Source organism: Quercus suber, unplaced genomic scaffold (assembly GCF_002906115.3).
Source record: "Quercus suber isolate HL8 unplaced genomic scaffold, Cork oak 2.0 scaffold_662, whole genome shotgun sequence".
Classification (NCBI taxonomy): domain Eukaryota; kingdom Viridiplantae; phylum Streptophyta; class Magnoliopsida; order Fagales; family Fagaceae; genus Quercus; species Quercus suber.
In genome coordinates this window covers 146,810-217,280 of record NW_027070103.1, presented here as the reverse complement: position 1 = coordinate 217,280, position 70,471 = coordinate 146,810, and the positions used below count along the sequence as shown (strand labels likewise).

At 34.4% G+C, this 70,471-nt stretch overlaps 6 protein-coding genes and 1 non-coding gene across 8 annotated transcripts in view; 2 read left to right on the top strand and 5 right to left on the bottom strand.

Moving 5' to 3' along the window:
* Positions 1 to 11,883: 11,883 nt before the first annotated feature.
* LOC112038145 (wall-associated receptor kinase 2) lies at positions 11,884 to 17,896 on the top strand. The gene is made up of 3 exons (XM_024070961.2): positions 11,884 to 12,863; positions 13,391 to 13,540; positions 16,651 to 17,896. The coding sequence occupies exons 1-3, from the start codon at positions 11,930 to 11,932 to the stop codon at positions 17,823 to 17,825; spliced, it is 2,259 nt and encodes a 752-aa protein (XP_023926729.2). The 5' UTR covers positions 11,884 to 11,929; the 3' UTR covers positions 17,826 to 17,896.
* A 9,512-nt stretch (positions 17,897 to 27,408) lies between these two features.
* LOC112037431 (phospho-2-dehydro-3-deoxyheptonate aldolase 1, chloroplastic) lies at positions 27,409 to 31,527 on the bottom strand. The gene is given in 6 exon segments (XM_024070246.2): positions 27,409 to 28,037; positions 28,311 to 28,556; positions 29,179 to 29,455; positions 29,719 to 29,996; positions 30,972 to 31,267; positions 31,270 to 31,527. Coding segments are annotated over 6 exon segments (1,530 nt in total). The 5' UTR covers positions 31,445 to 31,527; the 3' UTR covers positions 27,409 to 27,779.
* A 2,098-nt stretch (positions 31,528 to 33,625) lies between these two features.
* LOC112037443 (DNA repair endonuclease UVH1) lies at positions 33,626 to 40,669 on the bottom strand. The gene is made up of 10 exons (XM_065765890.1): positions 40,011 to 40,669; positions 39,327 to 39,638; positions 38,507 to 38,730; positions 38,182 to 38,267; positions 37,750 to 37,905; positions 36,134 to 36,892; positions 35,264 to 35,374; positions 34,912 to 35,172; positions 34,603 to 34,826; positions 33,626 to 34,186 (listed from the first exon to the last, which is right to left on the bottom strand). The coding sequence occupies exons 1-10, from the start codon at positions 40,550 to 40,552 to the stop codon at positions 33,976 to 33,978; spliced, it is 2,886 nt and encodes a 961-aa protein (XP_065621962.1). The 5' UTR covers positions 40,553 to 40,669; the 3' UTR covers positions 33,626 to 33,975.
* Positions 40,670 to 46,199: 5,530 nt separating this feature from the next.
* LOC112037445 (uncharacterized) lies at positions 46,200 to 49,648 on the bottom strand. The gene is made up of 5 exons (XM_024070267.2): positions 48,905 to 49,648; positions 48,344 to 48,442; positions 48,097 to 48,141; positions 47,675 to 47,812; positions 46,200 to 46,828 (listed from the first exon to the last, which is right to left on the bottom strand). The coding sequence occupies exons 1-5, from the start codon at positions 49,286 to 49,288 to the stop codon at positions 46,478 to 46,480; spliced, it is 1,017 nt and encodes a 338-aa protein (XP_023926035.2). The 5' UTR covers positions 49,289 to 49,648; the 3' UTR covers positions 46,200 to 46,477.
* Positions 49,649 to 57,966: 8,318 nt separating this feature from the next.
* LOC112037446 (non-specific lipid transfer protein GPI-anchored 13) lies at positions 57,967 to 58,997 on the bottom strand. The gene is made up of 2 exons (XM_024070268.2): positions 58,481 to 58,997; positions 57,967 to 58,196 (listed from the first exon to the last, which is right to left on the bottom strand). Exons 1-2 carry the CDS (start codon positions 58,815 to 58,817, stop codon positions 58,180 to 58,182), a joined length of 354 nt encoding a protein of 117 aa, XP_023926036.2. The 5' UTR covers positions 58,818 to 58,997; the 3' UTR covers positions 57,967 to 58,179.
* Positions 58,998 to 67,482: 8,485 nt separating this feature from the next.
* On the top strand, positions 67,483 to 67,554 carry TRNAW-CCA (transfer RNA tryptophan (anticodon CCA)). The gene has a single exon. It is a non-coding gene; the product is annotated as a tRNA-Trp (tRNA).
* A 1,776-nt stretch (positions 67,555 to 69,330) lies between these two features.
* The window catches only part of LOC112037432 (serine/threonine-protein kinase SAPK3), a 4,572-nt gene continuing 3,431 nt past the window's right edge, over positions 69,331 to 70,471 (bottom strand). For both annotated transcript variants that reach the window (XM_024070247.2, XM_024070248.2), the window contains 3 exons: positions 70,297 to 70,401; positions 70,084 to 70,182; positions 69,331 to 69,856 (listed from right to left, as the gene is read on the bottom strand). In XM_024070247.2, coding sequence (XP_023926015.1) covers positions 69,581 to 69,856; positions 70,084 to 70,182; positions 70,297 to 70,401 — 480 coding nt within the window. In that variant the 3' untranslated portion in view covers positions 69,331 to 69,580. The remainder of the gene's footprint in view (positions 69,857 to 70,083; positions 70,183 to 70,296; positions 70,402 to 70,471) is intronic.

Sequence of the window (70,471 nt, the reverse complement as noted above, 5' to 3'; positions counted from 1 at the left end):
AAAGGGAAAGTGTCTTGTCATGAATGAGTCTGGAAAGAAGCTTATTAGTGGGGTTCGCACTCTGGACAACTGCTATGGATTGGTTCCTGATGCCGATGTAGTGTGCAATAGCATTCGTTTGCCAAATGAAGAACTATGGCATCAACGAATGGGACATGCTAGTTACAAGCATCTATCCATTATATCTAAGCATGAATCTGTCTTGGGAATACCAAAGCTTAGCAGAATGAACAATGTAGTGTATGGACCATGTCAACTTGGGAAACAGACAAAAGCTAAGCATCCGAGCACTCAGACTTCAGCTACTTCCAGACCATTGGAGCTTTTACATTTAGATCTTATGGGTCCAACCAGAACCGAGTCTCTTGGTGGAAAAAGGTACATCATGGTTGTGGTAGACGACTTCACTAGATACACTTGGGTCATCTTACTCCGATCCAAGTCTGATGCTCCTGAGCACATTGAGGCTTTGTGCACAAGACTGCAGAATGAAAAGAGCTTAAAGATTGATAGAATTCGAAGTGACCATGGAAAAGAATTTGAAAACTCATACATGGAGTCTTTTTGCACAAGATCAGGTATATCTCAAGAGTTCTCTGCTCCCATTACTCCTCAGCAAAATGGTGTGATAGAAAGAAAGAACAGACTTATTCAAGAGATGGCCAGAGCCATGTTGCATAACAAAAATGTGGCTCGAAACTTATGGGGAGAAGCCATAAACACTGCCTGTCATACGGTTAATAGGGTGTACTTCAGACCCGGTACCAAAAAGACTCCCTATGAGTTGTGGAAAGGAAGAAAGCCAAATGTGAAGTATTTCAAGATATTTGGAAGCACTTGCTTCATCCTTACAGTTTCTTGAAGAGGCTCTCCTCGAATTTGCACAGCATTTTTCAACAAATCATGTATTTTTAGTTTCAGTTGAGTAAACTAGTGTAAAATGTGGGGGCACCAAAGGATAGACTTAGAGCCCCTTTTATAGATCCAAGTCTTCCAACAGAAAAATATTAATTATGGGTTCATTTCAATGTTTGGGATATATGGTCCGAAAAAGAATACATAATTTTAAATACAAAAAATAAATAAAAAATTATTAAAATGTTTGACATGTATGTGATAGTAATGGTAGCAAATACACTTGAGAGTTAGGGATTGTTATACCCACAATCATCTACACATTTCCTTGTAGTTTTCGTCAACTTCTATCTCTCCATCTTTGAATCCTTAAGAGGTTGTTAGCCCAAACACTTACCTCACCCATATTGAGTGCTAAGTGAGATTTTGGTGTTGTTGGGAAGTATTGGAAGGAGTAATTCATTGATGGTGGATGCAATTGGGCTGAATTGCGGGATTCAGAAAACTAGAGAAGACAAGACTCTGAGAAGTTCGCTGGTAGGAGGAGCTCAAAGAGATCAAATACATGGGGTAAACTAGGCTTGGTGGTTTTTTTGTTATTCGTGTAATCTAACTTTATTCTCCAGTGGATTGATACTTGGGGGATCGCAGAGAGGTTTTTCGCAGTGTTCTTCGATTTTCTCTAAGGTAACACATCTTGGTGGTATCTTGTCTTTGCATCTATCTTCCCCACTCTTTAAGCTTTCATTTTATTGTTCATGATGGATAAATATGGCTTCGAATAGGGTTATCAGTTCATTGCGCACATTTACTCTTATTTCAAAGTTTGTTTAAGTTAGAGTAAAAACAATCTAGTTGTATTTTTTATTTGGGGGTCTGATTAAGCTCTCGTATCTTAGCGCAAATCCTAGTTCAAGGTAAAAGGACAAATCAACGAGCCACGCATAGGGTTGGAGAATAACCTAAGGGCTAGCAGCATAGAAATTGGTAGTTGGTTAAAGTTTCTTAAAGGGGGACCACTTGGGTTTGGTAAAGATTTTTCAAGTAATCGTGTCCTTTCATTTTCAGTTAAGTTAACTAGTATTAATGTGTGGGCACCAAAGGATAGACTTAGAGCCCCTTTAATAGATCCAAGTCTTCCAACTGAAAAATATGGGTTCATTTCAATGTTTAGGATATATGGTACTCAACAGAATACTTAATTTTAAGTACAAAAAATAAATAAAAAAATTTAAAAAAAAATTATTAAAATGTTTGACATGTATGTGATAGTAATGGTAGCAAATACACTTGAGAGTTAGCGGTTGATATACCCACAATCATCTACACATTTCCTTGTAGTTTTCCTCAACTTTTACCTCTCCATCTCTAGATCATTGAGAGATTGTTAGCCCAAAAACTTACCACACCCATTTTCAGTGCTAAGTGAGATTTTGGTGCTGTTGAGAACCATTGGAAGGAGCTATTCATTTGCGGATGCAAATGGGCTGAATTGCGAGATTAGGAAAGTTAGAGAAGAACATACTCCGAGAAGTCCGTTGGTAGCAGGAGCTCAGAGGGCTCAAGTACATGGGATAGACTAGAATTGGAGGGTCTTTTGTTATTGGTGTACTCCAACTTTATTCTCTAGTGGATCGATTTCGACTTGGAGGGTCGTGGAGAGGTTTTTCGACAAGTTCTTCGGTTTCCTCTTCGATAACACGTCTTAGTGTTATCTCGTGTTTCCATCTCTCTTCCCTACTCTTTAAGCTTTCATTTTATTGTTGATGGTGGATAAATATGGCTTTGGATAGTATTATCGGTTCATTGCGCACATTTACTCTTATTCCGCACTTTGTTTAAGTCAGAGTAAAAGCAATCTAACTGGATTTTTTGTTTGGGGGTCTGCGCAAGCTCTTCTGTTTTAGCACAAATCCTACCTTTCAGGTGAAACGACAAATCAATGAGCCACACATTAGGTTGGAGAATAACGTATGGGCAAGCTGTTTAGAAATTCATAATTGGTTACAGTTTCTTAATGGGGCTCCGCTTGGATTTGCACAAGATTTTTCAATAAGTCATTTATTTTCAGTTTCAGTTGAATAAACTAGTATAAAAGGTGGGGGCACCAAAGGATTGACATAGAGCCCCTTTAAAAGATCCAAGTCTTCTAACGGAAAAATATAAATTATGGGTTCTTTTCAATGTTTAGGATATGTGGTCCACAACAGAATACATAATTTTAAATACAAAAAATAAGTAAAAAAATAAAGAAGTTTATTAAAATGTTTGACTTATAGGTGATAGTAATGGTAGCTAATACACTTGAGAGTTAGAGATTGTTACACCCACAATCATCTACACATTTCCTTGTAGATTTCCTCAACTTCTACCTCTCCATCTTTAAATCCTTGAGAGGTTGTTATCCCAACCACTTACCTCACCCATATTGAGTGCTAAGTGAGATTTTGGTGCTGTTGGGAAGTATTGGAAGGAGCCATTCGTTGGTGGTGGATGCAATTGGGCTGAATTGCGGGATCCGGAAAACTAGAGAAGACAAGACTCTAAGAAGTTCATTGGTAGTAGGAGCTCAGAGGGCTCAAATACATGGGGTAGACTACGCTTGGAGGTTCTTTTGTTATTCGTGTAATCTAACTTTGTTCTCTAGTGGATCGATACTTGGAGGATCGCAGAGAGGTTTTTCGCAGAGTTCTTCAGTTTTCTCTACGATAGCATATCTTGGTATTATCCTGTGTTTGCATCTCTCGTCCCTACTCTCAAGCTTTCATTTTATTGTTGATGATGGATAAATATGGTTTCAAATAGTGTTATCGGTTCAATGCGCACATTTAACCATATTCCATGCCTTGTTTAACTTAGAGTAAAAGCAATCTATTCGTATTTTTTATTCAAGGGTTTGAGCAAGCTCTTGTGTTTTAGCACAAATCCTAGCTTTCAGGTAAAACAACAAATCAACGAGCCACACATAAGGTTGGTGAATAATGTAAAGGCATTCTGCATAGAAATTGGTAATTGGTTACAATTTCCTAAAAGGGCCCCACGTGGGTTTGCACAAGATTTTCAACAAATCATGTCTTTTAAGTTTTAGTTGAGTATACTAGTTTAAAATGTGGGGGCCCCATAGGATAGACTTAGAGCCCCTTTAATAGATCCAAGTCTTCCAACAGAAAAATATTAATTATGGGTTCCTTTCAATGTTTGGGATATATGGTCCTCAACAGAATACATCATTTTAAATAAAGAAAATAAATAATAAAATAAAAAAGTATTAAAATTTTTGACATGTATGTGATAGTAATGGTAGCAAATACACTTGAGAGTTAGAGATTGTCTTATTCACAATCATCTACACATTTTGTTGTGGTTTTCCTTAACTCCTACCACTCCATCTCTAGATCCTTGGGAGGTTGTTAGCTCAAATACTTACCACACTCATTTTAAGTGCTAAGTGAGATTTTGGTGCTGTTGGGAAGCATTGGAAAGAGTAATTCATTGGCGGTGGATGCAATTGGGCTGAATTGCGGGATTTGAAAAACTAGAGAAGACAAGACTCTGAGAAGTTTGTTGGTAGCAGGAGCTCAGAGGGCTCAAATACATGGGGTAGACTAGGCTTGGTGGTTTTTTTGTTATTCGTGTAATCTAACTTTATTCTCTAGTGGATTGATACTTGGGGGATCGCAGAGAGGTTTTTCGCAGTGTTATTCGGTTTTCTCTAAGATAACACGTCTTGGTGGCATCTTGTCTTTGCATCTCTCTTCCCCACTCTTTAAGCCTTTATTTTATTGTTCATGATGGATAAATATGGCTTCGGATAGGGTCATCAGTTCATTGTGCACATTTACTCTTATTTCACAGTTTGTTTAAGTTAGAGTAAAAGCAATCTAGTCATATTTTTTATTTGGGGGTCTGAGCAAGCTCTCGTATTTTAGCGCAAATCCTAGTTCAAGGTAAAAGGACTAATCAACGAGCCACACATAGGGTTGGAGAATAACGTAAGGGCTAGCAGCATAGAAATTGGTAGTTAGTCAGAGTTTCTTAAAGGGGGTCCACTTGGGTTTGTCAAAGATTTTTCAAGTAATCGTGTCCTTTCATTTTCAGTTAAGTAAACCAGTATAAAATGTGTGGGCACCAAAGGATAGACTTAGAGCCCCTTTAATAGATCCAAGTCTTCCAACTGAAAAAATATGGGTTCATTTCAATGTTTAGGATATATGGTACTCAACAGAATACATCATTTTAAGTACAAAAAATAAATAAATTTTTTTTAAAAAAAAATTATTAAAATGTTTGACATGTATGTGATAGTAATGGTAGCAAATACACTTGAGAGTTAGTGGTTGATATACCCACAATCATCTACATATTTCCTTGTAGTTTTCCTCAACTTCTACCTCTCCATCTCTAGATCATTGAGAGGTTGTTAGCCCAAAAACTTACCACACCCATTTTCAATGTTAAATGAGATTTTGGTGCTATTGAGAACCATTGGAAGGAGCTATTCGTTTGCGGATGCAAATGGGTTAAATTGCGAGATCAAGAAAGTTAGAGAAGAACAGACTCCGAGAAGTTCGTTGGTAGCAGGAGCTCAGAGGGCTCAAGTACATGGGATAGACTAGAATTGGAGGGTCTTTTATTATTGGTGTACTCCAACTTTATTCTCTAGTGGATTGATTTCGACTTGGAGGGTCGCGGAGAGGTTTTTCGACGAGTTTTTCGGTTTCCTCTTCGATAACACATCTTAGTGTTATCTCGTGTTTCCATCTTTCTTCCCTACTCTTTAAGCTTTCATTTTACTGTTGATGGTGGATAAATATGGCTTCAGATAGTATTATCGGTTCATTGCACACATTTACTCTTATTCCGCACTTTGTTTAAGTCAGAGTAAAAGCAATCTAGCTGGATTTTTTGTTTGGGGGTTTGCACAAGCTCTTTTTTTTAGCACAAATCCTAGCTTTCAGGTGAAACGACAAATCAATGAGCCACACATTATGTTGGAGAATAACGTATGGGCAAGCTGCTTAGAAATTCGTAATTAGTTACAGTTTCTTAATGGGGCTCTGCTTGGATTTGCACAAGATTTTTCAACAAGTCATGTATTTTCAGTTTCAGTTGAATAAACTAGTATAAAACTTGGGGGCACCAAAGGATTGACATAGAGCCCCTTTAAAAGATCCAAGTCTTCTAACGGAAAAATATAAATTATGGGTTCTTTTCAATGTTTAGGATATGTGGTCCACAACAGAATACATAATTTTAAATACAAAAAATAAGTAAAAAAATAAAGAAATTTATTCAAATGTTTGACTTGTAGGTGATAGTAATGGTAGCTAATACACTTGAGAGTTAGAGATTGTTACACCCACAATCATCTACACATTTCCTTGTAGATTTCCTCAACTTCTACCTCTCCATCTTTAAATCTTTGAGAGGTTGTTAGCCCAAACACTTACCTCACCCATATTGAGTGCTAAGTGAGATTTTGGTGCTATTGGGAAGCATTGGAATGAGCCATTCGTTGGCAGTGGATGCAATTGGGCTGAATTGCGGGATCCGGAAAACTAGAGAAGACAAGACTCTAAGAAGTTCATTGGTAGTAGGAGCTCAGAGGGCTCAAATACATAGGGTAGACTACGCTTGGAGGTTCTTTTGTTATTCGTGTAATCTAACTTTGTTCTCCAGTGGATCGATACTTGGAGGATCGCAAAGAAGCTTTTTGCAGAGTTCTTCGGTTTTCTCTACGATAGCATATCTTGGTATTATCCTGTGTTTGCATCTCTCTTCCCTACTCTTCAAGCTTTCATTTTATTGTTGATGATGGATAAATATGGTTTCAAATAGTGTTATCGATTCATTGTGCACATTTAATCTTGTTCCGTGCCTTGTTTAACTTAGAGTAAAAGCAATCTATTCTTATTTTTTATTCAAGGGTCTGAGCAAGCTCTTGTGTTTTAGCACAAATCATAGCTTTCAGGTAAAACAACAAATCAACAAGCCACACATAAGGTTGGTGAATAACGTAAGGGCATGCTGCATAGAAATTGGTAATTGGTTACAGTTTCCTAAAAGGGCCCTACATGGGTTTGCACAAGATTTTCAACAAATCATGTCTTTTAAGTTTTAGTTGCGTATACTAGTATAAAAATTGGGGGCCCCATAGGATAGACTTAGAGCCCCTTTAATAGATCCAACTCTTCCAACAGAAAAAAAAAATATTAATTATGGGTTCCTTTCAATGTTTGGGATATATGGTCCTCAACAGAATACGTCATTTTAAATAAAGAAAGTAAATAAAAAAATAAAAAAATTATTAAAATTTTTGACATGTATGTGATAGTAATGGTAGCAAATACACTTAAGAGTTAGAGATTGTTTTATCCACAATCATGTACACATTTTGTTGTGGTTTTCCTTAACTCCTACCACTCCATCTCTAGATCCTTGGGAGGTTGTTAGCCCAAATACTTACCACACCCATTTTGATTGCTAAGTGAGATTTTGGGGCTGTTGGAAAGCATTGGAAGGAGCCATTCGTTGTAGGATGCAATTGGGTTGAATTGCGAGATTCGGAAAATTAGAGAAGACAAGACTCCAAGAAGTCCATTGGTAGCAGGAGATCAGAGAGCTCAAGAATATGGGGTAGACTAGGTTTGGAGGGTCTTTTGTTATTCATGTACTCCAACTTTATTCTCTAGTCGATCGATTTTGACTTGGAGGGTCGCAGAGAGGTTTTTCGCTGAGTTCTTCTATTTCCTCTTCGATAACACATCTTGGTGTTATCTTGTCTTTGCATCTCTCTTCCCCACTCTTTAAGCTTTCATTTTATTGTTCATGATGGATAAATATGGCTTCGGATAGTGTTATCAGTTCGTTGCGCACGTTTACTCTTGTTCTGCACTTTGTTTAAGTCAGAGTAAAAGCAATCTAGTCGCATTTTTTATTTGGGGGTTTGAGCAAGCTCTTGTAATTTAGCGCAAATCCTAGTTTAAGGTAAAACGACTAATCAACGAGCCACACATAGGGTTGGAGAATAACGTAAGGGCAAGCTGCATAGAAATTGGTAATTAGTTAGAGTTTCTTAATGGGGGTCCACTTGGGTTTGTCAAAGATTTTTCAAGTAATCATGTCTTTTCAATTTAAGTAGAGTAAACTAGTATAAAATGTGGGGGCACCAAAGGATGGACTTAGAGCCGCTTTAAAAGATCCAAGTCTTCTAATGGAAAAATATTAATTTTGGGTTCATTTCAATGTTTAGGATATATGGTCCTCAATAGAATACATAATTTTAAATACAAAAAATAAATAAAAAAATTTATTAATATGTTTGACTTATATGTGATAGTAATGGTAGCAAATACACCTGAGAGTTAGAGATTATTATACCACAAATCATCTATACATTTCCTCGTGGTTTTCCTCAACTCATATTGGTGGCGTAATAAATACACCAACTCCAAACTCATCCATGATGGTCGTCTAGGTCAAGCATAGGAAAATAAGCTATACTAAACGCTCATCCATAACAGGCTCGTCCATCCTTTATGATGGTTGGATGAGTTATGTACATTCCGAGCGTATTTCTTTATACAAGTCTTGGACGAGCTCCACATTTCTATCTCGTATCACAAGTGAAGACTGAGGTTCATTGCTACACTGCTCTCAATGGCAGTTATGGAAAACAATGCCAAACAATAATAACCTCCATGACAGTTATGGGAGTTAACTCTAAACCTCTCGACCTCCTTGATAATAGGGGAAGTTATCAGACAAGTAACTATTTCAGATGCTATATAAGCATTCCTCTACGCCAAAATAAAGTAAGTCTTTCAAACACTTCCAAAAAGATTTGAATTTTAGAATTTGAGAGAAAATACTAACTTTGCCATTGGAGGGTTACCTCCTAAGTAGGCACAAGGAGAAAAAAGAGCTTGTTAGCAGGTTCTTCAGTAGATGGCTCAGGGCCTAACCCCTAAGTAGTAAGATGTTGGAGACTAACCAAAGAATGGAAAGTACTATCAGTGTACAGACGAGCCCTTTGGACTCGTTCAATGTAAAACCTGTTCAAATGAGGTCGTTTAGTACCTAGAAAAAAAAAAAAAAAAAAAAAAAAAGAACAAGCAAGCAAAGATGTTAAAACTCCTGTTCAAATGAGGTCGTTTAGTACCTAGAAAAAAAAAAAAAAAAAAAAAAAAAGAACAAGCAAGCAAAGATGTTAAAACGACTACAATTAAGAATAAATAATAAAATGGTGACCATAAGCGTTCCTTTAGGATGAAAGTTCCCTAACTCTCCCGTATAGGGAGCAAATGGAAACCTACCAACCTCAACAGGGTGTCCAGTCTAGAAACCAGAGACGAAGAAGAACTCCGTCTTCCAGTTCCTGTCTGAGGTGACTAGGGACTTTATTAACCTATAATCTTTCCCTCTGGCTGTGAATTGGTAGAAGCCAAGGGATTGGTTAATCTCGGAGGGTTTGTAGCAGTAAAGGAACTCGTCCACAATGAGAGGACGATCCCCCTCAAACACCTCCCTCCATAAAACTTGCATAGAGACCACTAGCCTCCACGCATTGGGATTGAATTGGCATATACCTAAACCCAATCTCGTGAGCAACTCCCTAGCAAAGGCATTAAGAGGCAACCTCAAACCCCCCAAGAGATAAGCCTCATAAATGCCTACACCAAAACGGGGTTGGCAACACCACTCCCCGTGTACTGGTAACCTCGGGTTTAGATCCTCAAGAATTTGATACCAAGTCTTAAGGGAGTCTAACCTTTTCTCATCTGTCTTAGAAGCGACCTCTATAGCACAACTGTAAACTATCTCAACCTCGTCTTGAACAGTAGACGAGGGAGCACTTGTACCAGCCTTAGACCCAGACTCAGCCCTCGTCCTTAGTTATTCTTGAGGAACCTTTATGGGAACCCCAGGGACACCAAACACGTATTCCTCCGTGGTGTTTCCCCCACCGCTACTATTACTACCACTACTACTATTATCACAAGAGCCACTAAAACTACTAGGATCGTGATACTCATCTATGGCCTTATCAATGCTATTGCTAGACGAAGAAAGGACAACCTCAGACATTCTTTAAAGGAAACTTAAAATCTAAGGATGAGGATAGAGAAAATACCTGGATCTAGATGAAAGGAGACTATAGACGCTGGAAACTTCTAGATGAGGCGCTAAGACAAGGGATGTCAAAGAAGAAAATTTCATAAATGTAAAGGGTAACGGAGGAATTTCACTATTTATAGACAACGGACTTTAGCATCCGAAGCGACACAACCAACCAAAAGGTGACACATGGCATGCTCCTTGAAAAAAATGAATCGACATGACCAACCCCTAATTGGGTCGTGACACGTGGCGCACCTACTCACTGAGATAAATACGTACGTCCAAAGAATGGCATCAAGCTATATGGTTCCCTAGACAACCCATGGACAAGGGGGCAACTGATGGCGTAATAAATACACCAACTCCAAACTCGTCCATGATGGTCGTCCAGGTCAAGCATAGGAAAATAAGCTATACTGAACGCTCATCCATAACAGGCTCGTCCATCCTTTATGATGGTTGGACGAGCTCTGTACATTCCAAGCATTTTTTTTATACAAGTCTTGGACGAGCTCCACATTTCTATCTCGTATCACAAGTGAAAGCTGAGGTTCAATGCTACAATACTGCTTTCAATGGCAGTTATGGAAAACAAGACCAAACAATAATAACTTCCATGACAGTTATGGGAGTTAACTCCGAACCTTTCGACCTCCTCATAATAGGGGAAGTTATCAGACAAGTAACCATTTCAGATGCTATATAAGCATTCCTCTGCACCAAAATAAAGTAAGTCTTTCAAACACTTCCAAAAAAATTGGAATTTCAGAATTTGAGAGAAAATACTAACTTACCATCAGAGGGTTCTTGGCCAGTCCTCCCCGATCACCTTTGATTGTGTGTTCTTCTTTTTCAGGTTTTCCAAGTGATTCTCTTGTTACTGAAGCCCGAAACATTCAGTCTACTGATTTTACTTTGTATCATCACCTACCTCTCCATCTTTAGATCCTTGAAAGGTTGTTCACCCAAACACTTACCACACCCATATTGAGTGCTAAGTGAGATTTTGGTGTTGTTGGGAAGCATTGGAAGGAGCCATTCATTGGCAGATGCAATTGGGCTGAATTGCGGGATTCGGAAAGCTAGAGAACACAAGACTCTAAGAAGTCCGTTGGAACCAGGAGCTCAGAGGGCTCAAGTACATGGGGTAGACTAGGCTTGGAGAGTCTTTTGTTATTCGTGTACTCCAACTTTATTCTCTAGTAGATCGATTTCAACTTTGAGGGTCATGGAGAGGTTTTTCGCCGAGTTCTTCGGTTTCCTCTTCGATAACACGTCTTGGTGTTATCTTGTGTTTGCATCTCTCTTCCCTACTCTTTAAGCTTTCATTTTGTTGTTGACGATGGACAAATATGGCTACAAATAGTGTTATCGATTCATTGCACGCACTTGCTCTTGCTCCGTACTTTGTTTAAGTTAGAGTAAAAGCAATCTAGCCATATATTTTATTTGAGGATTTGAACAAACTCTTGTGTTTTAGCACAAATCCTAGCTTTCAGGTAAAACGACAAATCAACGAACCACACATAAGGTTGGAGAAAAACATAAGGGCAAGCTGCTTAGAAATTGGTAATTGGTTACAGTTTCTAAAGGGGCTCCACTTGGATTTGCATAAGATTTTTCTACAAATCATGTATTTTTAGTTTCAGTTGAGTAAACTAGTATAAAATGTGGGGGCACCAAAGGATAGACTTAGAGCCCCTTTAATAGATCCAAGTCTTCCAAGAGAAAAATATTAATTATGGGTTCATTTCAATGTTTTGGATATATGGTCCTTGACAGAATACATAATTTTAAGAACAAAATATATGTATATATATATATATATATTATTAAAATGTTTGACATGTATGTGATAGTAACGGTGACGGGGCTGGGGCCAGGTCATCAAGCAATTTCTATAAATATGATATCAAGGTCTAAAAAGAAGCACTGATCTATAATAAAAGAAAAGATGATGATGGAAAGGAAAACCAGAACAATTCAGCACATAACTTGGTTGTGGTTTCTATGGTTCGTGGTGGTGCTGTTTGTATGGGCGTGCATAGCCCCTGCATCATTAACAGCGAGTTCTGTTGCAAATCCTGGTTGCCTTGAAACATGTGGATATGTATCTGTTCCGTACCCGTTCGGGATTGAAGACCCCAAGTGTGCAAAGAACGAGTCCTTCCTACTCGTTTGCAACCGTAGCACCAATCCTCCTATACTGTACCTAGGTAACATGTTTGTGTACAACATATCGGTGGAGAACAGCACAGTAACCGTCGGCATATATGCAGCATTTCGTTGCTACAATGAAATAGGACACATCATGAGGCCATTTGATCAGGAAATTACACTCGAAAAAACACCACTGACCTTCTCCAACTCCCGAAACAAGTTTACATCTCTCGGTTGCGATAGCATGGCCTTCGTAAATGATTCTAACGGTGGTTTTGGGGGTGGATGTTTCTCCTTGTGCAGCGACAATGAAACCAGTCCATCTGATGATGGCTCTTGCTCAGGTATTGGATGCTGCCAGACACCAATTCCTAAGTACCGCAAGACATTAAATATTACTATTAGAAAAGTAAGCTCAAACAGTATAAGCGATAATTCGAAGAGTAATATTTCATGCATCTATGCCTTCTTAACGGATCCAACCTTGTTTAATATGTCCACTATAGACCTCCACATTGACCCATCAATTGATAAGCGGTATCCTAGTCCCCCAGTGGTGCTTGACTGGGTGGTGGGAAAGAAAAACTGCGAAGCAAGTGAAGGACCCTCGGGATACGCCTGCGGCGACACTGGAACTTTGTGCTCCTACTCTGACAATGGCTGCGGACGTCGTTGCTCTTGTCAAGAAGGATACATGGGAAACCCCTACCTCCGCCAAGGCTGCCAAGGTGAATTAATCAATTGCTTTCATTTATTGTTAAACTTAATCGATTGTTAATTGTTGTTATTGTTACTACGGTATATAGAGCAGTTTTTAGGTACTTTTGGGGTATGAAAAATAGTATTCATTCCTCTTATAATTATAGTAGGGTCCATTCATTAAATCATGGTGAGATTCATCATAAATATAAAAGGAAAGAGCATTATTTCTTCATACTACATAAGTATTTAAGAATTTTTCCTATATATTATTTTGGGATGAATATTAATGGTTACTATAAGTTTTCTTCCTACGAGGAGGAAACTTAAATTAAGGAAGAATTAAGTACTAACTAGTATGGAATAGCTAACCCCCTAAAAATCTGCTAATAATTAGCTTTCAACACTATTAGAACTCAGGAGGATCCAAATATATTACAAAAGATTCACTATAGTTTATTATACTATAGGCACAGACTTATGACGATCATTTTAATTTTTAATTTCTCTTTTTCCTAATGATTAGTTTGTAACTGTAGTCCTTATTATTTCATAGATATAAATGAGTGCGAACATCCAAGTACCTACCCATGTGAAGGTACTTGCAAAAATACACCAGGAAATTACACATGCATCTGCCCACTTGTTATGCGCGGTGACGGTAAAATTGCTTGTCATGGAGTTCGTCTTATCATAATTGTCACAGGTATTATTTACTTTTCCATTTTTTTCGTTGCGAATTATTTACTTTTCCATGATTAAAAAAAATTCATGCACCAAGTTGGATGTGTTTATATAGGCTCAAAATTTTTACTTGAAGAAGTTTCAGAACTCATTGCTTTTGCTAACTTATGTCTGTGTGAGACAAACTCGCTTTTAGATCATAAAAATCAAGATTTGGGGTTTAATGATGATGGTTTAAGATTCTTAAGTAAGTGGCATAGCTAAAAGAAAAATATTCGCAAAGTCAAAAAAAAGAGGGGGGTGGGGGGGGGGGGTGGTGGTAATAGGAAGAAGTGTAAAAGTGCGTTGACCAAATCTCTTTCTATGACATTCTAGCTCGTTCTTACAAGTAAGAAAATGATGTTACCTCAGGTCCATTGCCAAAATTTAACAGGGACGGGCCCGGGCCCCTGTCCCAAAGAAAAAAAAATTTATTGGTTATATTTTTTTACTTTTAGAGTTGTGCTTCTCTTTCAAAAATTTAGACCACTTTCCTTTTAATTAGCCTAGCCCAATTAACAACAACTATTCAACTCAAAAAAATTTTAAAAATTAAATAAAAAATAAAAAATCCTAATCAGCCTAGTATTAGAATATTATCATCAAGTGTTCTAAATGCTAAATATTTAGCATTTAGAACACCAAATACTAAAAATACTATTGTACAGACATATCAAATGCTATATTAAAGTTAAAAAAGTAATTTTTGGTTAGTGATTTTTTTTTTTTTTTTGCAATAGCTGATGCTCTTAAGAAATAATATTATTTTGTGGATTTTTTGTTGTTGTTTGTAGATAATTGCATCTTAATCTATTAAGAAACAATAATTTTATGTATTTATCTTTGTTGATAGTTTGTTAATACTATATGAGTACTTTTTTTTTTCTTGTATACTTCAGCCCCCCTAGCTTGAAATTCTAGGTCCGCCCCTAACCACAAAACTACTGCAACAATTTATTGCATCTGTGTAATATCATTGTAATAATTTATGGCAACTAAAATAGTCATTGCGATAAATTATTGCAACACAAAATTTTGTTGTAATAAATAAATTCTAATGAGAACAAAAATATTTTTTTGCAACAAAATGTTATTGCACATAAATTTTCCGTCGCAATAACCTATTTTCTCAATCTGTATTGCAATAGTGTGCAATGAAATGTTTTTGTTGCAATAAGATTTTATTGCAACAAAACGTTATCGCAAGGAAAAATAACCTATTGCCAAAGATTTTATTGCAACAATGTTTTTTGTTACAACAAGAGTTTATTGCAAAAATTTTGAGTTTATTGCAACAAAATGTTTCGTTGCAATATACTTTTTTTTCTTGCATAGCAGCCAAAATATTACATACCATGCAATCAATTATTAAAAAATATTGTGCTCATATAACAAACTCAAATATTTGGCAATTTAATTACTAAGAAATCATGAGCTATACTCCATGGTTTTCAGACCCAGATTATTCAAAGAACTAGTAAAAAGGAGAAGTTCAAGGTTTTTAAGGTTAGACCGAGGTCCGATCGAGGTCAAACCGTAATGATGTTGTAATTAATTTAGTAATTAATTAAAATAAAATAATTATATTAAATTTGTAAATATTAGCAAGATTCACTAAAAATATCTATAAATTTTTTTTTTTCTGTATACTTCGGCCCCCTAACTTGAAACCCTAAGTCTGCCCCTCTCCACAAAACTACTACAACAATTTATTGCATCTGTGTAATATCGTTGTAATAATTTATGGCAACCAAAAAAATCATTGCAACAAATTATTGCAAAACAAAATTTTGTTGTAATAAATAAATTCTAATAATAACAAAAATATTTTGTTGCAACAAAACGTCATTGCACATAAATTTTCCATCGCAATAACCTATTTTCTCAATCTTTATTGCAATAGTGCGCAATTAAATGTTTTAGTTGCAATAAGATTTTATTGCAACAAAACGTTATCGCAACGAAAAATAACCTATTGCCTAAGATTTTATTGCAATAATGTTTTTTGTTACAACAAGAGTTTATTGCAAAAATTTTGAGTTTATTGCGACAAAAAGTTTCGTTGCAATATACTTTTTTTTCTTGCATAACAGCCAAAATATTACATACCATGCAATAAATTATTAAAAAATATTGTGCTCATATAACAAACTCAAATATTTGGCAATTTAATTACTAAGAAATCATGAGCTATACCCCATGGTTTTCAGACCCAAATTGTTCAAAGAACTGGCAAAAGGGAGAAGTTCAAAATTTTTAAGGTTAGACTAAGGTCCGATCAAGGTCGAACCGTGATGATGTCATAATTAATTTAGTAATTAATTAAAATAAAATTATTATATCAAATTTGTAAATATTAGCAAGATTGACTAAAAATATCTATAAAAATTTGGAAAAAAAAAAAACTTTCAAATAAATTTTCATGATATTATATGGTTAATAAAAAATAATACAACATAAATAAGCATGAAAATAAACTTGTATAATTATCCTTCAAGTATAAATCATTTTGATTAAATTAAAAAAAAATCATTTTTAATTAATTTAGTAAAATCCCATGCCAATGAGAATTATTATTAAATCACAAGTAAATTTATCAAAGAAAACAAATTTAGTAATATTTAATAAATTGAGAGAGAGGTAATATAATATGTTGAGAAATTATAAATCATGTAAGTATACAATAAATATAATAATAGATTATAGTTGAACACAAGGGGAGCAAGTGGTCTGATGGTTACAATGTTGGTCTTTGTTCTTAATTGAGTGTCAAATCTCAGGTTTTCTCTATTTTTTAAAATAAAGTCAACTCTTTGACTTGTTGAACCGACTCATGGTTCAAACAATTTTTCGAGTTGGACCGTGGTTCAAGGGGTTCTCTCAAATTGTTCAAATAGTTGATTCACACTCATTAAAAATCAGTTTCATGACTAGTTCACTATTAACCCGATCGGACAGGCCGGTTCAGTTCGGATTTGAAAACCATGTTGTACCCAAAAAGACGGAATAAAAATGTTGTTACCAATTTCCTCATCATTATTGTTGGTCATTAAACTATTCTCATTTTTTTTGCCATTTTTTATTTGCATACAGTTCTAGGAGCAATCATTTCGTTTGTGATTAGCATTCGCCTAATCTTCATTCTCTATAAAAGGAGGAGACAAGAAAAAAACTTCATAAAACATGGTGGTTTAGTGCTGCAAAACCAAAGGGTAAGGATATTTAAAGAGGAAGAGCTAATAAAAGTCACCAATAACTATGGCCATCTTCTTGGTCAAGGTGGTTTTGGATCAGTTTACAGAGGGGTATTAGCTGATGATACCCACATCGCCGTCAAGAAGCCTAAGGGCTTGGACAAGACAGATCTTAACCAACAATTTCAACATGAAATTTGTATTATTTCCCAGGTCAATCACAAGAATGTCGTCAAGCTCTTAGGTTTATGCCTACACACTGACATTCCATTGCTTGTTTATGAATTCATATCAAACGGAACACTCTTTGAACATATCCATAAGACTAAGTCAAGTTTCTTAAGGTCATGGAAGAATTGTCTAAGAATAGCTGAAGAGACAGCATCCGCCCTAAATTACTTGCATTCTTCAGCAGACCCCCCAATCATTCATAGAGATGTAAAGTCCAGTAACATACTCTTAGATGATCACCATACAGCAAAAGTATCTGATTTTGGAGCTTCAGTTCTCATTCCATTAGGTCAAAATGGACTAGCTATAGCCGTGCAAGGAACTTTCGGTTACCTAGACCCTGAATATCTTACAACAGGTAATTTAACTGCAAAAAGTGATGTATATAGTTTCGGAGTTCTCCTCATAGAGCTCTTAACAGGACAGAACCCATGCACTTTTACTAGGTTTGGAGAAAGGAGTAACCTCATTCAATATTTCATCTCTTCGTTAGAAAACAAAAATCTGTTTCAAATTTTGAATGTTGAAGCCATTGATAGAATTGAAAGGGAGCAAATATTGGAAGTTGCTAAATTGATAGTGAATTGTCTTAATAGTTGTGGGGAAAAAAGGCCACCAATGATGGAAGTGGTAGAGGTTCTTGCTAAGCTAATGAGAGTGTCCCGTGAAAGCTTGTTGGTTCAGTATAACAGTGAAGATACAAAGAGCTTAACTAGTGACTTACCATTCCATGGTTTGGAGTTTGAGAATGCAACTTCTCACATGGGCTGCCAATTATCTGAGTTCCATCTCAATGAAACCCCATTAATATTGAACCAAGTTGACTCATCCATAGACTTATGAAACAATCTCAAGTACCCTATATGGTGTTGATATTTAGGTAATATTGTATGTAGCATATATTAGGATTAGTGCCCTTAAATCCTATTGTATGAAGCTATGTATGATATTATGTATGACATTATGTATGACTTAATATTGTGATTAATAAAGTTGTTTTATTATTATCTAAAATAATAGTAACATGAATATTCGGACATTATCATACAGTCCATGAGATGCATAGTATGTGATTTATGTGAAAAGTCACAAAAAATATAAATCACAAGTTCTTAGTAAACTCAGAATTTTAGTTTGTATTCGGTGATGAAATTGAACATTTCATCTACGAAGACTATAACATATCAACTAAGATTTTATGTCTTGATCATGGAAGTGGAGACTTCTAGTTGATATGTTTTAAGAGTTAAGACATATTGAACTAGACCACTATGAGATTTATTATTCTCTTAACAATTATCAAATGAATAATAAATCTCACAACTTCTATTTACATGAACGCTTAATCCTGAGAGAATAATGGACTTGATTATGAAGTGTAGATTGCTTTGATATATTAGGAGTGAGATCTAAAGTCACGGTCAAAACCTCGGTATGTTGGGCAACCACATTTAGTGTTGATAGAACATATATTCTCAAGATGGAATTCATAATCTTTTAACGGAGATATAAAATATTCTATTTCCCTTAAAATAAGTTTAATAGGTTTGGTTATTCAGAATGTTAGGCCTAACTACTTTAGTAAAGAGTTACTAAAGTATATATTTATGAAATTGGATTTCATAAATATATGATAAATAACTTAAAGGATTAAACCGGGTGCTAAAGGATTAAGATGTAGTAATCTACAAAGTGGCAGTATAAATTCATGATTTTGTATTACTACGAATATTTTATGAAGAGGTTGCATGTACAATAAAGTCTTGGAATGTAATTTATTAATAAGGCCTAGAGTGCAACTATATTTATACAGTGGTTATTAAATATAATTAATGGTAACTTTGGATTTGTCAAGAGTTGACGAAAAAACTCAAGGCCCATTGGAGCTAAAGTCTTATTTGTTCACTTTTGGTCTCACTCCAAACCGCATACTAAAACCCAATTGGAAATGCCCAAAAAGCTAGCCCAGTTAGATAATTAGTTATAAGGAGAGAAACATATTGAATTTTAAAAGAGAATGAAATGGTTTATATGTGAATGTTAGGCACTCTCTAATTTTCTTTTGAACACATTCATATAAACTAATTGAGAGACCACACTTCTTGGGCGTTAGTCGAATTAGAGTGAAGATTAAAAGTGTTCTCAAGTACTTCTAATCTTTGTTTTTGAAATTCACCACGCCAAGGTACACTATCTTGTTCTTATATTCTGAAATTTACATAGTACATGTTATCAATTACAAATGAAGTAGATCCATTAATTTTCCACTGCATATTATGCGATACAAACATGATTATTCCATCAACATAACCTTGTTTGGTATTCACTTGCACTGTAATTATCTATTTAGTTAGTTTTTTTTTGGATAACAACAAATGTTTAGATGATAGCCAAATTTGAAATATAAAAATTTATTGGGATGAATGATTTTGTTGTAAATTGAATGGTTTGGCCTGTGTGCTAATTTTGCAATTTCAGCCTTTAATTATGCAGCCTCAGAAAATTGTGGGGCACGTATACATTTCCTATGAAATTCAATTACTTCACCTTTTTGAAAATCAATGACACACTTATATGTAATATTTATCGAACAAATAATATTACAACTAGTTCGTTGGCGTGTGGCTGATCACTTGACAAATTATTGCTATATATTATCTCCTTTCCTTCATATATTTTCTTGGCTATATTTTTTTTCAATACATTTTCACCACGACATTCTACTCAGATTCAGAAAAAGAGATTATCTTGATTTTGCCTTTTGAAATAAAAGGTTATTGTAAACACGCTATTTAGCACCCATAATTTAATCTTAAAAGAGGGAAAAATCATCATTTTATATAACCAAAAGCATGATTGTATACATAAATAATAGCATAGATAGATTGGATACAATTATCTATTTAGATTTTTACTTGATTATTGATAAACAAGCACTATCCATTTAAATCTAAGAATTAGTAGAAGAATACTACACCACCATTATCAATTTCACTTCCTATTCGAATCATTATTTACTCACCTATCCAGTTTCTTTATTCTATTCTATTCTTGATTAGTTAGGGAAGTTAAAAACAAATTAGGCCAAAATGCTATCCCTATCTCTAATAGAAAGAATTATCAGAAAAACTTAAAATAATTTTATTTTTGTTAATTATTCAAGCGGATAGATTTTTAATTTCCTCCAATATTTCACATGAAAAATTATATACATAATTGAGTAATATTTTTATTTTTTATAATTCAATAATTGAGTTGGAACGACTTAAACTCGATATGGTGTCAATTGAACCAAGAGATAGTTTATATGCTTTAATCACATGAAAGGGGTATTCAAAGTTTTTTTTTTTTTTTTTTATTTATGAGCGATGAACTTCATAATAAATGTATGCATGCATGCGACATGCAACAATATTTTATGTGTGAGTTATTAGCTAAAAAAAAAAAAAAAAAGTTGAGGCGATGAGGATAGTTAAATATATATTAATATTAATAGTTTTTAAATTTTGATATGAATAATCATTTTTGTTTGAACTTTGAATTGACTCAATTGAGTGATTGTCTATTTGTCTTTGGTGGTGGTGTCTGAATTTTTCAAACCGGATGTGACCCCGTAATTTACTTGTTTGTCCTCCTCAAGTTTTTTTTTAATGCTTGTGTAACTATTTGCCAAAAGATTGATTGGACAGAAAATTCTTCACTCTCCTTTTTTTTTCTCTTTTCTTTTTCTTTTTACTTCTGTACTTTTTATATCATGTATAGCTAAATGATAAGTTTGTATCATTTAATTTTTTTAGTTAGAACATCAACAAAAAATTTTGTAGTTGTCTAAACTTTGGAAGTGATATGTGCTAAGAACTTGGACTTTTTTTTTTTTTTTTTTAATAATTGGACATAGTTCTTAAAGGTTGAGAGATTGTGAAAGAGGAAGATAGTAGATAATTTTGACTAAACTTTTTGTTTAGTTTTTTTTCTAGTTCTCTCTTTGTCTTTTTTCAGAAAAGCTGATTTAACTAAAAGATAAGGCTGTTTTAAAAACTTCTTGATTCAGTGACTTCTTACTAACTTTTTTACATTTATGCTCTATTTTGAAGTAGAATATTTTCAAACGTAAAATATTTTATGTGGGTACCTAGGATGTACGCATCCTTGGCATGTCCTTCAACGTCCTAGGACGTCCTCGGACGGCTTCGCAACGTCCTAGGCATGCATGGCAACGTCCTAGGCATGCTTGGCAACGTCCTCGGACGGTGTCCTAGGAGTCCCACATCGAAGGAAAACTCCAGCCCACTGGTCTGCTAGCTACCCAGCTACCACCACTACCTTGCACTGGCCACGCCACGCTTCATTCCCAAAGAAAAGTAGTTTTGTTTTGTTTTGTTGCTTCCCGTGGCACTTCCATCCAGATAAAGGCTGGGGTTCTCTCTTACTAACTCCTATAGTATGCACCTAGTGATTCCAGCTCATATTTGCCTCTTTTGGGTGGTATGTCATCCTAGCAAGACATTTCCCTCAAAAGAGCTTGAGCGAGAACCCGAGAATAGACTTCCCCCTTCTCTCCACCGCCAAACCATACTCTTTCTTACCTCTGACCCACAGCTTACCACCTTTGTATTGGCTGGGTACAAGTGGGTGGTGCCTGAGCCTTATGCGTGCTCCACTCTCATATGAGTCCATTGCTTGTCTGGGGTTCACGCGTTTACCGTTGCCTATGTGTTTGTCTAGTCTTGCTGCACATTCTGCTACTTGTTTAATTCTTTGTGGCGTGGATGAGTCATTGGGTCTTCATGCTTTGCATCTCGTTTCTTCTTTGGGCTGGGTATTATTTAGTTTCTGTCTCCTTTTACTTCCGGTTTATGGGCTAACTAGTACTCTTGCCACGCCACTGCATTGTTTTTGCCATGATATTGTTTAACTTGCATTTGCTTGGCTTCCTTTAGGCCTGCCATGCTAGTTTCATGTATTAGTCCTCCCCTTAGTTTATGTTGCCTAGTATTCCTACTAGGTCAACTCCTATACCATCTTGGGCTTCCTTGGCCCTTTTTATTTCTTTGGGCGTCCTCAGCCCGTTTCATTCCTTAGGGCATCATTGGCCCATCTCATTCTTTCCTACTTCTTACATTCCCATAGGCCTTTTCCAAAATCTTTCGAGCTTCCCCAGCCTAATTATCATATCCTTTACTTTTGGATTTATTGGACTTCAAACTAATCCCATTTACTAATCCCTTTCTTTAGGCACCTCCAGCCTATCTTTATTTGCTTTCTACTTCTTATGATTCTCATGGGCTTACTACTTCATTCTTTAGAGCTCCTTTGGGCCCATTTGCTTTCTTTGGGGCCTTTTTATTATTTTGTAGGCCTGTGAACCATTATTCCTGTCATTCGGGCTTAATGGTTTTTTTTTCTTACTTTGCTAATTCTTTTTTCTTCGCCCATTTTTATATTGTTGGGCTTCTTCTATTATTGGGCCCTTTTGCCAAAATGGGCATCAAAATTCAAACCCCTGAGTATATGAATTGCTCATGCAGTTCATATGTGAATAAAAAGTCTCTTCCTTTTCTCCCTATTTTTTTTCGTGGGTTTTTTGGAATAGTGGGCCCTGCCTAATTTTCTTTCTTGCCGTGAACAGTGTTGTCTCTTCAAATTTTCCAATTTAGCAGTTATTCTGAAACGCAGCTTCTGTTTCATTAATACGATGCTTCTTTTGACAGCTGACCCATTGCATCCTTTCATGTCATCTTTATTGTCATTAGTACTTAAACTTATTCCCTTCCCATCATTCGCTCAGAACATCCTTTCATTCCCTTTTTCCTTCATCGTGTCTTCTTCCTCAAAACATCCTCACCAACCTATTCTGATTAAATAACCCATCATGACATTGGCGAAACGCGAGTGTTCTTCCCGTCGTAAAAGAAAAGAGATTGATGCCGACGATCCTGCCACCAAAACCATGGGCAAAGATGCCCCCCTCTTCGAATCGGAACGCTTTAAGGAGGAAGAAGGGAGTCGTGACCCAGATAGTGAGTGTGCTCCCCTCATCGACCCATGGTATGACACTCACACCCATTTCTCGGTAGTACTTGGTGATTACTTGCCTCCGCCACCAGGTCGCATATGACTCTCCATTTGCCGCCGTGACACGTAGGTTTCTTGGGCCCTTTTGGCTTCCTCGATCCCTGATCTGGATATATGCCAAGGCACTTCACTCCTCGTGCCTATTCTCTTCGAATTTGGGTCGGGTACCTCTTTGAGTTGGAAGGAGTGGGTAGATGAAGAGTTGACTAATACGGGTTTCATGGCAGCGCTATAATAGGCCAGTGTGTTGAAGGCTATTGTTTCATCACGTTGCTTGTTCAACTATAGGGACTTGTTTGACCTTCGTCATTTGGTCTGTAGATGGTGTATCGCCACCTATACCTTCTTCCTTTCTTGTAGCGAGATCAACGTGACCTTGGAGGATGTGGTGACTCAACTATTGTTGCCCATTCTTGATGATGTAGACCAGAGTAATATTGAGCTTTCTCCCGAGGAGGAGGCCGTGGAGGCCAAGTTGAAGAAAGTGATGAATGGCAACGCGAAGTTGTTGCATTGGGTTGGGGCTTTCTCCAAGGCTTTTGACGTAGTCCGCCGTGCAACTTTTGTTGCATTCTGGCTTTATAAGTTTAGCTTTGGCTCTCGTCCTCATTATGCTCTAAAACATCTTTATTTTCGATTAGCCATAAAGATTTCTGTTAGGTTCTAAGGTCTTAGGATTTTATGAATTTAGAACTCTAATTTGTAATGTTGGCAAACCATGATCAAAACATTGTATGGTGTCTTCTTTAGACTTGCTCAAAGTTGGTTTAATATTGTAAAGTTGGAATCGAGTGGCTGCAGAAGTACTTGGGACTTTCGGCCTGGCTCGATCGATCGAAGAATAGACTCGATCGATCGAAAATCGCACAGGTTGAATTTTCTGCAGAATTTCCAACTCAGCCCTACTTCATTAAACGTTTAGGGTTTTATGTTTTTACCCTAGGTATATAAATAAAACCTCCCCCCCCCCCCCCCACCTTTTTTTTTGTCCCAGGCGCTATGTGAATCGGCTCCCACTGTTCCCTTAGGTAGCTCAAATAGTTACCTAGGATTTGTTTTTTTGAAGTTTTGTAATTTTAGGGAGTTGCAGATTGCTTTGAGTCATCCTTGGAATTTTCCAAACTGTGGAATGCAGCAATGTGATTTTGATGTATTTTGATTTGGTGAATGGATGGATGTTGGGTTGATTTGTGATTCAAGATGGTGGCTATTGATGAATAGAAAACGATGGTTTTTTTTTTTTTTTTCCTCTTTGGCAGTGTGAAAGATTAAGGATGACTGGTGTGTTGTGGAGGTTGATTTAGGTTTTGATTTGTGGAGATCGATTTAGGATTTATATTTCTGGGTTCAAGTCCTTGTTCGTGTTGAAGATTGTTATGGATCTGAATTAACGTCTTTTTTTTTTCTTTTCTTTTTCTTTTTTTTTTTTTTTAAATTCAAATGCTGATATGGCATTTTTTAATGTCAATAAAAAAATATTTTGTTATTATTTTAGTTGCCACGTAAGCTTTAATAGTGCCAACAATACACACTATTTGCCACGTAGGCATTTTCTGTTAGTGATTTAACGGTATGGACCAAATTGACTGCAAGTTGAAAATAGTAGGGATTAAATTGACTATTACCAAAATGTAGGAACCAAATTGATTGTTACCCCAAAATGTAGGGACCAAAATGATGTTTTCGCCTAATAAGTTTACATCTGAATAATATAGACTAAATAATGTATTGCTTAATTAAATTTGGCATGTCATAAATGCTTATTTATTTTAATTATTAATATTGCTACATTTTAGTTATATATATAGATCATGTCAAACCTAACAAAACTTGAGTTCGATGCCCTTGACATATCGAACAAGAATTATCTATCATGGATCTTGGATGCTAAGATCTAGTTGGATGCAATGACCCTCAAAGATACCATTAAAGATGACAACCAAGCATCCCAACAGGATTGGGCAAATGCAATGATCTTAATTTATTCATCATCATGTCCATGAAGAACTAAAAACTGAGTACCTCACAATAAAAAATCCCCTAGTTCTGTAGAAATATCTAAGGGAGAGATACAAGCACCATACAACTGTAATCCTCCCAATAACTCATTATGATTGGTTGAATCTAAGGTTGCAAGACTTCAAAAATGCGAGTAAGTATAACTCAACACTATTTAAAATCAGCTCACAATTGAAATTATGTGGTGAAAAATACTGACGAAGACATGTTTGAAAAACATTTATTACATTTCATGTCTTAAATGTGCTCTTGCAATAGCAATAACGAGAGCGTAAGTTCCAAAAGTATTCTAAACTTATATCATGTCTTCTGGTGGCTGAACAAAATAACAAGCTTTTTTTGAGAAATCACCAATCTTGCCTGACTAGCTTCACACCATTCCTTGAAGTGAATGGAATATTATTTGAAAGAAATGGAGGAAATAAAAGTCGAGGTTGTAGAAGTGGTAAGAACAATCAATATAGGAGGAGACATACTCATAATCCTTTAAAGGAGCATAACACACCTCATAAAAAAAAAAAAAAAAGTAGAATCAACCTGATCCAATACATGCAGGTCTATTAAGTGAGGTGGGTTGGGTTAGGTGGATTAGATAGATAATTCAGCATATTGGGTTGAATAGCAGTTGCATAGCATATATATATATATATATATATACACATTTTGTTATATTGCAAAACTCTACCTCACATATTCACTTGCTTTATTTTCCTCATCTCTCGCTCTTTCTTTTTATTTTTTCTTTTTCACATTTCTCTTTCTTAATAAACTCTAGCCACTCTCTCTAAGTTTTTGTTATTATTCTTACTCCATGTACATGTCTAATTTTAGATTTTAAGATATTTTTCTTTTTAGTGTGATAAGTTTTTCAATCATTCTAATAAAAAAAATGTAGCATTTGTAATTATATTTAATAAAAATTGCAATTTTTCTTTTCTTTGCTTTTCTTATTTGTGAGAGCAAAAAACTATCTAATTTAATTGAAATAATTTCATTTAGTTAATTGAATTTGTTAACCCACACAACTCACTCAATCCTCCAAGTTGAAACCATTAAGATTTTTTATTGACCCACCCATTTAATAGATTGGTGAGTTAGCGGCGGATTGAAATTTTCCAGGTTAGTTAAAAATATTGCCCTCCACCTGCACAAACCCTACCTTGGATGCAAGCCTTACACTAAGAACCAACTCATGTAAATTTTTGTGTTCACTAAGTAATTGTTTGTTCTATTTTTTTCTGTTTCTATTTTTGCATTTTTTTTTTCCTATTTCTATTTTGCATAAAGCCAGTGGCCCACTATTATTTGATAAAACCATTAAAAATAAATAAATAGCATTTTCAGATTTGCTTTTCGTTCTTTGTCCAAGGCTTCAAGCAGCTAATTGTTCCAATAAGCAACAACCACCAGATTTTTTTTTTTTTTTTTTTTTTTGGGGGGATAATTAAATAGTTTTGGAACGAGAAGTTTGAACTTAGACGTAAGACACCAAAAAATGCCACTTAGATGTTTCTATTGAAGATATCAGAAAATGCTAGTTAAACTACGGAACTCTTGGCTCAATAGCCACAAGATCTATTAGATTGAGTGATTATTTATATAGTTTGGATTCTTTTGGGATGACAACAAACGTAGAATGATTTTAGTTTGTAGCGTATAAAGATGCATGCTTTGTGATCGCTTGCGGAGGTTAACCCATGTTTCCCTTTTCTATTATAAAAATAGCTGTCCAACCTTGAAATTAAGAGGGCCCATTAGACCTTCACCATTCGAACAGAGGCTAAAACCAAGCTCTTCTCAGTTCTCACCCCCAATGTAAAATGACAAGATCGAACGTGACAAATGGCCCAAACCAACATTCTAATCGCTGACGTGGTCCATTTAAGGTTCCCCAATGAAGCCTATGCGAATTCGAAGCTGAATTCCTCCTCCTTTTTTCCACTTCAGTTCAATTCGAATTAAATGCGAAATAACAATAATTATAGGCCCTTGAGGGGAAAAGATTCACCAACCTGTACCTTCAACCACTTGAAGGAACGAATTGGTAAAGGGCATCTTCCCCATTTTTTGGGGAACTAGACTTTAACTGATCAACTCACCTATTTTGGTGGAAGGCACTTGCTACTATTACACCAAGGCATGACCTCTAACTTAAAGGTCAAGACTCCATGACATAAATTATGCATACGAAGGTTAGACATAGAAAACAACCTGCCCAAAAACTATAGAAAATCTTCAAGCTTGATAAATATTCAGAAGTTGCATGGAAATCACATCAAGGTAACAAAATTTTACATCCATTATACCTAACAACATGAAAAGCACATCAAAGTCAAGAAATTTAAGATATCATAATCTCATTTTGAAAAGGGCATGATGTAGCCATTAAATTTGTAACACCATCTCAAACTAGAATGTTACTTATGGTTCAATGCACAAAGCAGGCTTCCAAAGCACCAGTCATGCACGAGCCCCCCCACACACACACATACACGTCCAACTATGACGAGCATGATTTATAAAGAAATATAATTAACAAGCCAAGGGCCTCCATTTAAAAATAAGAATTTTATGGTAGCAAAAAAAATGTGTCTACACTCTTTTATATATATATATATATATATATAAGACCCTAAATAAAATGATTGAGAATTTCCAAGAGCAAAAGATCAAAACCTCAAAATATCTCACTTCATAGGACCATTACCTTTGAAAGTTGTTAGCAGGCTTTAACCTTTTCTTCCTCAGCCTCTCAGCAATGGCAAATGCCAATTCAAGTGACTGTGAAGCATTCAGCCTGGGGTCACAGTGTGTGTGATAGCGGGAATTCAAGTCTTCAAAGGTCACTGCCTTCGACCCTCCAATGCACTCCGTCACATTCTGCCCAGTCATCTCCAAATGAACTCCCCCAGGATGGCTTCCTTCTTGTGCATGAACATCAAAGAAAGCCCTCAACTCAGCCTGAGACAAGAGAAAAGTATCATTACAGACAAGCAATGCCTTTGTGAAAAGAAATTAGAAGGTTAGAATTCAAAGAAGAAAAGGTCAATAGATTTCGACTAAGATCGAGTCTGGGAGAGGAAGCAGTTAAAGTAGGGATCATGCACTCATGCTGCTAGTGAATTCGTAAAGTGAAGATTGAGGGAAGTAGAGCTGAGGGAAGTAGAGCAAAACTCCCTTCTGGGGTAGAAGGTGTAACCTGGGTCCAGAAGCTGAGAATTGTTGAGTTCTTACCCTGATACTATCGAAGGGTCGTGTCTTGAGACCAGAAGGAGCCTTTATTGTGTTCCCATGCATGGGATCACTAACCCAAGTGACAATAAGCCCAGCCTGGCGCACAGCTTTAATCAGATGGGGAAGCTTTACCCGCATATTATCTGCCCCCATTCGAGTTATTACTGTCAGCCTTCCAGGTTTGTTGTGAGGGTTGAGAGTTTCACACAATTTCACAAGCTCCTTTGGATCCATTTTGTCACTCACCTGCATGACCAAGTCCAGACATCAACAACCCAGAGAAGAGAATGTAGAAAAATATTATCGTTGAAATTTTAATCTCATGTGTGAAATTACAGAGAACTTAATAATTGACATTTCAAAAATTAAAACCTCGAAGTACATAAATCTTGAGCACCATTTGAGTGAAAGCAACTGAGCCCGCTCAATCACTTCAAGACCCCCTATACAAGAAAACCTCAAATTACCAAGATTCTTCACAAAAAGATCAATGACATGCACCAATGTCCATAATAAGAATCCAAAGAATAGCTCAGAGTATCACACACAAAAGGCATGAGACAGTTAGTCTCCTTAAATCTTTTGTACACATGTCATACTTATACCCATTAAATTATCAAGTAAATCAAGTAAAACGGGTTTTATGACTTTTACATAGATCTAAGGTTAAGCATTATTTCTAATAATTTGAGTAGTGTGTGATTTAACCTGGAAATCCCCCTTGTTCTCACCATTGAGGTTTATAGACAATAATATCTTCAGAGCAACATTTTTATTAAATTAAAATTATATAACTTGAGGTTGCCTTTGTAGATTCTCATGAATACAACTGCCATTTTATCTCCTTATAAGTGCAACTGCCATTTACCTTTATGCCAAGAGGATTAGATACACCCCGGAGGAATTCAACATGTGCTCCATCTAACTGCCGAGTCCTCTCACCAACCCAAAGCATGTGAGCAGAACAATCATAATAACACCCAGTTGTTGAATCCACCCTCGACATGGCTTGCTCATATGGTAAATGAAGACATTCATGAGATGTCCAAAACTCAACAGTGTTCATCATGGGATGATTTACAGTAACCCCAGCAGCAGCCATGAACCCCAGAGCTTCATCTACTCTTTGCGCAAGTTCCATGTACCTTTCCTCATCAAGGTAAGGTTCAGTAAGCATGATACAAAAAGAAACCAACCTGGGTAAATTTTATTACTCAAAGCATTCATTTTCATGCAACTCTCTCGCTAATAAAGAATATGGGACCACAAAATAATAACTATTTTTATGAAATCCACTGCTTGAGTCGAAACATAAGGTTATTGACTAAAATAATCAGAATAACTATAGATAAGAAATTGAGGCACAACAGAAAAATTGCATTAAATGGAGGTGTTATAAATAAAATACCTGTCTCCCTGTTCACTGTGAACCACAAAATCAAGATTCCACTGTGAGACTCTCTGCATGGCAGCATACCCTCCAGTGGCAAATGCTCTAAGGAGATTCAGCGTGCCAACAGATTGGAGGTATGCTCTGATCAACCTTTGTGGATCAGGTATTCTAGATTTCTCATTAAAAGCATCAGCATTGATATTGTCTCCCCGATAACTAGGGAGCTTCACACCATCTTTAATCTCAAAAGCATCTGACCTAGGTTTTGCAAATTGGCCTGCCATCCTTCCTACCTGTCATGAAGTAAACAAAGTGAAGCAAATTTCACTTAAACGTCTTCTAGTTACACATGGCATTATATACATGATTTTAGCACACAAGGCTTTGCGCATACTGTTATGGTACACTAAGCTTTAAACGTTAAACAAATGCAGCAACTTTCAGTCAGAAATGGTCACTCAATCCCAAATCTGGAGTTTGTCAACTACATGTAAGCAAGGTGCGCACACAAAAGATAATGGAAAAAAAATACTAGAACTAAGAGTTGACTTAATATAATAAAATTAACCACAAATCATTACATATTAACGAGAACCCAAAGTACTAGTTTGGGACACAACAGCAGGAAATGCAGATTAAAAAGAATTCTTGAAAACATGATGCAAGAAAAATTATATTTATAAGACTGCTGAAAATTTTTACAATAAACTACTCCACTCTAAAATAAACCAGAATTACAATTTGCAAAATGCCAGTTCATTGGAGTGTATAATAATTCCTGCGTAGCAATTCCATCATATGTAAGACTTCAACTTTCCACTTTATCTTCCTATATAGTTTGTAGTATAATCATTATGAGGGTAGTTTCAATCTTCACTTTGCTGCTATAATAGCACGAAGATCCTATAAAACTATAAGAAAGCACCCACGTGTGTGTATAAAATAAAGTGTCAGTCAACGACTCAACATGATCAGACACTAATAAAAAAGTTTTCAGCAACTCATGAGGAAAATGTATTAATTTATTCATGAAATAAGTTAAGGATAGTGTATTAATCCGTGCCGTCTTTCAAAATTCCCAATAATGAAGTATCTAGCACTCAAAAGAACGAACAAAACGCATTCCTAATCCTCTGCACACAATAAATACACACTCGAATTCCCAAAATCTTAAAGCATGCAAGTAACAACGAAAGACCCACCCAATTCATCTAACGAGAAAAACCCAAAAAAGAAACGAAAGACAAAGAGAGAGAACCGGACCGAACCTTAATGACAGGTATTTGTGCCCCGTAGGTGAGGACGATACCCATTTGCAACAAAACCCGGAAAGTGTCTCTGATGTTATCGGCACTGAACTCCTTGAAGCTCTCGGCACAGTCACCACCTTGAAGCAAAAAGGCCTCACCCAATGCGGCCTGAGCCAGCCGCTCCTCGAGGCTGCGAGCCTCGCCGGCGAACACGATGGGAGGGAAGGACTCGAGGGTGTTGAGGACCAACCGGAGCTCTTCCGGGTCCGGGTAGTCCGGGAGCTGGAGGGCCTTCTTGGACGTCCATGAGTGTGGGCCCAGCTTTCTGAGGAAGAAATGTCAGAGACTGACACAGAAGGTATGGTGGTGGTGGTGGGTTTTGCAGTGGGGACGTGGAGGAAGTGGGGTTTGGTGGTGGGAGTAGTGGTGTGAGAATAAGAGAGAAGTGGGGCTGTAGAAACAGAGCCTCTGAGAATGTGAGTCAGAGACATCTCTTTCTTTTTGAGTCAGAGATGAGAGATGAGGATGGATTGGAATGAAGCTGCGTTTGTGCGTGGAGTGTGGAATGAGTTGCGCGCTAAAACAAACAACACCCCTGTTCTTATAGATGTTGCATTAAATAATTGAAAACGTTAGCCGGTGATTTGAAGGGATTGGTTAATAATTTATTTTATAAAAATTTTGATATTTTTATTATTATAAAAAATAAAAAGTTGTCAAAATATTAATTTTTTATTATAAATTTTTTTTTAATTAAATTGTTAATCAATGCTAAGAGCATTTGTTAGCATTTTTTTAATTAATTTTATCATTTTTTTCCAATATTGTTATTATCTTTTATTTTTTATTAACTTTTTTTTGTTTCCATTAGTAATTTAAATATATATATATATTTAAATCATATCATATACTTATACTATATAATATATAATAAAAGTTTGAGCTTAAAAATTGTGCTTCATTATGGATTTTTTTTTTTTAGAAGGAGGCTATAATTTTATTACTAAAAGTTAGTTAAATCAGTTAAGATTACAGCATGTAGGTGAGATGGAACATCTTTCATCCACACCTCAAAATTGCTAACATGTCTAGCAATGTGATGAGCAACAGAATTGCCATGTCTTTTAATTTGAGAAAAACTACAAACAACAAAGGAACCTGCAAAGGTGAGAGGAACCAACAAAGGAACCTGCAAAGGCTTTCGCCTCTTCAATCAGATGACCATAATCAACTAGAGAAACCTCGTAGCTCACTAATTGTTGCGAAAGAATTGGGTATTTGTTAGTGCTCTAATGAGGGTAATGTTGAGGTAATTATCAAGGCCATCTTAGCTGGGGTCACAATGAATTTGAAGTATGGTCATGTGATACACGATGTTCTTGTGCTAGCTAATGGTTTTCGTTCTTGTAAGTTCTCTCATGTTAAACACATAGGCAAGTCGGTTGCCCATTTTTTAGCTAGAAAAGCAATTTATAGCAATGAGCTTCAAGTTTGAATTGAATCATCTCATGACAATATAGCTCATCCGGTCATTCATGACTCATTGTAAATTGTTGTTTCTTTTTTGCAATAAACTTGACCCTCGGATTTGGATTCTAAAAAAAAAAAAAAAAAATCTTATTTTAATATTTAAATCATCTATTTTAGTATTGATTTTATTAATGGTTAACACCCTAACTTATACAACTTGAGTAATGTTAAAATTACACATGAAAAACAATCCATATTTCCGAACTTAAAAAAAAAAATGAAAAAAAAGTTAAGATGGACTTACATAGGAATTTGGACTAATAAATCAAATTTAGCCAAATATTATCTATGATCTAAAAGAATATAGGAAGAATTCTAAATTGAATTTAGTTAGACTTTTGAAGAAATATGGGAGGAATTCCGCATACTAAGAAATTAACACAAAGCACAAAAAAAAATTTAAAATATAAAAAAAGATAAACCTTGATAAAATCTTAACAATTAATAAGTAAAAGTAACTTGGAATCAAATTGCACTACAACACAATTAATAAGTAAAAGTAGGCTAAGATTGCCTACTATGACAGTATAACTTCTTCCACACCGCAAAAGTGGGAGTTTTATGAATTGGGTATGAATTTTTTTTAAAAAGGTTAGGTCTTAGTGTGATAGCAAGTGTCTTCCACCAAAAACAATAAGTCACGAATTCAAGTTCAGGAATCAATGTCTCTACAAAATTATGCATTAAACTAACTAGTACTATGACATCTATCAAACCCGACAAAAATAGAAATTTTGTGGACTAAATACTTTTTTATACAACTGTGATTAGATCTTAGATATGTAATTCGTAGATCTTAGATATGTAATTCGTGGGAGCGCGTTGTGTGTGTGTGTGTATTGTTATGGAATCATTATGTAACAATTTTCTTTTTCCTTTTCTTTTCATTTTTGGCATGCACTTCAATATTGGACGTGGATGGCAAGCTCTGTTGCGATTTTAAAATAACGTATAATTTTATCTATAAAATTTCGGCTTTAGTTGATAAACAATTGAAAAAGTTGTGAAGTGGGGACTGGAAAAATGGAAAAGATGGACTTGGAGCTGAAAAATCAATACTTATAGCAACAACTCGTTCGCGAGCATTTCAACCAGTCATCAACCCAAAACCCGCGCAGAGAGAGAGAGAGAGAGATTACAGCTAAAAAAGTCTAAATGTTTCACTCTAGGCATTCAATAGATTGCCAATGAAACGGCCAGATAATCTATTTAATTTAAAAATTACAATTACAATGGATCAGCTAGCAATACATGGGAACCATAGAGGAGACCTTAATCATCCTCTTTTTTCTTTGGCTCTTTGGGGAGGGGGAAGAGGAAGTTTGGACCCGCGACACAAGGACGGGGTAGGTGCCAATCAGGCTACTACAACAACAATGATCTCATAAAACCCTAAATACAAAATTTCAATAGTAATGCACTAATGAATAAATCAAATATCCAAACAAATGAATTAATTAGGTGCCGGTTCTGTATCACTTGATACTATCCCTCATAACAAGGTTGGATACTTTGCATCAAGGAATTCCCTAAGAGTCCTAGCAGCTTTCTGACCACCCATTAGTTCAGCTAGTCTCTCTACAGGAAGAAGGGCGAGATCTGCCAGGCTATTGCATCCATCCATTATAGCCCTGTAATTTGAATCTGTCACACCTGGGAGTCGTCTCAGAAACTCAATTGCAGATGTATTGTAGTTTTCGGCTCTGTAAAGATGAATGTAACATACCATCAAATTCATATACTAGATGAAAAGTGAAATCAAGCCACTTAACTAGACTAATTCAAACCCCTGTAAGGCTCAAGAACAAAAGGTCCTCTTTTTCTATTTTAGCACACACCATTAGGCCTCTAGTGTACCACCTGCTCTATTAAACATACCTCACAAAATTAAATCATCTTTATGCTTATTTGCTCAAGGACTGTTAATTTTGATCATTTCCACCACCAAAACTTGTAGTAGTTTTGACTTTGAGTCAGCCATGAAAAAAGTTCTGGATTCACATCTATAACCCAGCTAATGGTAGTTACACTATATTTTTCTCCCCGTTCTCTCTAGGAGCATCAGATTGAAAACCTCAACTATTGGCAGTGAAAACCAAATTAAAATTACACAACTTACCTCACATCATCTTCCACAATACCCTCTTCAGAGGGAACACCAACTCGCATTGCTTTGGTCTCATCAGGTTCGTCCTGATTTGCCTTGAGTGAAGCAAATATTTCAGCTGTGGCATGCAGACTCCGAGACCAGATGATTCGCAGACGGGGAAAATGGAGAGCGAGCAAAGAAAGCTTCGATATAATACTGTTTGGCGTCACATCATCACCAATATCACTTGCAGACTGCAAACCAAAATTTAAAAAAATCAAACCAGCAGAATATTAAGCCTAAACCATGGCTTTCTGTTCATAAATGTAAATCAATTACCTGAAATGAAAAACTTTTGTCTTGTGAAAACTCAATCAGGAGAACAGGTATTTTATAATAGCGGACCATTGTCTCTACTTGGTGGTAAAGGCGACCTGATGTGAAGCTCATAAAAAGATCTTGGATACTCTTTCTCTCTACACATATTAATGGTGAGATAATATAATCCCCTACTTCCAAGGTTACTGGTATTATGCGCATGCCCCTCTGGTGGAGAATATTTGGAAGGCTGCTCATAAACTCCCTCATGTCCACTATTACCTGAGAAGAGAAAAAATAAATAAAGTAAAATAAAATTCCTAATATGCATATCTGAAGAGAGAGATTGCAGAGGAAGAAGAAAAACAGACACCTGCATCTCTTTCTCAATTTCCTTCCTTCCACCTGCCTTTCTTGTTATTGAGTTTTGGGAACTTGAGGCTTGTGGCTCTACAGAAGAATTTAATCCCAGACAGCGCCCATCCTGACTCAAACCCAGGTGAGTCCCACAACACACAGAAGCATATAAGTACTTAATTTTAATTATGAAGGGATAAAATGTAGGATGAACAACATTTCAACTAGTATATGATGCCAGAAAAATTCATAAATCCAAATAGACAAACAAAATTCTGCTTCATGGACACACTAAAATCACTGAGATCTGTATTGAAGAACTGGAGAATCATCTATTTCACTTGAAAAGGAGAAGATAACACAATCAGGCTTTGCATGTCAAAAAGTGAGAGGGGGCATCTCTGCATAATTTCAAGAAAATATTTTGAGGGCATTAAAAGAATCATCCAAATAAAATCTAGGATGTTCAAAACAGAGATAATAAAAAATATTATTGCTACTGTTAGAATTATGATTAAATGATTAAATTCATCATTTTCTAATAATTTAAGCTTTTGGGACGATTGGTAATTTATCATGACATCAAAGCAAGAGATCTTGAGTTTGATCCCTATCTCCATGTTACCACAAATAAGGGGGAGTGTTAGAATTCTGGTTAAATGATTAAATTCACAATTTCTTAATAGCTTAAGCTTTTAGGAAAAATGGTAATTTATCAGCTACAAAAGAATGAATTCACATTAGCAACTTGTTGAATTTGTTCTGAATGCATTAAAGATTAATGCCATGGTCGTTACCAGTAGATTGTAAGTAAACACATAACCACAAACGAGTCCACAAGAACATCCTCTATGTTAAAAAATAAACTGAACTACAAAAGTAATACCTGATCAACTGGAATCATCATCATTGATTTCTGCCTGATCAGAGATTCAAATGCTGCATTCTCCCTCCTTATACTAGCCTCAAACTTTTGCACTTCAGTAGAATCTTCATAGAAAAGAAAGTAAACCTTCAAATTTTTTGATAGATTCTCAGATTTATAAACTTCAATTTCCCTGACAAAAGTTATGTCTGGTTGGTATACAATAATGACAGAGGGCTTCAAAGTGTCCAGTATAGGCTGATCACTTTCTAGGACATAAAAGTGCACCAGTGGCAGTGGCTTAGCAGTTCTGGATCCATTAGACTCTTGAGTATGCTTCCGAAGAATTGGTTTGTCTACAGTGACTGGATTGATTTCTTCTTTTTTGCCTTCATTTTCTGAATCTGATGTTTCAACTTTATCATTTCTTGCTGCCTTCTTATTCCCAGGACTCTGAACATTAGCTGGGCCTTTCTTACTCCTTCCCTTTCCTTTTCCTTTTCCACCTTTTTTGCTGCTATCATGAGGCTGCAGATCATCTCCAATAGCACAATCCTTTTTAGCTTGATTTCTTAACTCTGATGCGGCAGCCAAAAGTGCATCATGTTCCTGCTTGTTTATGCTGCTGCTAGCCTGTGCATTCGGCGCTGGTGTTATGGGGACAATGCCATCAAGAACCCCAAAACCTTTGGGATCCTTTGGTTTCTTTTTATAACGTGTTTGTAGGTCACGCAGGTCTACTTTGTTTAGTAAATACTTCTCCCATTCTTCACGCATGACCTTCAGCATGAAATGTAACATTAAATAGTTATTTTTAATGCATTCATTCATTATCAATTTCCAAAAAAAAAAGGAAAAAAGATAAAAGAGTACACCAAAAAGTCCATACCAGCTTACTCTTTGTACAAATCTTTTTTAAGAGAACCCAAAATTTTATTAAGCAACATTACCAAAAGTTCTAATTACATACTGTTGCCTAAAAACCTGTTTGATCAAATATGGAATTGCTTTTGAAAGAAATCTTGAACATGCAAAATGCAAGTCTATCAAAATGAACACATGCTATTTGACATAAATTTATAGTCATAGGTTTTAATAAATAACCAATTATAAGTCAATTAAGGTTGTGTATCATTCACTTAGTTTTCGAAATAGTCAAAAAGATTTTTTTATCAAAATGCAACCAGGTTCTCAGTGCAAGTATGTAAAAATTTGTGAGAACCTTTGACCAGGCACATATGAATTTCATTGCATAGCAGAATAAATGAGTTTCATTTCATATTTTTATCATATATAGTATTTATCAGTTAAAAGACTACAATCACAAATATTTGTGGTGGGCTGAAAGTGCAATGAGGATAAGTATTAGTAAAGGATGTGCGTGTGTGGTCATTATGTTGAAGGAAAAAGAAGCATATATCTGTGCTTTGATAAAACCTTCAAAACATCCTCAAGATGTCAATAGCTTGGTTTAGCTTAGGTCTGAGGGTTGCTAGCCAATTGACTAGACTACAGTATGATATTTGAAATAAATAAAAAAATACATAATCTTACAAACAAGTGTGATACAAAGTTAATATAATACCGCTAAAGAATACAACGAAATCTAACACATAAGAAGAGAATGTGGGAAAAACCTTCTGTGTACTGTTCAAGATGCATTCTTCAAGCTGCATGCACGAGCGTTCATCTTTGCATGCCACTAGAACAATACCACTATCATTTTCTTCACCTTCAACCTGAAACTCTTCTCTCTGCTTTTGTCTTTCCCCTTCTATCTCTTCAAGAACCTCCTGTAATTAAATTGTAACTCTTAAATTTAGAGTGGACTTCTAAGATCAACACCTTCAAAGTTTTTGGAACTAAACCCATCAAAAATGAAAAAATAGGAGAAACTAAAAACACAAAATAAATATGATCATCAGGACAGAATCATAGCTTATCTTTCCTTTGTAGGACACATTAATCACTTACGAATATAAGGTTGCAAAATAAAAAATGTTCTGCAACAATTAGAAAGAAAAAAAATAGCCAACAGATTGCAAAGAAAATGGAACTCACTCACTCACACGTAACACCTTCCACTTTGGTGCCTCCTCCAAGACTTCCTCCAAAACTAACCCACTACTTGTACTTGCTGATGAAGTACCGCCAACTGCCACATATTCATTTAAAGAATAAGAGTTAAAAAGGAAAAGAAAAAAAAAAATGGTTCACAAGAGCTCACCAGTGCACCACTATTCCTCCTTTTTACTTGCCCTCTTAAATTTTTTTTTTTTTTTTTTTTTTTTTTTTTTTGATGACAAAATTCTAAATTTAAGCTAAAATTACGTAGAACAATACACATGGAAGCCAGAGCAAAGCAAAATAGTAAAAATAATAACAACCACTCACCTTCTTTCTCATTCTTGTCATCCCCTTTTGCTTTTCTCTTTTTGCCTGTCACACTCTTACCCTGCCCACTTGGTTTCACACCATCTGACCTCCCGAAACGATATACCCGTTTCTTTGCATAGTCAAATATCTTGTAGCTCGACTCTGCAAATATCCAAACAGACCGAAAACTCTCTGACACCCTCAGTGTATCCAAATACTTCAAAAAAGTCACTGCATCATACCTACCCAAGTATTTTCACAAAAGTAATCACAAAAGCCATCATATCTCTACTCAAGTTCTTACATTAGAACAAACAGAAACTCTTTATGCAACAAGAAACTCCAAAGACTCGAATTACAATCCATTTGACCAGAAACATGGAAAGAAAAATCAATTCATCTACTAAGACAATCCAAAAATTCCTTCAAATTCACACATTGTTCAATAAACTCTAAATCATTAGGTGCACGCATATCATACTGATTAAAAAAAAATAAAAATAAAAATAAAAATCTTAACAAACTGGAAACTAAAGCTACCAGCAAAATCATAATCAGCAATGTTACAAGCACAACAAATTTCAAAGCATTTTTCACTTGGATTACTACTAACGTCACTTTTACATACACCAATCAGTGCTACTTCAATAGATATGAAAAATGTCACGAAATTCATGGTATCTTTAGACTTAATATATCTCGAATTCACGATACGCATGGGAATGAAATATAAGTCATATTTGAAAGTATAATCTAGTGAAGCGAATTCGCTTATTAGGAGTGATCAAAATGTAAGTTTCTTCGAAATGAATGAATTTAGCAAAGCAAGTACAAGTACCTAACGAGATAATCCAAGAGTTTCCTCAAGGTCTTCAAGTCGGAAACAAGCTGCTTCGTCTTCTTCCCCAAGGTATGCCAAATCGGATCCAACTGCCGCCTCACGATCTCATCGAACGACTTGAACAGGCCATTCTCCACCGTCAGATCCTCCACATCAACCTTATTAGTCTTCCTCATCTCCTTCAAGCACGCATCCATAACCTCAATAATAGCCTTCTGAATCCCTACCATATACTTCGTCATCGGAACCCTAACGTCGACCACAACCGGCGGGTCCCGCTCGAGCTCCTCCGCGACGTGGACCTGGAACCTCGGCCAGAGGTGGAGGCGCTTGAGGTAAAGGCATTTCATGGTGCGCTCGGCTTTGGCGAAGCCGGAGACCATCGCGTGAGGCTTGTCGGAGAAAGCTCGGACGTAGAGGTCTCTGTTGGAGGACCGGAGGATGCGGACGATGAAGGCTTCGGTGGAGGTCTCGGAGAGAGAGTGAGCGTTGAGGATGACGAGGCCGGAGATGAGAGAAGGAGAGAGCTTGTTGGACAAGAGATCCACGATGAGGATGCGAGGGGTGATGAAGAAGATAATAGCCTTCTGAATCCCTACCATATACTTCGTCATCGGAACCCTAACGTCGACCACAACCGGCGGGTCCCGCTCGAGCTCCTCCGCGACGTGGACCTGGAACCTCGGCCAGAGGTGGAGGCGCTTGAGGTAAAGGCATTTCATGGTGCGCTCGGCTTTGGCGAAGCCGGAGACCATCGCGTGAGGCTTGTCGGAGAAAGCTCGGACGTAGAGGTCTCTGTTGGAGGACCGGAGGATGCGGACGATGAAGGCTTCGGTGGAGGTCTCGGAGAGAGAGTGAGCGTTGAGGATGACGAGGCCGGAGATGAGAGAAGGAGAGAGCTTGTTGGACAAGAGATCCACGATGAGGATGCGAGGGGTGATGAAGAAGACGGAGTTGGAGGAGTAGAGAGAGAGGCGGTGGTTAGCGGGGAATTCGGCGGAGATTTCGGAAGGAAGTTGAGGGTGGTTAGAGTGGTGGTGGTGGAGGATGAGGGATTTGAGAGACGGGGGAGAGAGGAGGAGGAGGGTTCCGGTGGTGGAAGAGTGGAGGTGGAGGAGAGAGGAGATGAGTTTTGGGAGAGAGAGGCCGGAGGAGAGGACTACTAGACCGCCGTTCGGGTCTTCTAGAAGTTCTCCGATTATTTGCTCGTGGAATTGGACCATTCTGTTGGTGGTGGTGAAGAGGAGGGTTTGGCGGTTGTTTGTGGCGGGGCGGTTTGATTTTGGAATTGGGAGACTATTTATTTAGGAGTCGAAGTGAGGCCCTTGCTCCGCTCCTCAGTCAATAGTAGATCAAAACGACGACGTTTCCTTCACAAAGTCAAAACCTTCTCTATAAGGACAAACCATATCATTTCGCTTCCATTAACATGCAAGTTACATGTGATTAGATTTTTTTTTTTTTTTAAAGTTACATGTGATTGTAAAAATCATATAATATAAAATAAACTCGCGAAATGTAGTAAAATACAAAGCAAAAATAAAAGAAAAAAAATTAAATGATGAAAATATATTTTGTATTTTTTTAATCAAAACTAAAACAAATATTAGGATTATTGAAATAATCTACAAAATAATAAAAATCTTTTGATTTTTTTTAAAGCTTTTTAGCCTTTAAATTTTAGGCAAAACTACAATGTTAGTCTCTCAAATTTACCCTGTGAGTACAATTGGTTCCTCGAATTTCAAATGAGTGCAGTTGGTCTCTTAAGTTTTCAAATCAAAACTCAATTTGCAATTTGTAATCTGACGTGAGATTCACAAACCCATGAAATAGAGAGGGATTGAACAAAACTAAGCCCAGCCACCGCCCTCCCTAAAGACAGTGGCATCCTACCTCACGCCGCGCTTTCTTCTCCAAGCAACAGCCACTGCCATGGTGGCCTCCCTCCTCCCCTCACATAACCTCACCTTTCCTTTCTCCTTCCATCTCAGGTATTACACTTTTTTCTATGATTGTACAACCTAATTCCATTTTAGATTTGGTACCTTACCTCACCTTTGATTAGGTCCATGTAAGTGTTTTTTCTTTTTTTCTTTTTTCTTTTTCTATGTTTCTATCTGTTGTTAGATTGAGAATATGAAATTCAATAGTATGAGAAACAAATTTGGTTATGATGGATAAATTTAATTTCAAAAAAACAAAATAAAATGCTAAATTTCAATTTCAACGTAAATTTCTCTAGTCTCCAATTCGTAGTGGAACAATCAAAAAAGGAGAACTCCATATGAACCTATTCATTAAGCAAATTGCAGGGCATGAAGTGATTTTTAACATGAATACATCAAGTGATTTAATGAAATGAGTTTTTTCTTTTTTTTTCTTTTTTCTTTTTGGCATACCTTTAGGTTTTTACAGGAACAAGAAAACCATTTTTTGGTACTAACATGAAGGGTACTTTGATACTTAATATTATTCCTGAATGACAGTTATAAGTTGCATTCCAAAATTTTAAGCACTTATTGAATTTTTTTTTTTTTAACTTATTGTTCATATACTCACCTTGTTGGTAGTTGGGTTGGGTGAGAGAGATTCATGGATCACAAGAAATTCATGGATCAAAAGGTCCATGGATCGTACTTAAAGTACAATCACATGATAAAAGTGAGTTATACAAATATATATGACAGTTACTTTAAACAAAATAACACATGCAAAAAGTAAGAGCTAAATTTAATTATTAAAATAAAAATAATGGTGGATAATTAAAAATAATGGGACATTTTAATTTCTTAATATCTTTTAAAATCAAATTTTAAGTAGAGTAATAATTAAACATTAACGAAGTATTACGTAATAACATTTCCTTTTTTTTTTTTTTCTTCTTTCTATATAATAAAAAAAAGTGAAATTATAGGAGCAAGTCACTGTTCATCTAACGAGATAAGCTCTATTTGTGCATAGCCCACCACCCTCTGCTAAAATGTCCCAAACTACTCAAACCTATGCGCTAGAAATAAGGTGAACAAAGTGCTTGACCACTAGACCCCACACCAAGGTTATATGATAAAACTTTTTTGTTGTCAAGATTAGGATATATTCTTGAGGGTGCCAAGTGATAGTGCAAACATGTAATGATTCCAGTTTAAACCCTAGAAAAGACATTGTAATGTGGTTGCCCACCTACTAGAAAAAATTCCAAATTGTATTGTATTTTAAAATCCAAATGATATTAGTCATTTGATGGAATAATGTGTTGCATATGTCTTAAAAGAAAATAGAGTAGCAATTTAATTAATTTGAAACTTTGCGCAAAAAGAGAGTAACTCTTGGTTTTTTAGACCCCCAATTATATCGGTTAATTAATTCTAAGGCCAAATGATTAATTAAACAAATCATGAATAGCCTTCTATCAAAGTGAAACAACTAATATTCACTAGTAGCCTCCATTAGTCTATTAGTTTTTCTACTAGTTACAAAAGATTTCATAAGAGAGTAATTATTTTGAAACTTTGCGCAAAAAGAGAGTAACTCTTTAGTTTTTTAGAGACCAATTATATCAGTCAATTCATTAATTATTAATTAAACAAATCACGAATAGCCTACTAACAAAGTGAAACAACCAACATTCATTAGTAGACTAATATAGTAGCCTCCATTAGTCTACTAGTTTTTCTAGGAGTCACAAAAGATTTCATAAGGATTCTAAGGATAGTACGCTTATAGAATCTTGAAGGCTTTCTTGTGGTAAGAACCTAACAAAAAAAGAAAAAAGAAAAACTTTTCTCTTCTTTAAATTGATGGATTATAAAGAAAATATGCCGAAATAAAACTCTTCCTTGAGTCTTCAACTGCTCGAACCTTAATTTTCTAGTTCAAATAACTAACCTTGAAACCAATTTAGTAGACAATCTAGATTCTAAGTGTTACAATTGTTCACAGTTTCCCAACCTAAATATATGGACCTAACAATTGCAATCCAACTCTTAGATTAAGCATATTAGAGTGAGAATTGAGGTGAACCTTTTCTTGAGTGTGTTCCAAATATCATGAGTGGATTTAAGTCAAACAGCGATGGACAAAGCTGAAGGTGTCAGAGTAGATTTTATCAAAGTTAGCAGTGCTTGATCTCTATTTAAACAAATTTGATGCTTTGGATTCTTGACTCTATTGAATTTACCTGTGCTATCGAGGATAAACTTACTTAGAGGAGAGTGAGAGCCATCGATATACTCAAATATTGAGAAGGTTTTCAAGATCAAAGTTAACTGGTTCTTCCATAGCAGCAAATTCGTGCTATCAACCTTGATTGACTTTAAGTTAGACATATTTCATATTTGTGTTTTTTTTTTTTTTTTTGAGGTGACATTGATGGATATCGGTTTGTGCCGGTGGTGGCTGTCGGTGTTGTTGCGGCAGTGATTATTGGTGGTCATTGTTGCGGCAGTGGTGGTTGTGCTGTTGTTGTTGTTGACTATGAGTATAAGGATGATAGGGGGTAATTAATATATTATTTTAATGGATAGTAAATATTATTTTAATGTATAGAATTGAAGTATAACACATCTGATAAATGATATGTTGTAAAATAATGTGGTAAAATAATAAAGTAGAGTTTTGGTGTGGCAAAATGGCATAGTTTTTGCCACATCTAATTCGGATGCTCTAAGTTGCATTCCAAAATTTTAAGCACTTACTGGTTTTTTTTTTATATGCTTATTATTCATATACTCACCTTATTGGTTGTTGGGTGAGAGAGATTCATGGATCACAAGAAATTCATGGATCAAAAGGTCCATGGATCGTACTTAAAGTACGATCACATGATAAAAGTGAGTTATACAAATATATATGACAGTTACTTTAAACAAAATAACACATACAAAAAGTAAGAGCTAAATTTAATTATTAAAATAAAAATAATGGTGGATAATTAAAACTTTTGGCCATTAACTTTTAATAGGAGTAAATCATTTTAATTTCTTAATATTTTAAAAAATCAAATTTTAAGTAGAGTAATAGTTAAACATTGACGAAGTACTAAGTAATAACATTTCCTTTTCTTTTCTTTTCTTTTTTTTCTTCTTTTTATATAATAAAATTAACAAAAAAAAAGAAAAAAAAAAAGAGTGAAATTATAGGAGTAAGTCACTATTCATCTACCGAGATAAGCCCTATTTGTGCATGGCCTAGTGGCCCACCACCCTATGCTAAAATATCCCAAACTACTCAAACCTATCCACTAGAAATAAGGTGAACAAAGTGCTTGACCACTAGACCTCACACCAAGATTTTATGATATCACCTTTTTGTTGTCAAGATTAGGACATATTCTTGAGGGTGCCAAGTGATAGTGCAAACATGTAATGGTTCGAGTTTAAACCCTAGAAAAGACATTGGAATGTGGTTGCCCACCTACTAGAAAAAATTCCAAATTGTGTTGTTTTTTAAAATCCAAATGATATTAGTCATTTGATGGAATAATGTGTTGCATATGTCTTAAAAGAAAATAGAGTAGCAATTTAATTAATTTGAAACTTTGCGCAAAAAGAGAGTAACTCTTGGTTTTTTAGACCCCCAGTTATATCGGTTAATTAATTCTAAGGCCAAATGATTAATTAAACAAATCATGAATAGCCTTCTATCAAAGTGAAACAACCAACATTCATTAGTAGACTAATATAGTAGCCTCCATTAGTCTACTAGTTTTTCTACAAGTTACAAAAGATTTCATAAGGATTCTACGGAGAGTAGGCTTATAGAATCTTGAAGGCTCTCTTGTGGTAAGAACCCTAACGAAAAAAAAAAAATCTCTTCTTTAAATTGACGGATTATAAAGAAAATATGCCAAAATAAAACTCTTCCTTGAGTCTTCAACCGCTTGAACCTTAATTTTCTAGTTCAAATAACTATCCTTGAAACCAATTTAGTAGACAATCTAGATTCTAACTGTTACAATTGTTCATGGTTTGCCAACCTAAATATATGGACCTAACAATTGCAATCCAACTCTTAGATTAAGCACATTAGAGTGAGAATTGAGGTGTACCTTTTCTTGAGTGTGTTCCAAATATCATGAGTGGATTTAAGTCCAACAACGATGGACAAAGCTGAAGGTGTAAGAGTAGATTTGATCAAAGTTAGCAGTGCTTGATCTCTATTTAAACAAATTTGATGCTTTGGATTCTTGACTCCATTGAATTTACCTTTGCTATCGAGGATAAACTTACTTGGAGGAGAGAGAGAGCCATCGATATACTCAAATATTGAGAAGGTTTTCAAGATCAAAGTTAACTGGTTCTTCCATAGCAGCTAATTCGTGCTATCAACCTTGATTGACTTTAAGTTAGACATATTTCATAAGAGTGCTAATGGGCTTGAGTGGAAGAGCTTGATTATGAAGCAGATCAATGGTATTCGAAAAATTGGCCACGCTGGCTCTGATACCATGTAAACTTTGAGAGTAATTTCAAAGAGATGAATAAAATGCACACCAATCAATTTTACTCAAAATGGTGTCTTATGGTTTACAATCATGAAACACTGTGTATATGCACCTAGAACAGAGCCTATAACTGTCACAACAAACTAACTAAACCCAACGGCTGTCTAACAGAATTACACGTTTAGCATGTGATTGATTAAATATAGAGATACAGCATCGTATCAGTTTTACAGTGAATTGGATGAAAGCAAAACGATGTTGTGTCTTACAGTCTCAGGCTTTATGTAATGGCACCATTCACTGACTTAACATAAGCTGGTCAGCTTGTAATCTCAACACATTCTGTACCATCACACATACGTTTATCCTTTGACAAATTTATGATCAACTACCTGCTATACTGCGTAATGGAGTTACACGCAAGATGCTAGTCAGTGCAAGTAGTAATACTTCATTTGTATTTCTTTTTATGAATGTATGAAGTTCGTTACATAGACCAAAGAACAGAACTCTCATATGACTAAGCGCCCACCGGCCACCAGCCAGCTCAATACAAACAGCTCCAGAAATTGGTGTTATTACTACCACAAACTTACAAAGATATGCAAATAGAATTTGTAACATCTGAAAGCAGCCGTGAAAAAAAAATGCAACAAAAATTGTCATTTACACACAACCATCTACATATGGATTTAACCTGAGGTTACATGCCGTTAAGATCTCCATTACTCTTCTTGATTCTTTGAATCAACAAGGGAACAGGTTTCTTCAAGACGGTCACATTGATATTGTTCCAAACATCTGGTGTAGTGGGAAGCTGAGCAATTTTCTCGGCAATTTCCATGTCTTCTGGAAGGACAGAACCAAACACTGTGTATGCATTTTTCCACTCTTGGTGGTTTGCAAGGCTTATGAAAAACTCTGGGCCAGAACCAATCCAAGCAACTGAACCCCTTCTTATAATTGGGCATACTTCAGTTGGGATCTTATTGAATGTAATTCCTTGGGGTTCCAGTTTTCCTTGAATCAATGCAAAAGGAGGGCCTAAAGGCGCCTGGGAAAATCACAAAACAAGGTTGAGTTATAACTATTAAATACTCAAATTATTATAAAAACAGTGTTACTGCAGTCAATACACACAGTAAATCAGAGGAAGCCAAGGAGTGTTTAACAAAAGCTGGTGTTGAGAGAGAGAGAGAGAGAGAGAGAGAAAGAACATGTATGTGTACATATGGTCTGCACAACACTTCATCCCTTTGGTATGTCCAGAAGCTAACATGGATCAAAAGTTTCAAAAGGTAAGGAACCTCCACATTTGTCAAAACACATGAAAAGGACAATAATTGCATCATTGATGTAAACACTGATAGTCAAAAACAGCTAATTTCTGGTGGCTATTTAGTTACTCTATTGGCTTTCAAGTTTAAACTTTAAAGCAAGATATTCCCACATGCATGTGTCTCTGTATGGGTGAATTTTTAGAGAGAATTAATTTCAAGTACTATCCTCACTATCCATTGGATGCTCTGAATTTATATGTAGCTATGTTGATGGATTATGCCCTTCTCTCTCTCTCTCTCTCTCTCTCTCTCTCTTGTGATAAATGTGATTGGTGAAGCCCCTTAATTTTGAATTTTATATATAGTAGAATCACACTATGTTGGGGGAGGGGAAAAAAAACTTGAGGCCAAATGACAAATCAAAGTTTTAAAGCTCATGAGAAGCAACTATAGACTCTAGATGAAAGCCTAGATACAAATATCAGTATGACCGAGTTAACATAGGCAAAACTATAGAGCAAAAGTACACAATTAAACCAGAAAGTGGTACACGTGCATTTCCTCCAATTTCCTATCATACTGGGGATGGAAAAGTGAAAAGAAAATTAATGAAGCCTCACATTTTTTATGTGGTTTCCTTCTGAATCCCAAGATAGACCCCGGCTCTCTGCCCGATAAAATTGGCAACCTGCACAATGGCGCAACGTCAACAGCTCAAGAATGTAGGTCACAGAATGCGGGGCACAGTCAGGGAAAAGCTGCACAAAATGCAGTATTGTCATTATGTACTGGAAATATTAGAATTTTATATAAAACCAGAAAACCAAATCAAAACATATGTAGACCATGAACAAAAGTTTGATATTTACTACAGGAAAGGAGGATATCAACTAATGCAAACTTGTACGCTGGTGCACCTAAACTTATCATCTATAGAAAAGATTCTAGCTTCATTGCCAGTTAACTATACCAGTGCCACAGGTCATTATTACCATGTAAAAAGCATTTGGAGCTTAAAGCTGCAGAGAGCATGAACACTTACTTTTATATGAAGAGTGCCATATTCAGTTTCCAAGCCCACAATGCCCTACAAGAAAAGATAATAAATATAAAACTAAGAGATAAGCTAACCATACCATTAAATGCTGAAAATTCAACATTGAAAGAAGAGAGAGATGACGGAATGATATCCTCAATAGCAAATGTACAAAAACATCACAAAAATTATGAGAACCTTCCGATTTCACAGTATGAAAATTATTCACATCAGCCAAAAAGTTCTTGTATACCTCTCCTTTTCCAAAGATGAGCCCAGAAGTCCAAATAACTTTCTGCCCCAAATCTTGCCGTTGTGGGGCCAAGGTGTCCTTTTGTTTCTTCAGCCAACACTGAAGCAATTTAAAGTGAATGAAATGAAGTTATAACTCATTTAGTTGAGAAATGTAGTATATTGTTCAATTAGAACTTTATTGGCAACCATGGGATGAGAAAATATAAATATCTGGTTAAAATTCACAAAAATCAAACATATTCTGAAATTGTGTCATAACTGTCCACTACCAATCATCAAAAAATAAAATAAAAATAAAAAATAAAATTCCGTAAGTGCTTTAAAAGGTGAACAATCCAACTAATCTTGGGAAGCCCAACGGAATAAGTTACATATAGATGAACTCTTATTATTTCAGAGTTCACGCATATTCCTCATTTTCGAATAAATTGTTTCAGCATTCCAAAGATTCACAAACAAACAAGCAATTCACCAGAATAACCAAATGACATACCAAACATATTATACCAAAATTACACATCAAAAAATTATAGAGATCCAAGAACCAAATTACACTCACCTCTCCGAATTTCGATCCGCAAGCCTCCCGATTTCCACAAAAGACCCAGGAATCACACAAACACGGCCCATCATTGCCACTACACATAGCCTTACAAGCCTTGCAACACTCCTCAGAGGAATTGAACTTGAAGTCCGAACCCCACTTCACAGCATTACCCCAAAGCTCCATATTCTCAATCCCTCTACAACAAGCTCCATTCTCTTCCCCTGCAACAGCATCTTCTTCAAGCAATAACGGCTCAAATTCAATAGAGTACTCTCTACTTGGTGTGAGAAACACAGAGAGGAATAAGTAGACCAGAGCACAGGAACTCAGAACCACCAAGAGGAGGATCAGAGAGGTGTTGCTGGTGGACTCTGAGTCGTTTGGCTTACGACCCATTTGAGATTTGGGGGAGAAGAGTAAAACCCAGAAAGGGATTTGGAGTCTTTGGATTGTGGGGAGAGAATCGGGCGTTGAGATCTGGATGGAGTTGACTGTGGAAAACAGAGGAGGTTGAGTTTTGTGTATAGAACAGTGACTTCTTTTCTTATTAAAGTAAGGACGAAGAATCTAACAAAGAAGAGTGAATGAATCAATGAATGATCATGGAGAGTGGAGCAGGGGAGTGAGTCAACGATTTTCACAGATGTTTGTGTTTCCTTCTTTAGCAGCCTTTGACTGGACAGTGAAAATGATAATGTTCTAAAGCTTTGCCAATAAAAATTTCGGGGGAAATTACTTTTCAATCAAATTAAATCCTAAAATTTTAAAAATAATAATAATATTTTAAACCTCATCTATATATTCTATATATAAATTGAAACCTTGGAAACTTTCACTATTTTTTACATTAGCACAATATTTAAATAAAATTATCATTTTATTTAATCCAAACTTAACAAAGAATAAAACTCATCATTATTATTATTTTTAAACAAAATTATTTTTCTTTAACCCAAACTTAATAAATAATGAAACTTTATTTCTTTAACAAGCCTAACTTAAACTCAAACTCAAAATTATCATTTTATAAAAATTTCGAAGGAAATTACTTTTCAAACAAATTAAATCCTAAAATTTTAAAAATAATAATAATATTTTAAATCTCATCTATATATTCTATATATAAATTGAAATCTTGGAAACTCTTACCATTTTTTACATTAGCACAATATTTAAATAAAATTATCATTTTATTTAAATAAAATTATTTTTATTTAATCCAAATTTAACAAAAAACTCTATCTCTCTAATAAGTTCAACTTAAACTCAAACTCATCATTATTATTTTTTTAAAATAAAATTATTTTTCTTTAATCTAAACTTAGCAAAGAGTGAAACTTTATTTCTTTAACAAGTCTAACTTAAACTCAAACTCAAACATTGATAATTAAAATTTATTTTATGGCTTCTTTATCAAATTGTAAGACAAATTAAAATTATACAAAAGCAAATTATATAATAATGTAGTTTCTTAAATTTTTTTATAAAATTATTTAATCTACCTCATACGCAGGTAGGTTCTAATGCATAGCAAAGTTAGCAACTAGTTTTTTTAAAAGAAAAAATCTCATCCATTTAAATGGGTCGTATTTAGGATTTATTAGTAATTTTATGGTTTTAAAAACCGGACCGACTGGTTCAATCGGGAACCAGACCTTAATCCGGTCCGTATATTAGTTAAAACTTAAAAATAGAAATGAAAGGAAAACCATATAAACAGTACAAAACGTTGATTTAACCAGCATAACCAGAGACCGGTGCGGTTAAACCGGTTTTAGCATTTCGTCATAAATAATTCAGTTGTTGTGTTTTTTAACCCCAAAAAAAAATTAAAAAATTAAAAAGGGAGATCTTGTTTCAGATTTAAGAGAGATATTGATTTTGGAGCCTAAGACATCCACAGGGACCCAAAAACATCAAATTTACTTTACTTACCTTTTGCTCAAAAGAAAAAAAGGAAAAAAAAAATCAGATTTACTATATTTGTGTTGAGGAAGAACCAAAGAAGCCCAAAGATAAGTAGATTTGTAATGATCTGTCTGCTTCAATTGAGGCTTTTTTTTGCTGCTCTTGCCTCTTGCACATGAACTTATTCACGAGAGAGAGAGAGAGAGAGAGAGAGAGAGAGAGAGAGATATGAAAAGCAAAGAGTAATATTAAACTCAGTGCATGTTTCATTTTTGCAAATATTTTTTATTATTAATAATTTCATTCATTCTTGCTTATTAATTCTTAATATGATGAAAACCTTTCTTTATATAGAGATATAAGCTAGATAGAAGCAACATGTCCTTTAATTTCATTCTTTCGGAAGTGGTGTCTTTTTTTTATAGAGTTTTTGGATCGATTGCAGTTTAAATTTTTCTTTCTTTGTACCATAAAATTATTCAATGTATTATGTGTATATTAAGTCATTTTCTCACATAACATGAGATTTTTTTAAAGTACATGGAACTTACTTTTATGTGAGAAGAGTATAGTAGCTACAAAGTAATTTCTTTTATGAACTCCCCAACAAATTATAGTTTATACCGCCTTATTTGCATTTCCAATTTTTAGGAATTTTTTGACCATCGACATATTTTTCATAGTTTTATCAAAATTTAGAAACATTATATTTTTAAGGCTATCATTTAGGATGTAATGTAAGTATATACGTTAAGATATTAAACCCTTAATTAATAAATTAAAGTTTGAAATTTGAAAAGGTAAGTAAAATCAAACCCTCAACCTCAATTCATATTAATAGTAAATTACTATGGCTTTAAAAACCGTTTTTGAAAAAACTGAAAAAGGGATGGTTATCGATTTTCTAGCGGACCAAAATTCAACTGATGGTTGAACCGGTGACGTTATAAATAATTTAATTAATAATTATAAAAATAAATAAATAAATTTATAACTTGTCATTTTAACTAAAAAATTAAATAATAGTAAAACATTAAACTTTAGCTACCACAATTCAACCAAAACAAAAACATGAAAACATATACAAGCACTCACAACTTACAAGCCTACTATAAAATATTTTAATTATTTTTTAACCTTTCAAATAACAAAAAGTAAGCGCACCAAGGGTAACAATATCATTGCCCACTTGATATTTTTTCCCCTCCACACATTCTCACGTTGATATCCCAACTACTCACATTTTGAAATCCATATATCCACACAGTTGGTTCAACAATAGTTCTGTGCATATAATTTCCCATCTCANCCATGTTAATAATATAAAGACAGAGATTGAAAAAATAAATTGTATATGATGTGTATAACACTCTACAATAAAGAACCTTGTATAAACACAACATATTTGAAGTACAAGGAATATAAATGTATTACAAGTGGTATGACATTGTGGACTAACAGGTGGTATGACATACTCTCTAAAAAAAAACAGGTGGTATGACATTGTTTGTTGAGTAATCATCTTGAGGACTTGATCTCGTCCTGCCACTTTAGGACATTATTCTCATAGTTCCTTGAGCTCATTGCATGACGTCGATAATAATACTATTACAAACAATGAGCCCATTAAGTGATGTTAAAAACTATGGGTCATTAGTCCATTTCATCAAGTGAAGAAATTGTGAGTAATGAATCATGATCTCAACTTGAAAAGCATGAGGAATTTTTGAAAAAAAGTTCAATCCATGTAGTTGGATGAAATATGGGCTTTTAAGGGTTTATGTGTACCTGTCCCAAAATCTATTCTTTTTTCTTTATAAAATATAATGAGATGACATGAATGGACTAATAGAATAACACCATGTGGCTCTCAGAGAGAGAGAGAGAGAGAGAGAGAGAGAGAATTATTTAGAAAGTATTTTGTGAATTAGGTGATAACTTAAATAATTTTTTGAGTCAGAAAAATACTAAATATAGCAATAGTAGTGGAGAAAACCATCTTTATTGGCCTACTCTATAGAGTATAGAGTGGAGATAAGGGATGCACTATTCAAAAATAGGCCCCCTATGTCTTACATGTGAGGGCATTGCCGCAATTAGGAGGTGTGGGAAAGGCTTTAGTGAAGAGTAATTATAAACTGCCGTCAAACCATTTGATTTATCATAAAGTATTTAATTAGAGAAGCAATCCATCCAAACCTACGTAATACGCAAGGCTTCATCTTTATGGTACACACTCCATCTATTGCCTTAAGTCCAAAAAGAAAAAGAAAAAGTCCACACCCTATAATTGTTGTTGATTCAGTATTCTGCCCCCAAATAATAAGTATCACATTAATTGTAATTTGAAATTACCAAATAATTAGTACTTTTTAGTGATTAAAAAGCCCTTAAACAATATGAAATATTATGAATAGCCGTCTTTTCATTTCATTTAGTAATCTAGATGGAAGATGTTCCACCAGACGTTTCATCTATATTACAAGTTAATTTGAACAGTCTTTCCTAATAATATGACGCAATGTCTTTCTTTAAAAAAACAAAATTATGAAGAAGTAATTGATTAAGAAAGAAATCCATACAACCTACGTCATGAGTTGGGCTTCAACTCTGTGGTAGACATCCTATACTTTTTACTCCCTTCCACACAATAACTTTATTATCACATTTGTTTTCTGTTTTAAAAAAAAAAATTGTTATATCTTTAAATATAATAATAATATTAATGTTCTTCATTTTATCTTCATCTTTAATTTTATAACACTAACACCACATAATTTTCTTTCTTTCTTTCTTTCTTTTTTGGTGGGGGGGGGGAATAATGGAGAGAAAAAAAATTAAATTAATAATTACATTCTTATGTTTGATTTTGTAGAGAAAGTGTTGGAAAGAGCAAAGAGAATTTTTAAAAAATTCAATAGATTTTAAAAAAAAAATTATTATTGATTAACATTCCATATATTATTTTGTCTCCTTTTAAATTTTTTATCATTTTTTGGAAGGCAAAATTGGGTGCAACTAATATCTTTTTCAATTTCAAGCATAAGGTTACTCCTATAATAAATCTAGGGTAATTCAAATTCTATAACTTAATAGTTTCAAACAGTTTAATAATAGATTGAATATCCTTTTTTTTTTTTTTTTTTTTTTTGTAAGTCCCTATTTATAACTTAGAGCGCTGAGAAAGAGATGATTCGAATTTTTACTCTCCTTATAAAAGCATTCTCATCAAGGTTCATAATATTTCATATTGTTTAAGGGCTTTTTAATCACTAAAAAGTACTAATTATTTGGTAATTTCAAATTACAATTAATGTGATACTTATTATTTGGGGGCAGAATACTGAATCAACAACAATTATAGGGTGTGGACTTTTTCTTTTTCTTTTTGGACTTAAGGCAATAGATGGAGTGTGTACCATAAAGATGAAGCCTTGCGTATTACGTAGGTTTGGATGGATTGCTTCTCTAATTAAATACTTTATGATAAATCAAATGGTTTGACGGCAGTTTATAATTACTCTTCACTAAAGCCTTTCCCACACCTCCTAATTGCGGCAATGCCCTCACATGTAAGACATAGGGGGCCTATTTTTGAATAGTGCATCCCTTATCTCCACTCTATACTCTATAGAGTAGGCCAATAAAGATGGTTTTCTCCACTACTATTGCTATATTTAGTATTTTTCTGACTCAAAAAATTATTTAAGTTATCACCTAATTCACAAAATACTTTCTAAATAATTCTCTCTCTCTCTCTCTCTCTCTCTGAGAGCCACATGGTGTTATTCTATTAGTCCATTCATGTCATCTCATTATATTTTATAAAGAAAAAAGAATAGATTTTGGGACAGGTACACATAAACCCTTAAAAGCCCATATTTCATCCAACTACATGGATTGAACTTTTTTTCAAAAATTCCTCATGCTTTTCAAGTTGAGATCATGATTCATTACTCACAATTTCTTCACTTGATGAAATGGACTAATGACCCATAGTTTTTAACATCACTTAATGGGCTCATTGTTAGTAATAGTATTATTATCGACGTCATGCAATGAGCTCAAGGAACTATGAGAATAATGTCCTAAAGTGGCAGGACGAGATCAAGTCCTCAAGATGATTACTCAACAAACAATGTCATACCACCTGTTTTTTTTTAGAGAGTATGTCATACCACCTGTTAGTCCACAATGTCATACCACTTGTAATACATTTATATTCCTTGTACTTCAAATATATTGTGTTTATACAAGGTTATTTATTGTAGAGTGTTATACACATCATATACAATTTATTTTTTCAATCTCTGTCTTTATATTATTAACATGGTATTAGAGCAACTGAGAGAATAAACTATATATTCTTCTTTATATATGATGCGTATAACATTGTATAATAAAGAGTCTTATATAGGCACAGTATGTATGATGAACAAATAATATGAGTGTAGTAAGGTATATTGGGCTCAAGCCCAATGGGCTAGACTAACGTATATACTAACAACTCCTAATAAAGTTGCCACTTAATTATGCTAAAGGATGAAGATTAAGAAAACACCATGAAATAAATATTATTATTGAATAAAATGATAATTTTATCATTATTCAAGAAATAAATTGAAATTTTCCCCTCCTCTTTTAAAATCACAATTTGCATAACCTACTGTGATTAGTTTATCCCAGTGTTGACTCAGTATGGATTTTAATTAAATGGTCTTAATTTATATTTTGCTCGCTGTATCTGGTAACTATCAGTAGGGAAACTGACCCAATTATTATTTGTTCCTCGAGTTAAACTATCATTTTAAAAAGGTAATGCTAATACATATCATATACAGTTTGGTGGATGCAAGATGGTCTTTGTTCTTTCCAGCACTTTCTCTACGAAATCAAAATTCAAACATAAGAACGTAATTATTAATTTCATTTCATTTATTTTCTCTCCATTATCCCCCATCCCAAAAAAAAAGAAAATTATATGGCGTTAAGTGTTATAAAATTATAGATGAAGATTAATTGAAGAACATTACCATTATTATTATATTGAAAAATATAACAAATTTCTTTTTCTTAAAAACAGAAAACAAACGTGATAATAGAGTTATTGTGTGGAAGGGAGTAAAAAGTATAGGATTTCTTTTTTTTTTGCTGAGTAAAAGTATAGGATTTCTAACATATAGAGTTGAAGCCCAACTCATGACGTAGGTTGTATGGATTTCTTTCTTAATCAATTACTTCTTCGTACTATATCACATCATTATTAGGTGGCTTTTCAATCTTTACTAAAAGATAATTATAGAGTTTGTAGCATGGAGTTGAAGGCTTGCGTATTATGTTGGGTTGGATGGATTTCTTTATTAATTATTAATTACTTTATGATAAATCACATGGTTTGGCAGCATTTTATAATCTCTTCAATAAAGTCTTTCCCATACCCCCAATTGCGGCAATGCCCTCACACACACACGTAAGACATAGGGGGCCTATTGTTAAAGAATGCATCCCTTATCTCCACTCTATAGAGTGGACCAATAAGATGGTTTTCTCTACTATTGCTATATTTAGTCTTTTTTCTAACTCAAAAAATTATTTAATTCACAACATACTTTCTAAATAATTCTCTCTCTCTCTCTCTCTCTCTCTCTCATGGTGTTATTCTATTAGTCAATTCATGTCATCTCATTATATTTTATAAAGAAAAAAGAATAGATTTTGGGACAACTACAAGGAATGAGCTTTTTTTCAAAAACTCCTCATGCTTTTCAAGTCGGGATCACGACTCACAATTTCTTCACTTGATGAAATGGACTAATGACCCATAGCTGTTAACATCATTTAATGGACTCATGGTTAGTAATAGTATGATTATCAACGTCATGCAATGAGCTCAAGGAACCGTGAGAATAATGTTCGAAAAATGGCAGGGCGCGATCAAGTCTTCAAGATGATTACTCAACAAACGATGTCATACCTCCTAGTGAAGTTGCCACTTGATTATATTAGAGGATGAAGATTAAGAAAACTTCATGAAATAACTAATTATTGAATAAAATGAAATTTGCATCATTGTTCAAGAAATAAATTAAAAATATCCCTCTCTTTTTTCTTTTTTTTCATAATTTGTGTAATCAATTGTGATTGGTTTCAACCGGTGTTGACTCAATATGGATTTTAATTAAATGGTCTTAGTTTGGGGCCAGGCTCCTCCCTCGTTAGAACGCTTTCTCCCTTTTTTGTATAGATAAAAGGACACATGGCAATTAAATGATGGTTCAAAAAAAGCTAACTCAGTATCCCTTTAGATGTTGCTGAAATTCTTTTGATGTGCGTCTGGCGATTTTTTTTGTGGATTCCAGCACTGTTTAAGGAATCCGCAAGTCATTAATTTATGCAAATTTTTCTTTAAAACTGGATCCCTTACTGTCTCTATTTCTGCAATTTTCTACCTTTCGCCTCCCTCTACTCTCTGAAACATCACCACCGCCGGATTCATTGCCTCCTTATTTTTTTACAAACTCATCATCGTTTCAAACTTCATCACTTATGAACTTGAGCTTTTCAAAGGAATCAACAAAAAGTACCTTTTTTTTACTATAAGAATGCAGGTATAAAGGTTTAATACCACTTTAAAAAACTGAAAACTTGTTATAATCACAGCTAGAAAATTTTACAGAAATTCAACCTATTTGGCTAACTTTTACTGTCAAAATATGAAAATGAATGATGAAATCTTTAATCTTTTCACCATTTCGCATCCTAAGAAGCAAAAATACCCAAGCAGTAGTAAATTGGGTTCTAAAAAAAAAAAATCATTTCCTGCCATAGTGTTCTTCAAGTTTGAAAAACAGAGTGTAAAGAAAGCTAGCCAAATCAATCTCCTGGCTTACAAGCATTCGAAAAATAAAAAGATTACAACAAAAAGGGAAAAACTCTAGTTATCTGATGTTATGTGAGACGTTATCTTTTTCTCTAACTTTATCTTCAATAGTTTCAACAAATGGTGATTTACTAGGATTCATATTCTTAACACTTCTACCCATCAGAATCCCACAAAACAAATACAAAACAAAAACAGAAAAATTACTTCTCTGTCGTACCCGCAAATGATGATGCTGAGATATCCGAAGGAATGAAAAAAATGTAACTAAGCCCGCAATATACTCTTTAGTATAATAAATAAGTTTAATTCATAGAAAGAACAGTACATTACATAATCATCAATCAAGAGGCTGGGAAATAACCCAAGAACTTATTATTAATAATAATAATCCATTATTATCTGTTGATCCAAGGCTACCCATCCTCTCTCTAACCACGTTGACAATAGCTAATCATATTTTTATAGTAACCAGAAAAGACAGCCAAGCAACTTTGATTCATGGAGTAGTGATACCTGCAAAAAGGAGAAAAAAGAAAAAGAAGTCATAAACACAAAGCATGTATTCAGATAAATAAATGTTTAATTTAGGTAAAAAGACCAAAACTTTTCATATCAAACTATATGTAATTAATTAGCTTGGTTAATTCATGAACTCTCTGTTGATTGAAAACTTAATTCTAAATAAGAATTAGTCCAACTTTCCAATATTTTGTAACATATATAGAGAGATTGAAGGGAAGGTCTCATCCTATAAGAGTGAATAATTTCTCGAGATAAAGGAGAGATAGAGTACTTACTCCCACATTTGAAGTGGCGAGGAACCCTGCGACCACAACCTTCAATGAGGCGAATTGCACGATTGATATCAATAAGGGCGGCCAACTTTGGCGTAACGACAGTGCAAACACATTCAATATGGGTAACCCTTACACGCTCACAGCACTCTGGCGTTGGAAGCTTGCCATAAACAACTGGCTTGCATGCATTAATCCCAAGCCTCCTCTCCTCTTTGCATTGTGCAGCGCTTGGTCCAGCAGCTTTGGCCAATTTTACACCCTCCTCCATGCTTAAAACAACCATGATGATCACTAGCAAAAGCATGGAAACCCTTGACCCTTTCATCATATTTCCCATTCCCTTTTTCTCTACAAGGTAGAATGAATTAATACGAATGAAAATGAATGATAATAATATATATAGGGGATGGGAGGGCTTAATTTGGTGGTGCAAGATGCTCTTTGTTCATTCTCTCTGTTAAAGTGGGTGGCTGTACATGTTGGACCTTCAATATTTTAGGTTTTTATCATCATTTGAATCCATGTGCAGGCAGACTTTGATAGTAGTTCTAGATTCCAGACCATTGACTGTGGAGAATGAGCTTAGTGGACACTGGGCACAAACCTGTTAGCCGAATAACAGTGGGGTCACTCATCAATATTGCTATAATAAGGGAAAAATTGTTAGATTACGTGGTTAAATAATTAAATTTATTATATCTCAATAACTTAAACTTTTGGGATATTGGTAATTTAACAAAAATTAATAGACGTAATTATTTCTCCTTAATTAGGTTGCTTATGGCAGCTCAGCCAAAAATATTTTTCCAAAAATATTTTTGGTGTTTTTGAGTGTTTGCGCAAATTGAAATAAAATCCTGATCAAATTGAAAATAGTTTCAGTTGACAAAGCACTGCTGTTTGATCAGAAAATAGTTTCAGTTGACAAAGCACTGCTGTTGAGAAAGGTGTAAAATAATACTTTCCCTCTGCTCTCGTGTATAAAACATTTTCACATACACACACAAAACACACCAGTCCCTTTGCAACCCTCGGCAAACCAATTAAGTAGCCCTCCCCTCTTATTAGCAGAACTGGCTCAATATTCGCCTAAGTCAATTAATATAAGTGAGGTATTTCTTATGTTTAAATATCAATTAAATAATATTTGTTTTTAAGTTTCTATTATTTGATATTTTATCTTTTCATTTAAAAATCATTCTTCTTACTTTTGGTGATGCAAAATAACTAATTAATTTTTTGCAAACATTTTTTTTAATTGATACTAATATACTCAATGTTTTTGTGACATAAATATTGATCATAATTAAGTAGGATTTTTTTTTTTTGAAAATTTTCTTTGAACATAAACAAATGTAACAAGTATTATTACTAAAATCCTACAAAGGATATATGTATTTGGGAAAAAGAGAATCTAGCTTTTCAAAATGAGGGAGAGTAGTGTAATTGTGTGAAAGATTAAAAGTGACTAATGTTGACTGTGGGGGGTAAAAACCCAGAGCTACTTAACGGGCCTGGAGTACCGGATTAAGAAGTATTATATTTCTGAGGAGCAATAGTTGGGTGGGGACGGCCCATCTGAAGGCAGGAAGCCCAGAAGTAGAGGGGAGTACCGTCCGAAGAGGTCACTACTGGTCCGAAAATGTCTCACTCCTCGGCCACAAATAGCCTTGATCAAACAAACGTGTGGAAGGTCCGTATAATCTTCCTAGCGATCACAATGATGATGATAAGTTCTGGGTAGGTCTGGAGATGATCAGAACGATGAGATATCTAAAGGAAAAGCTGCTACCACCGCATTTAATGCACTGCAACAGCTATTCTGGCCGCATTTATGTGGAAAAGACCCCTGAACAAGGTAACATCAGCTACCGCCACTCACAAAGAACTAAAGTAAGCATATGACGTGACATGCACTCAAGTAGATACGCGGATGAAGAACAGGTGGACGATGGAGATGATGGGAAAGGATGCTATATAAAGAAGAAGGGTCCCTGATAAGAGGGACAGGAGAGAGAAAGAAAGAGAAGCTTCACTGTAGCTCTGAATGTTGTAATCACTGTTCACTTAATAAAATACCTCTTCGGACATTCATTCAGGGAGTTATTCAAGCATTATTTCATGTTATCATCACTGCAAGTAACCTAACCTACCATCGTTTACTTCATAACCAGCCTAGCTCTTTTGCCCACTCTCTACAAATTCATTGTCCTGGGTTCATTAGGCCTTCAACCCATATCTTTTGGGCTTGGGCTACAAAAACCGACCCTATATTGACAATCCACGTGTGTATGATGATTAGTTTACAAAAATTGAAATCTCAAGCTATTAAAAAAAACTTTCATTAATGATAATTCAATAGATCAAGTTACAATATTTTTTCTAAACAATTTAGGGTTTCAATTGGGTTGAGTTTTTATCAATCCAATATTTTAGGGTTTTCTTAGAAGTCCAGAAAATATTCCACAACATTTTTTAGATTTTTTTTTTTTTTTTTTTTTTTCAGTTGACAAAGCACTGCTGTTTGATCAGAAAATAGTTTCAGTTGACAAAGCACTGCTGTTGAGAAAGGTGTAAAATAATACTTTCCCTCTGCTCTCGTGTATAAAACATTTTCACATACACACACAAAACACACCAGTCCCTTTGCAACCCTCGGCAAACCAATTAAGTAGCCCTCCCCTCTTATTAGCAGAACTGGCTCAATATTCGCCTAAGTCAATTAATATAAGTGAGGTATTTCTTATGTTTAAATATCAATTAAATAATATTTGTTTTTAAGTTTCTATTATTTGATATTTTATCTTTTCATTTAAAAATCATTCTTCTTACTGTTGGTGATGCAAAATAACTAATTAATTTTTTGCAAACATTTTTTTTAATTGATACTAATATACTCAATGTTTTTGTGACATAAATATTGATCATAATTAAGTAGGATTTTTTTTTTTTTGAAAATTTTCTTTGAACATAAACAAATGTAACAAGTATTATTACTAAAATCCTATAAAGGATATATGTATTTGGGAAAAAGAGCATCTAGCTTTTCAAAATGAGGGAGAGTAGTGTAATTGTGTGAAAGATTAAAAGTGACTAATGTTGACAATCCACGTGTGTATAATGATTAGTTTACAAAAATTGAAATCTCAAGCTATTAAAAAAAACTTTCATTAATGATAATTCAATAGATCAAGTTACAATATTTTTTCTAAACAATTTAGGGTTTCAATTGGGTTGAGTTTTTATCAATCCAATATTTTAGGGTTTTCTTAGAAGCTGTCCAGAAAATATTCCACAACATTTTTTAGATTTTTTTTTTTTTTTTTGTGATATAACTACAAAGAATTGGAAAGAATAAAGAACTGGCTGATTGAAATAAATCATAACAATTTATGTAAAATTATAAAAATAAAAAACTACTTATACAGTTCAACGTTAGACATGCATCTCATGTAACCCAATCCAAAATATACCAAAAAACTCCCTCTACACCAAATACAAAAAATAACACATAACAGGAATCTATTAGATCTCTTTTTCTTCTGAAGTTCAAATCAAATAATAAGTATACAAAAATTTTCACAATTTTTTTTATAACAGTTTACGTGGTATGGTGTTAATTATAAAAATAGTGTGAATAATAATCCATATAAAAATGACATTGTTGCAGTCATAACTTACTTGACATGTGTAAAAAGATAGTAAAAAATTTGTATCCCTAGTATTAGCTCAAACCAAATCCAAAAATCCACATTGACATTTCTAATGCCATTAAAATTTGATAACTTTGGATCCAATCCAAGCCACCTATCAAAAACAAGCCATTCTACCAGAGTGTTGGGATTGTAAGCTAACTGATCGGTCATTTATCTAGTGACATAATGTAAGAATTTAATCTTAGAATTCAGCCTTCAACCTATTTTTAGGAACATTAGTTGTAAATTGAGCTCAAACTCATTGATTGGAATGTAATCTTTACTAATAATTGGGCTAAATCTTATTACACAATCCTTATAAAATGAAAACATGCTTTTAATTACAATTTTGCAACGACGAAATTTTGTTTTAAAGTACGATTTCACAATTTTAACTTAAATAATATTTTTTAAACATGATTTCAGCTGTGTATCTGGTTCACAGTGTAAAACCATCATTGCTCATTGAGGAGCCCATTTCTCATCAACTTGAGAAGCTTGCTCATTTCTCACCGAAAATACTTGACATTGAGTCTTTAAGCTGCATGTCCCATGAATTTTTTTTTTTTTTTTTTAATTAGCTGCATGAGAAAAAGAATAATGGAAGAGAATTAAATGTAGAAGATTGAAATAAGGCGTGTCTAAAGTGTGGTAGATCAAAGGAGAGGGATACGGAAACTTCCACCTCTCTAATTGTAGATTTTCTTTGATTCAAATTTCCAAAAGCATTTGACGATTGCAAATTTGTAAGAATATATATATATATATATATATATTGACTTCCAATTGAGCATAGAACATGGGATTTCGCTCCACGTTTGATTTTCTTTTCTTGATTTGCTTGCCGAGGCCCCACCATTACAAAGAGAATCAAATCCTGGTAGCCACTTTGTCTTACTAAGCCCCCCTTTTGGACTATGGTTACCAATAGGATAGGCCATAACCAAAAGCCATCCACGGCGTTTACATTGAACTTATTGAAGAGAAGTGCTGCTCAAGTTTGAACAAATCAATCGAGGGCTCATGTTCTTCAGTTTATATAAGAAGTCATAATCCTTTGAACTAGTTACTAATCAGTGGGCTTTAGGCTGTTTAACTTTTATGAGCTTTAGGTAATCATTCTTTCGGTCATTGGCACTGAAACATTCTTTATGGTTTGCAATATTATTTTTGTAATGGTTCTTAAGTTCTTTTCCCAAAAAAATTTTTCAATATTAAAAAACCCCATTGTAAGAACAACACACACACACACCCAAAAAAAAAAACCACCCATACAACCTGAGTACCAATTGGTTCAATATACCTAGTTTAATTCCAAGGAAAGGCAATTATAGCTGAAGTCTGAAGATGCCTACTTGATTGCTTCAAAGAATGCCACTCAATCTGAACAGTGAACATTATTGCCAAGGATGTATAAAGATTACCAGCAATGCTAATTTTTCACAGAAAATCCGCATACTCATTCACACACTCACTCCACTAGTCGCCGAAGCAAGAAAAATGCTAGAACCACAACTTTTTACATAACTAACTATTTAGCAAGTTGTGAGTGGTGGAGATGTGAACCCACCATTTTTTTTCTCCGTTACGCACAACTCGTCTTATGGTGAGTTATGACAAAAGTTGTGACCCTAGCATTATTTCAAAAAATAAATAACAACTACTCTAGGGTAAAAATTTAGGGTAAAAGTCCGGACTTTCTTAAAGATTAAGACCTAAAAGCGTCAAACCTAGAAATTAAATGTCAATACCCGACTTGACTGAGAAGATAATTGTGTTTCAGGTTTATGAAGTGAAAACAATCATAATACATGGTCCCAATGGTGGGTGGGGCTCACTTGATTGCTTCAAAGAATGCCACTCAATCTGAACAGTGAACATTATTGCCAAGGATGTATAAAGATTACCAACAATGCTAATTTTTCACAGAAAATCCGCATACTCTTTCACACACTCACTTCACTAGTCGCCAAAACAAGAAAAATGCTAGAATTATAACTTTTTACATAACTTGCTATTTAGCGAGTTGTAAGTGGTGAAGATGTGGACTCACCCTTTTTTTCTCCGTTACTCACAACTCATCATATGGTGAGTTATGGCAAAAGTTGTGGTTCTAACATTGTTCTAAAAAATAAATAACAACTACTCTAGGGTGTAAAAATTTAGTGTAAAAGTCCGGACTTTCTTGAAGACTTAAGACCTAAAAGCGTCAAACCTAGAAATTAAATATTAATACCCGACTTGACTGAGAAGATATGTGTTTTAGGCAAGGTAGCCAATACCGTATCGGTACTGGCCGTGCCGACCGGTATGTACAATACCGATATGTATACTGGTATTGAAACATCAACGTTTCATACTGGTTTAAATACTGGCCATGTACCGGCTAATTTCGGACAATATCGGCCGATATAGAAAAAAGTTATTTATTTATTTATTTTTAAGTTTTGTAATTTTTGAATTTTTGTTAGGGTAGAATGGTAACATATTTGCATTAACTTATTAGTATTATTTGTTTTCTTAGTATGCAATGGTAACTTTTAAGCTTTCTATTTTTTATATTGTGTTTTTTTTTTCCCTTTTAATTGATACTAAAGTCTAAAACCATGAATAATTAGTTCTGAATTAAGAAAATGTTTGATGGTAAACTTTTATATTTATTATAATATACACACACACACATACATACATATATATATAAATATATATATATTTTTAAAACCATGAATAATTAGTTCTGAATTAAGAAAATGTTTGATGGTAAACTTTTATATTTATTATAATATACACACACACATACATACATATATATATAAATATATATATATTTATAAATATAAAAAATAGCGGTAAACCCGAAACGGTACACCAGTATTGACCGGTGTATTGCTAGCCAAATCGGTACAGTCTCCGATACGGTATTGACTCTCTTGATTTTAGGTTTATGAAGTGAAAACAATCATAATACATGGTCCCAATGGTGTGTGGGGCTCACAGGCTATTAGAGATTTACTACCCACGTCTGAAACACAATATACTTTTTTTTTTTTTTGAAGAAGAAGTCTTTTCTATACATTGATATTAACAGTTTTTTATCTTTACTTTTTCAGCGCAAATTACTCTGTTTGTCTTCTTTTTTGGTTTGAATTATTATTATTATTATTATTATTATTATTATTATGTGCTCATAAGTAATTGATTTAAACCAAAGAAAATTGGGCTTAATGATTTTACATTTTGGTTAATTACAAATACTTACATGTGGTTTGACTCAATTTTAAGTTATCTACTTGTGGTTCAAAAGTTGGCACTTTACCCACTTGATGTCTGCTCCATTAGGCTATCATAATCCACCTCTAATTTTTCCGTTAAAAAACATATTTTAATTTGAAAACATTACATAAAAAGGATTAAAAAGCTAGGATTTGAATTTTTACAAAAAAGGATGAACAATACTAATGAAATTTAACTAGTTTGCTTGGTGGTGTCCACTTCACATACCTGAAGGGAGGCAACAAAGACTCTCAGATATGGATGAATGCTCGACCTTTCATTGAATGGCTCCAGAGTGCTGAGTTTGAATTTGAGGAGGAATGATATGTTCTCATTTAACTAGTTTACTTGGTGGTGTCTACTTCCATTCCTGTTAGTAGTTGTTAGTATCATACGATACGTATCGTATCTTGTGTAAAAAGTTCTATATTGTATTGGCGTATCGTAAGTGCTCATTAATCATACAATACAGTGTATGTATCGTATAAATCGTATCGTATCGTAAAATCTTACGTATCATATGATACATAGACAGATGCTTTAAAATGAGATTTTTTGTTAAAATTTGTACTTTTATTTGAATCTTCAAGTTGTTAGACTTGTTTTAAACACAAAATTATTAGATTACTTAATTTAACTTAATAAAATAACATATTCATAAGTTTTTTTCCTTCTCTTTCTTCTACAAAATTTAGACTGCACAATACACACTTGCACTTCACTATATTTACAAATTTATTTTCTATATCAAGAATAAGATATTAATTGAAAACATAATTTTTTTTTTCACTATTGTTATAAGTCCAAGAAACTAGAATGCCAAGAAGAATTTTTTTTTTTTTAATTATTAAAATAAAAAGAACAAGAAGAGATAGTAAATGTTAATGACAATGAAAAAAATTTTAATGAAGAAATAAATTTGCAAAATGATAAACATGATGATAGTATTGACTTAGATGAGGTTGATTAGCCAATATGATGAATATGATGAAAATAAATTAATTTTTGTGTCATTTGTTATATATTATTACTTTTGAATTTAAGCAATTTGAATGTGTATGTTATAAACACGTGCTAGTTTGATTTATTTAGTTAATTTGTTAAATATTATTACATAAGTAATGAATAAATTAGTTATTAGCTAAATATATTCAAAATTTATAATGAATATATCCTTTATATATGTATATCTATAATTTTTTATAAATTTTGTTAAGTATTTGTGTATCTTATGATACACGATATGATACAATACACGATACAAAAAAATTAAAAACTGATTCTTCAAAACTACGCCTGTTACTACAAATAATTGGGTTTCTTCATGGTCTTTGTGTTCTTTTCTATTAACTTGGCAGTGTTGTGGACTACAATTTGCTGTCCTGTACCGTAACTATCATTGTTATGCTTGATGATGTCTTCCTAGTGTTGTTCTTTTTCTGGTTTAATGTCATAACATTCAATGCAATTTGTTTCTGTCGCTAATTTTGAGAGAAACTCTTCAAATTTCTCATATATATTTCTTTTTGTAAGTAAAATTTGAAAATCTAATTGTTGAATTTCATGTTCTTTATATTCTTAACATGCATATAAAATTTCGTTCAAATCAGATGTTATTTACTATTCGATCAATAAACTTATTTTTAATACACAATTTTAAATCACAAAAATTTAAAATTTTAATATTTGTTTAATGACATAGCAGTTGATCTTTAATTTTTTTGAAATTTTATAGGCATGAAGTATATAATAAGAACCTGCAATTCAACGGTTAGATTTTCAAAATTTATATTCAATATAAAGATATATGAGAAGTTTGTAAGATTTTTTTCAAACTAGTTTGGAGAGGAATTTTATTTGATTGTGTTTTAAAAATAAGACATGAGATGTATGGTGAGTTATGAAATTGAGAGTTAAAATAGATAAAGTGTCATTATTTTAACTGGGTTTACTATGGTATTGATTGGATCATAAATATTTCACAAATCGGCTATATTGGTATATTAATTGTATGGTCCCCAGCTTTAACATCAAGGATCCGTGGCGCAATGGTAGCGCGTCTGACTCCAGATCAGAAGGTTGCGTGTTCGATTCACGTCGGGTTCAATTTTTCGTTTAATTTTTCAATTTCTCGTTTAACGGATCGGTCTTTATTTTCTCCTGCCCTTTTCAATTTTTCATTTCAGAGCTAAATAATAGCGCGTGTTTGGGTTCAATTTTTCGTTTAACGGATCGGTTTTTCTTTTCTTCTCCTCTTTTCAATTTTTCGTTGCAAAGCTAAACAATAGCGCGTGCTTAAGTTAAAGTTGCGTCCAAGTCCAAATATTTTTGAAGAGAAATAGCGCGTGTTTAAGTTAAGTCCTGTCCAAGCCCAACTATTTTTTAAGACAAATAGAAATAGTTTAGTGTGCGTTTGGGTTAGGAACTTTGATATTTATTTACAGTATTTTTAGTAATAATTTTTTATTTTTTAAAAAATAAATGATATCCAAATACAGCCTAGTCAATTTCTTGTTGGCCTTTGTAGAAACTGGACTTGAATGCTCTAAGTATTGTAGTATGTAAAATCCTCAAATTCCTATTTTATAACATCAAACCATAAAGAGTGTGCATTAGATTGTAAAAAATGGGCTCATTGACGTTATGAGTTGTGACCTAGATCCAGAGGTCTTCGATTTAAGACACCAACTTGTGTCCAAGTCCAACTATTTTTGACTTTGAAGAGAAATAGAAACAGCTTAGTCAATTTTTGTTGGCCTTTGTAGAAACCGGACGTAAATGCTAAGTGTTGTAGTATGTAAAATCCTCAAATTCCTATTTTATAACATCAAACCATAAAGAGTGTGCATTAGATTGTAAAAAATGGGCTCATTGATGTTATGAGTTGTGAACTAAATCTGGAGGTCTTCGATTTAAGACACCACGTTATTGTTCCATATGATTTTCTAGAATGTCTCGAGAGTAGAGAATTAAATAGTTTGGTTAAAAGTTGAGACACTACACATTAGTTTTTTTTTTTTTTCTTCAGTTACATTTTTATTTTGGTTGATAAATTTGATAGTTATAACCACCCGGGGGGAGGGGGAGATTTGAACTTACATGTTTCCATGGAAAAACCTATGAAGTGTTAGTTCAACTACAAATACACCTATTGAGAAATTCAGCCAAAAAAAAAAAAAAATACACTGATTAAGAAAAGAATAAAATTTGATGGCAAAAACTTGATCGTAGCCTAAATCTACAACTTCACTCAATATCTTCTTATTAGATATGAATTTTGATAAACCCACTATTTGATTACATTTTCTTTTTATATTATCCATGATTGCAAAATTTCCAAAAAATCAAATATTAATAACTATCTTATCAATCAAATATTTAAATTTCAAGTTTTTATAATCTAAAATATGCATAAAAAATAAGTATATGAGCTAATTGACAAGAAATTTAACATGTGTGTTAAGAACATAAAGAACAAGCAATCCAACGGTTAAATTTTCAAAATATGTCATTTGGGTAATTTTTTTAATGAAATTTGTAGTCTTAGACTAAGTTTGTAGCCAAACTTTATTAATATATATATATATATATGTTAAAACATTGAAATATTTTGGTAACCTATTTTCTGATTTTACATTTTTTTTTTTTTGTTAAAGGAAATATTGAAACTAATGTTAAGGCAACAATAAAACTGATCATATTGATAAATTTTCAAATGCCAAATTGATCACCAATATGGAAAGAACAGATGCATGAAATAAATTCATTTCCCACCTCTTAGCCTTGTGACGATAGAATATTTTATCCAAGGGTCAATTAGTTAATATAACTTATTTTAAAGTTGAGAGACACAACCATAAGCATAAACACTACTACATGCAGTAAATCTCAATCAGTGGAAAAGAATTTTGTATAAATGAAAAATATGCACGCAATATATTTCATACACACAAAACCCAGCTCAAACCCAGCTCAATACACAGTTCAAGTTTACGTGTACACTGTACAGTGTACACATGTTTCTTGGATATAGTCAACTGTACAATGTGTTCCACACAACAAATGAAAGCCAAAGTTTGTGTAATTAAACTTATAACACAAATCCTCTATCAGCATAATTCCTAAACCATGCTCACACAGCAGATGCATAGTCACCACTGACATCAACTTCAGCTTCAATATCTGCCTCTATATCATCAAGGTCTGATGAACCAGCAGTAGCTTGACCACCAGCTTTGGATCCTTCTCCTGGCATCTTTGCCTCTTGTATGATCCGCATTATTTCTTCTATGCTCTGAGTTGGTTCTGCTTCTGCTTCTGCAAAGTTAGTCTTCTCAATCTCTATTAGTTCTATTGGCAAATTTTTCATAAACCAAGGATGCCGTTTAATTTCTGGGAGTGTGATCCTCTGTAGAGAGAATTGAAAGGATTAGTAGATATATTAAGAAGGCATACAAGATGGATTTGAACCAATATCAATAACACAAAATCTTCTAAATAAGAATAAGCTTGCATTCATGTTCACCTACAAGATCATATAGGCATTTATAAGAAAAAATCATGTGGGCTCATATCAAATGCTTCGTAAAGCATATGAAACTGTTAAGTTATATGCACAGATACATGACAGGATACCTTTGCAGGATTGGCAACAAAAATACGAGAAAGGAGTTGCCTGCAGTCCGCAGACACGCGTACATAGTCAGGAATGGAGTACTGAACGCTCATTATTCTCTGATAACAATGAAATGAAATTAACTTAGCAGTCAAGAATAAACAATAATGTGGGTGGACGGTCAGATGTGATTTTTTATTTGACCATAATTTTAGTGTTCAGAAGTGACTCACCCCGATAGTCTTACGAAAATTTCTAGGATCTTCAGGATCCTCAAATGGGTATGCTCCTACCAACATCACATATAGCGTCACACCACATGACCAAACATCTGCAATCTACAAACACTACCAAATTATCAAGCAAATAGAACAAATTATGAAATATATGGTAGGAATATCCATTTGA

Coding starts and splice junctions, on each gene's coding strand:
- LOC112038145 (XM_024070961.2), top strand. CDS start 11,930: ATGATGATGGAAAGGAAAACCAGAACAATTCAGCACATAACTTGGTTG. Junction 12,864..13,390: donor CCTCCGCCAAGGCTGCCAAG/GTGAATTAATCA, acceptor ATTATTTCATAG/ATATAAATGAGTGCGAACAT. Junction 13,541..16,650: donor TCTTATCATAATTGTCACAG/GTATTATTTACT, acceptor ATTTGCATACAG/TTCTAGGAGCAATCATTTCG.
- LOC112037443 (XM_065765890.1), bottom strand. CDS start 40,552: ATGGTCCAATTCCACGAGCAAATAATCGGAGAACTTCTAGAAGACCCG. Junction 35,375..36,133: donor TGATGATTCCAGTTGATCAG/GTATTACTTTTG, acceptor GGTTTGAGTCAG/GATGGGCGCTGTCTGGGATT. Junction 34,187..34,602: donor ATTGTGGAAGATGATGTGAG/GTAAGTTGTGTA, acceptor TCATCTTTACAG/AGCCGAAAACTACAATACAT.
- LOC112037445 (XM_024070267.2), bottom strand. CDS start 49,288: ATGGGTCGTAAGCCAAACGACTCAGAGTCCACCAGCAACACCTCTCTG. Junction 48,142..48,343: donor TCATCTTTGGAAAAGGAGAG/GTATACAAGAAC, acceptor CTTTTCTTGTAG/GGCATTGTGGGCTTGGAAAC. Junction 46,829..47,674: donor AAGGAAACCACATAAAAAAT/GTGAGGCTTCAT, acceptor TGATTTTCCCAG/GCGCCTTTAGGCCCTCCTTT.
- LOC112037446 (XM_024070268.2), bottom strand. CDS start 58,817: ATGGGAAATATGATGAAAGGGTCAAGGGTTTCCATGCTTTTGCTAGTG.